Source organism: Bidens hawaiensis, unplaced genomic scaffold (genome assembly GCF_021521415.1).
Source record: "Bidens hawaiensis isolate Kalapana, Puna unplaced genomic scaffold, B.hawaiensis_p1.1 tig00003698_1, whole genome shotgun sequence".
NCBI classification, from domain to species: domain Eukaryota; kingdom Viridiplantae; phylum Streptophyta; class Magnoliopsida; order Asterales; family Asteraceae; genus Bidens; species Bidens hawaiensis.
The window spans coordinates 1,762,529-1,834,617 of NW_027491212.1; the positions used below are offsets into that span (position 1 = coordinate 1,762,529).

Sequence of the window (72,089 nt, forward strand, 5' to 3'; positions counted from 1 at the left end):
GATTTTTTCCCTGCATTTTTATGTGATTTGTGGTGCAATTTATTATGTTCTAGTTTTTAAAAAGCAAAAGGATAGAAAGCATCACATGTCATATCCATATTTCCCGTGTTTCCAAAATGAAACTAGTTTATATTTTTTATTAAAGTTATCTTACATCTTATCTTACAATACTAATAAAATAAAATATTGAAGTTTATGTGTCAAGCCTATGTTTATTCTAATTACTAATCTCTCATCTCATTCATTCTAGACATCTATGGGTCATGGGTCAATATCATTTTGTCAAATGGGTTATAACATAGTGTAGATTTTATTCATTATTGAGTTAAGTACCTTTTCATACCCGTGGTTTAACCAACTATGCAACTTTAGTACATTTTTTTAAATTTCATGCAAATTAACACCTAAGGTTTCCAAAATAATACTATTTTAGTATTTTTCATAAACCTTTTTGTTTTTTCCATTACGGTTAAATTTCTTTTTGCTCTCATTTACTTAACCCTTTGTTCAAAAATAAATGAGTCAAACTACTTTAAAAAAAAACAAACCGAACCACTTTTTTTAACAAAAAGAAACGAACCGAAGCACTTTTTTTAACAAAAAATAAATGTACTGAACTACTTTTTATAAAAAAAATAAACAAAGCGAACTACTTAAGAAAAAAAACAAACTGAACCTCTTTTTTTAGCAAAAAAAAAATGAACCGAACCAATTTTTTAGCAAAAATAAACGAACCAATCCACAATTTTAAACAAAAAAATAAATGAAAAATGGCACTTAACTATTCATTATTTAAAGGTTTGTAAATATCACCTTTATAATCATCTTAAAAAAAACAGTTGATGCTAAATAAAATCAATTATTGGGTTGGTGGTTGTTTTTCAGCATTGTAGAAAATATATATTTAGGTACGCATTTATATTGTTTAATGACATTATGATCTAGAGTATTGACTATAAGCATTAACTATTATATTTTAAATATTGTTATATGAGAAATTAAATTAAGTTCATATTTTCCATCATGTATAGTACACGCGATGAAATATGAAAAAGATACATTTCATAAGCCATGAACTGAAAAAAAAATTCATAAGTTTTACTTTGTATATTAAATTAATTCATAAATATTTGAAAATCACAATTGAAATAACAACCTTATTTATTTTTATCATTTGATAAATCTCGTGTAATACATGGATTCAAAAGCTAGTATTGTTATATGAGAAATTACATTAAGTTCATATTTTCCATCATGTATAGTACACGCGATGAAATATGAAAAAGATACATTTCATAAGCCGTGAACTGAAAAAAAAATTCATAAGTTTTATTTTGTATATTAAATTAATTCATAAATATTTGAAAATCACAATTGAAATAACAACCTTATTTATTTTTATTATTTCATAAATCCCGTGTAATACACGGGTTCAAAAGCTAGTATGATAATAAATAAAAAAATCCTTTATTTCTTTATATACAAAGTTATAGCACGTGTTCCCACTAAATGATGATATATTTACATTACACTAAAATCTAAACTCTAAAAATAAAAATGTTTTAGATTCATGTTCGAAACTATAAATATTGGTTACTTTCACTCATCCCTCACATCCATCTCTATTAATTTCTCTAACTTAATAAATCAACCAAGTAAAAGAACCATTCATGACTCTAGAGCCACAGCCGGCAAATTCATTGGCTCCGTCCTCGCCGGTGACTGGTCATCTTTCACCTTGGCACTCACCGGTGCCGTACCTATTTGGTGGCCTTGCTGCGACCCTTAGTCTCATTTCCTTTGCTCTCTTGATCCTCGCTTGTTCTTACTTCAAACAATACGGTGACGCTGACAACAGTTTAGACGTAGAAAGAGACCTTGAGACCGGAGTCTCAAAACCCGAGAATCACAACAAGGAATCACCCAATGTAATTTACAAAGAAAAGTATCTTGTAGTCATGGCGGGGCAAGCAACCCCGACATTTCTGGCAACACCTGTTTCAAGCAGAGCGTCGTCGTTTGGTACTTGTAGTTGTGGAAGCAACTCGATGGAGAATGAGCAATTAGATAAACAATTAAGTGAGTAATGATCAAGTTTGTATGAGGACTTAATTAGGTGATCACCATTGGGTATCATGTTCACTCTAATTTTAGCCAACGGAATGTAGATAAAAGTTCTGTAAAATGAAAATGGAAAACATGTCCTTTTTCCTATATATCACTTCGAAGGTAGTGAAATTAGTGTAGGTTAATACACAAGTGATGACGAATTTAGATTTTGTTGTATCCTCTTAAAATGTTTTAGTTACTTTTAACTAAAACTTCGATAAATGGAACTAAATGTCAGGGCCGGAACATTTTGTTGAAAAAATTGATTATGCATATCTCTTTTCATAAAAATATATTGGAATATTGGATTTTAATAATCCATGTTAAATGATATTGGCCGATAATAATCTCTATTCGTTTTATCGCCACTAGTGGTCCCAAATTCAAAAAAGTTGGCCCTCAATGGTCCCCCGTTAAAAATGACTTAACGGCGTTATAGTTTTTCCTGAATTTCAAACCAGTGTTCTAGGGCTTTTGATCGTTAGGAGGATACGAGTCGATTGGTGTAAAACTTAGTTTGAAATAGTGCTTTAAAATGACGAAACAATGCTTCAATTCGGGTGTTTAAACTTACAATTAACCAAATTCAAGTCGTTTGGGTCATTGTTTCGAGCTAACTTTTACACCGATCGACTCGTATCCTCCTAACGATCAAAAGCCCTAAAACACTGGTTTGAAATTCAGGAAAAACTATAACGCCGTTAAGTCATTTTTAACGTGGGACCATTGGGGGACAACTTTTTTGAATTTGGGACCGCTAGTGGCGATAAAACGAATAGAGATTATTATCGGTCAATACCATTTAATAGGGATTATTAAAATTCAATATTCCAAATATATATAACTAAAAAAAAATTCGGGCCTAGCGGGACGTCGGGCATGTGGCCTTCGACTACCATGTCACCCCCTAAGGCCGGCCCTGCTAAATGTGACCCCTTAGAAGTGTTAAATGTGTCGCATTCAAAAGATGGAATGAGAAACCCGTCACAAACCTGAAATGCAATGGCAGACCTAGGGGTAGCCTCCACCCTCAACTCTTCGCCGGTAGTACAAATTTTTATATTTTGGTCGGCGTATTTCGTTACACTGAAAAAATATAACGTTACCCATGTTTGTTTAAAGTCCAACCAAATTAAAAACCGAAACCAATTAAAGCACAACCAAATTTAAGCACAAACTAAATAAATCCATTTGCTTGTTTTACCCTTATGCTTATAAAACACCTGGTTTAGGCCAGACATCATCATTCAACAAAACAAAGTTCCATTATCGGTCCAAAGGCAAGTTAAACGAAAAAAAAAACTATTGTATGAAATATTTTTAAAAAAATCCAGTAATTGTATGAAAAACGGTAAAGAAAAATTTCGGTTACATTGTATAAAATACGTAAAAAATATTTTTGAACGTTACTCATGAGATTATAGTCTAGATCCGCCATTGCCGAAATGCACACTTATTCTCTCGCTCTTGTTAAATAATCTAACAATCATTGCTCATATCATATGTCACATTATGACACGCGAATTTTTGAATGTTACCACACTACAAGAAATCAGACCTATTCTGACAAATATTTCTACCCTTTTCCCGACAACATGTCGTCGGTATAAATCTAAACTTTTTTCCCAACGACAAATTGTCGGGAAAAGTGTTCTCGGAATAGCTTCCTCCCGAAAAAAAACATAAATTCTTTCCCAACTACATGTCGTCGGGATAAATATTTAAAAAAAAGCATTTTAAAGAAAATGTTTTATTCATTAATAAAAAGATAAAAATAATATTTTAAATAAAATAATTAAATTTTATCCCGACGACATGATGTCGGGATAGGAAAATGAATAAAATAATATTTAACCTTTATACCGACAACATGTCGTCGGTAAAGATAATAGAATAAAATAATATTAAATTCTATACCGACATTTTAGAATTTAAAATTATTTTATTCTATTATCTTTACCGACGACATGTTGTCGGTATAGAGGTTAAATATTATTTCATTCAGCTGTATCCTGGTGCATTTTTTCGCTATTTTCCGGATTTGAACATGTTTTTCAGGTAATTCCAAAACACCAAAACCAAAATCCGTAATACACAATTCATAAACTTAAATTATCCTAGTACATTAGTCGAGGAGTTAAAGGAAAGTAGCGCAACACTTTCTTTGGTACTTTCTTTCCCTTTGGGTTTTTGTCAACCCACCTGCTCACGTTACAAACTGGGCAGTTATTTAGATTTTCACCATTTTTCCAAAATAAAAAACAATCATTAACACAAGCATGGATTGATTCATATCCTAACCCAATCTTCCTCAGCTTCCTTTTAGCTTCATAGTGTGAGGCTGGAATATTTTTCACTTTCGGGAATGCCTCTCTTAGAAACTCTAAAACTTGGTTTGTTCCGATGGCTGAGGTACACGACAGCTTCGTTTGATCGGTGGCAGAGGTGGACGGCGTAGTTGGTTTGTTCTCTTTTATGGGTTTTTATGAACTGAGTATAAGAGGATATCTTATATATGAGTTTTTATGATTTATATCCGCTCATCCTATCCCGACTACAAATCGTCGGGATAAGGTATTATTTTCCCTTTTTGTTTTAAATTTTATTAATATTACAGAACAGCGTCGTTTTGTCCACCCTATCCCGACGACATGTTGTCGGGATAGGACTCCCAAAAATAATAGTGTGCATCTTTCATTAAGGCGGGCAACTTGACTTATTTCTAAGTTAAGATGGTTTTAAAGAAAACGAAAAATAAAAATATAAACCCTCTATCCCGACGACATGATGTCGGGATATGTATTTAATTTTTTATTATTTGTTTCTAATTTAAGATGGTTTTAAAGAAAAGAAAAAATAAAATATAAACACTCTATCCCGACGACATGTCATCGGGATAAGTATAGACTCAAAAGTTGGTTTAGTCAAAGTTGTATACGCGTATTAACAACTGACACGTGGCAAGAATTTTGGGATTATCTATCCCGACAACATGTCGTCGGGATAGAAGCAGCTATACCGACAACATCGTGTTGTCGCCTTGTCGGGATATGTTTCGTCGCAGAAACATCAGTTTCTTGTAGTGCCACGCACCATTTCAGTACTTCATTTGTTCAAGTAAGTGTCCTTCAATGTTAAGTTGGGTCCCAACTTTACATAACTCCTAGTCTCCTACATTATAATTGTGACATCTTATCGTCATAAATGAAAGACATCTCCCAACTCAGTAAAACAACTAACGCGTTTTGGGAGCATTGAATATGAATTAGATAAGAGCTACATAATTGAATATGATTGGGTTGGACTAATTATTGAATAAGCTTAGCTTGTTTAAGTAGAAGTGTAGAACTATTGCATGATGGGTAGCTTCCTAAAAAGTTTCTAGTTAGAAAAACAAGAAAAACAATTAAACAAAGTCGTGAGTAATTTAAAGAGAATTGGACAATATACCGGATGGCTTGAAAATGAATGCTTTAAATGATATCCAAATCACTTATTTTCATTCAAAACAACGTTGAAGAAGCCTTTTTCATAGATAAGATTATCTCCAATGCTTCGTGAGCCCTTAAGCGATCTTAGCTGTCATGTCATTTGACACATAAAATCGTTATAAAATCTTAAAAAACAAAATTCAATCTTTAACTCTATAAATATTCTTATCCTCCTTAGTTTTCACCTCATCATATATTCATTACACACAATATTTAAATAAAAATTTTCTTAGATTACTTTTGGCTCACCTGTTTGCATGAACCGAGGCTACCTCATGCCTTTGTGCAAGGGCGGCTCACCTAAGGGCTTTTCGAATGGATAAGTTGTAATGGGAAGGGCCTCCAATGGCTAATCTGCACGTATCCATCAGAGAGAGTTGAATAAGTCCTTTGGAGGGTGGGGAATTTATTTTAGCACTTGTGAGAATTCCACATTGTTACATGCATGAATAAGAAAGATATTGGGGTTTTAGTAAATAATAGTCTCTAATAAAATCAACGTGTTTTAAACACATATTTTCGTAAAAAATATTCATAGTTTTCTAGTAATATATAGATATGAGCGAAACTACGTAGTTAACTGTATTTGATTGGGATCTATTAGACAACAAGGTAATTTTTACCACAAATTTGGTTGCCTAAGGTCATTTATGATTGTAATTGTGGTCGTAAAATCCACCATGAGTGATTCTATTTAGCAAACGTGAGTCTTTGGTGACGGGATTTAACGCTTAGAATTGCAGCCACAAATATTGCGAACGACTTGCATCCCTCCTTTCTTGTGGCAATTTGCGTCCCTTTGTTTTGCTGTTGACATATTTTGTAATAGATTTTTTTATCGCCATTTTTTGCAACCACATCGGCGATTGCTAATTTGCTATGTTTTGCAATGTTCTAATTTGCAACCGTCTCTTTTCTGATTGTGCTTTGTGGGTGTTGTTGGATTTTTTATTTTGTGTTTTTCCGACCGATTTGCCATATTTTGCGACTGACTTGTCATTATTTTGCGACATATATCTTACTTTCTAAATTGAAATACTCCATGTGTTATATTAAAAGTGTCCATATTATTTATTTTGTTTGTCCCATTACAAATGTTCATTTTCAGAATTTATTAGCCAACTTCTAAGTTTACCTTTTAACACACACAACTTACATTAATAAACAATATTGATGAACCTAAGTTCCAAGTGCATTATTGTCATTTGGTAAACAAAAAAAGTAATCATTCAATTCACCTTGAACTTTGTGTTTTTCAAATCATGATTCTTTTAAGGGAATGGAGGGAGTACCATTTATTCATTTATGCGACCACTTAATTAGGGGTGTTCATGGTTTGGTTTCAAACCGTGAAAACGTCCAAACCGGTCATTGGTTAGGTTTCACAGTCGGTTTTTTTCTTTAAGATTCGGTCGGTTCTTTCACAGCGTAACGAACAGTTTGGTTTATGGTTTATACCGAAAACCGGTCGTATAAAACCGGACTGGACCGGAAAATTTCACAACAAAATTTACTTGTTTTCATATAGAATATTTTATATGTATATATATACATATGTATATATATACATATGTATATATATATATATAGGGTAAGGATCCTAAGAGAAGCCTTTGCAAATTGAGAACTTTGAGAACTATTTTGGACCATTAAAAACAGCTTAAGAAAAAATACTTAGAAAATCATAAAATAAAAAATAATAAAAGTTTTAAAAAAGTAAAAAAACCAGATTTCTTATATTTCATTCCGGTTACATTAAAAAAATAAAAAAAAATTAAAAAAAACTTCGTATTATACACATATGTATAATTTTATATAATCTTTAGTTAAGTAATATACACATATGTACAGTATCATTTATCTTAAATTATACACATGTGTACAAAAAAAACATGTAAATGTACATATATGTATATATTATACATATGTGTATATATTTTAGCTAAACCGAGTTTTTTTTATTATGAAACCGGGATGATTAAATAAGAATTTTGGTTTTTTACTTTTTTTGAATTTTGTGTTTTTTTTATTTTTGAGTTTTTTGTGGTCCAAAATGGTTCTCATAGTTCTCAATTTCAAAAAGATTCTCTCATGATCCTGATCATATATATATATATATATATATATATATATATATATATATATTATCTTTATTTTATAATATGGACCAAGTTCAGTAACTTGAAAATATAGTTTGCAGGCTAATTTAAAGGGTTCTTTAGTCTCATCAAACACTAAATTTCTAAGAAGTTGTTTCCAAGTTTCCTAAACTTTTCTATTCTTTTTTATGAACTTATAGTTAATCTATACTAGACGAAAGCCTGCGCGATGCGGCTGGTGTTGAATACAGACTCTGGTAATCATGTAAAAATTATGTGTGTTCATGGTTCAGTTTAAAACTTTAAAATCGTTTAAACCGGCCATCGGTTAGGTTTCAAATTAAAATAAAAAATAAGATATAGTGAAAGATGAGGGACCAAACTTGCAAGTATTATTTAATTTAACAAAAGTCTAGTAAAGTTAAGGGTGAAAAATTGTAAATATTTTCAAAAACATGAAAATTCACTTGGGTTTTATGGTTTTATGTTTGAAAGACCATTTTGTCCTTCTTCAACATGCTTTGTATGTTATAATCTATCTATTCTATTAAAAGACTACTCATTTTTGTCACTCGTTAATCTGTTAGCCACCCTCACCTTTTTTTCAACCCATTATAATATATGGTCATAATCTTTTAAGCCATTTCAATATATGAATTCAGTTTTTATTAAATGTAAATTCTAACCAATTTATTCATTAACATTAATTATAAAATAAGCAAATAAGAAAATATCAAAATTGAGGTTGCATGCCTGTTAAAATTAAATTTTAAAATCACAGATAATTGCAAATTAAAGAAAATAAAGGTGCATCATTGTCGAAGAATTTGGATTTGTATGGAAACTACAAATTGTTGTTAAACTGAGATTCGAGCAGCAGTGCATAATTTTTTTTATATAAGATTGGTTTTGAAATTTGAATTTAAAATTTTCTCACAAGCATTTGAACTCAGGAAAATGTGTACTTTTCTTAATTTTCTTCAAACATTCTGTATAAATATTAGAATCATTGTGAATACCTATTATATGTATCTTGAAATTTATCTATATATAGTAAAACTGAACGTTGGCGTCACAAAAAGGAATGGAACTAGCGTCTTTGAGGTCAGTTTATTTTAGATAATTGTGGATCCTTAACATGGTAGTAGTTATAATCTGGTGGTTAGGCTAATGTTTCAGTTAGGCAGTTTTCTTTTGAGTACGCATGTTCGAGTCCGGATCATTAATTTAGAGCTTTATTAAGGGTTGCTTATTTTTAATTTAGAGCTTTATTAAGGTTGCTTAATTTTTTTATTTGCTATTTAGAGCTTCATTAAGGGCTGCTTATTTTTAATTTAGAGCTTTATTAAGGGTTGCTTATTTTTTTTATTTGCTAGATCCTGTACATTGTAAAACGCATTTGCATGACATGTCTGAGGTGTGCCGGCGATCGGTAAGTTTAAGGTTCGGTGTTTGCCTTTCTACCGTGTTGTTGTTGAAGTTCTTCGTTTTTGTTATTGAGTTTGGCATAGGATATCATACATCACCATGAATATTCTTGAAAAAGCTGTTTTGTGTTCCCCAGTCGTACACTTGTCAATCATGTGTGGCCTATACAACCTGTATAGCCTTATATGAGCCTTATAGGCCTCTATAGTTACCATGGGGGTGGTACATGAAGATTACATCCTTAAGTTTAATTGAATGTTGGTGTTTATTTTCGGGTTAACTCCAAACAAGTTTCGTTTTAACAAACAATGGTTTTTCGTTTTGTTTTAGTTCCAGTACCGTAACAAACATAGCTAATACTGACTGGATTCGCATTGACTTAACACTATAACACCCAGATTTTACTGACCAATCACCGCGCAACGCGTGGGTAAATCACTAATTATAATTAAAATCCATATGTATAACGATTTACTATATGAATTATTTGTCATTAATTTATTTATATGACTTTTTTGTGTAGTATAACGGGTTTTAGCTATAAGAAGATAAACTTTGAGGCAATATTTTCTTTCATAACTCAGACAAAAATGCTTTAAAATATATATTTTATGGCTTGATTATACTTTTTTCTATAAATTTAGATATACTTAATTTAATATGCCTTATAATACAAATTACTTAACTAAAAGCATTGAATAAACCAAAAAACTTGTTTTAATCTCATTTGTCACTCCCCGACTAGGATAGCGGAAGCGTAATACGAGAATGTAAAAGACACATATGATATCAACCACCTTGTTTATAAAGAAACATTAACAATCTAATTTACATTATGTTACATCATTCTAAGTTTGTTTATAAACTAGGCATTACACAAAATTAACTAGTTCGCAACTGCTTGATTCTTTATTAATATATTTGCTTCTATCTACAGTTCTGTTATCTGCTTCCATCACATGTAGCACATAACACATCATTTCAACTTTGGTATACCTGAAAAGCATGTTAAAACGGGTCAACTACGAATAGTTGGTGAGTTTCACAAGTTTAAACGAAACTAGTATACGTAATCATAGTATTCATGTTTTGTATATATACGGTGTACTTATACTAAGCCACAAGTGAATCCTTAACGTGCTTTTATTACGTGGTCTCTCACTGCCCACACACTTCTCGTGGCCTCAACTGCCACATGCCCAAGTAGTACTATGTCTAACACCACATAGCATGTATGTTTGTATAGTTATATGGTCATGTGCAATTGTGTTATGTTCCGGTACCCTCCACCGGCCCTATCAAGTCGGTTTGTCAAACCAATAGTACTTTTCGCATGCCACCGGTTCGAAATTAATCATTATGTTTGTGGGGGACTTTCAAGTGTTAACACTTAGATAATTCACATCATAACACGTTTTCATATAGATAGATATATGTAACCATGCTTTTAACCCCAAAAGTTCGTAAAATAGTTTAAAAGAGGTGTCATGACACTCACCTTATTGTAATATAGTATCAGCAACACACAACTGTAAATGGTATGCCTCGATTATAGCTTAATCCCTATAATCGGTATTGGACTGTTAGTATTAGTATAGTCTTTAAACTGAATCGGGATGTATATCTAGTTTGGGTATGGCTGTTATGTCCAGAACATTTCAGGAGTCTTAGATTGTGATGTTTTCAATGTCTAATGCTAAAAATCGTTTTGGCTTAGGTTCACCGTTTTTCGTGCATGGCCAAGTTGGTCGTTCACGCGTTTCGAAAATAGGTAAGATCACAAAAACTTAAGTAAACGTACTATTTGATCATATGATTCAATTTATAAAAGAAAATTAGGGTTTAGATGCCCATATTTGCTATGGGGTTCGATTTCGTTTTAATACTGATTCGATTGCACAAAAAGCGTACAATTCACCTAAATCGTCCGAGAATCTCGTAAAAAGTTTTTTCTTATTAAATTGTTTCAAAACTATGATATTTGACCACTTTTGATGTTTAGTATACCAGTCAGCTCGTTAATCATAAGGTTGCTAGTTTTATTAAAACTTATATTGTTTAATCTTTAAACTATTAAATTTTTTTATTTAAATATATATAAATTATGAGAATTTTTATAATAATAAATTAAAATTTTTATATTTTTATAAAAATATTTCCATAATTATTAAACTTGTTTATTTATTTATTAATATTTGTTTTATATGTTATTTTTATCCGATAAATCTCCTGTTTATACCAATCGATACCCGAAAAATCCAATTATTTTTATGCGCATAGTTCGGATGTCAAAATATTATCATATAATCCCTGAAAAATTCCCAAAAACTAAATCTTTAGCTAAAATATCTTTATGGGCATAATTCAGCTGTTAAAACTCGATTAAAAAAGAATCCACAAACCATATATAAAATTCTCCAATGGATCCCAAATTTCATGTTTAATCTTAAAATGACATTTCGGAGCTGTCCACAGAATTTCATAATTTTCAAAACTGTTTAACTATTTTTCCCAATAAATCACCAATAAACGGTAATAAAATCGCCAAATATTCTCTATTCATCGAAATATAACCAAATTTGGATAGGGACTTATTCATATGATCCCCGATGTCCCTTAAAAGTTTCATATACTAGAAAAAAGTACGTCACATTCGAATCCCAAACAACCCCTAAACGAGTGTTACCTTTGCGTTTTCCAGGTGTTTAGGCCTTTTTTATCGCCTTTCCGGTTTATTGGTTCTCTAGCTAGTATATCTACATGTCATGTATCATAAAATATAGCATAGAACACCAATCATCAAACCTTGTAACATAGGGTTTTGATTAGGGTTTATAATCGAGTGTTTAAACCATAAAAATCGCGAAATAAACATCCTAATCTGTGTTTTTAACCAAAAAAGTGTATGCTTTTGATTCGTAACCATTTTTAGGACAAAAAAATGTTTTTTTTTTTATCATTTTAATGGATTTTTACATGGTTAAACATAATTTTCACTAATCAAACTATGATTTTATGATTAAAACAAGCTTTAAACAAGTTCAAAACTCAACAAAATTGATCTTACTTGGAGTGTTTTTGGCTGGAAATTGAAAAAGGTCAGCTGATATTGAGTTGGTTTGAAGATACTTGTGAAAAAAGACTATTTTTGAAGCTTATATGGGAAGATTACATAAGGTGGTGGACCCTATGGGTTGCGGCCGCCAAAAAAACAAGGGGGGGGGGGGTTAGGCCCGTCTTTTGGCCTCTTTTGCCTCTTTTTGCGTGCCAAATGTGAAACCCCGAGTCCAAATTTAGTTCGGGTTTGATAAACAACGCAAAAACTAGTGTTTTCAGCTAATTTTTGTAAATTAAAAACATACCAACTCGTTGTAAAAATCTAAAATATTTTCACGGGTTGCTTAAAAGATCTTAAATAAATGTTTAACAAGTCCTTTTCAGCTTGACAGACGATACACTGTTTGTTTTGATCATACGATTGGGTTTAAGCTCACAACGTATCATTAAACGAAAATCTTTTCGTTTAAGCGGTTTTGCACATACGAGAGCTATAATATCACTATGTTAGTTACTAATATATATATATATATGTATATATATATATATATATATATATATATATATATATATCACTTGTATATGACCCCCGATTTATCCGAGTCATAATTGGTATCGTTCTTTTAATCGTTTACTCTATACGAAATAACCGGTTATCAATTTATTCGCTAGTTAATAAATAATGTATATCTCGTTTTGTCATGAATGTCACATTCTCCCCCGGTTAAGAATATTCGTCCCCGAAATTCGATATACCAACGATTTTCCTTTTAGGTAAAGGTGTGGGTATTTCTTTCGGAATTCATCTTTTCGTTCCCAAGTATATTCGGGTCCTCTTTGTGAGTTCCAGTGCACCTTTACCAATGAAATTTTGTCATGCCGTAACTATTTGGTTTTCCCATCTACTATTTCTACAGGTTCCTCTACAAAGTTTAACTTATCGTTTAATTGCACATCTTCCAATGGTACTATTTCCGTTTCGTCAGTAAGGCACTTTTTCAAATTTGATACATGGAAAACATCGTGAATAGTACTTAGCTCCAAAGGTAGTATCAGTTGGTAGGCTACGAGACCAATTTTAGCAATAAACTCGAAAAGTCCAATGTATCTAGGAGCTAATTTAACGGTCTTACCAAATCTTATAACACTTTTCCATGGGGATACTTTAAGAAACACTTAATCGCATACTTGGCATAACTCTTTTGTCAGTCTCGTGCTGCTTTCAGTTTACGTTTAACCTTATGAATTTTATCTGTTGTTTCTTGAATCAAATCGAATCTCGTAACTTGAGTATCACCAACTTCCGTCCAACAAAGTGGCGATCTACATTTCCGCCCATATAATGCTTCATATGGTGCCACTTGTATACTACTACGATAGCTTTTAGTGTAAGAGAATTCAATGAGTGGAAGGTATTGATCCCAATTCCCTTTAAAGTCTAATACACAAACACGAAGCGAATTTTCTAATGTTTGATTGGTTCTTTCAAATTGGCTGACTGTTTGAGGTGTAACATCCTACTTTGATAATAATAAATAAAAGAATTGTGTTGTTTAAAAGTGTGTTAATAGTTAGTTAAGATAAATAAAATAAAAGAGTATGGACTTGGTTAATGAAAGATGAAATAAGGGATGGTGATGGGCCTTAGGTCCATGGGCTTAAGAGAGTATAAATACTCCTTAAACCTCCCTAAAACCCTCATTCTTATCTTCTAGCCTCCCAACACACACAAAAACACACACAAACACTCTCTAATATTTCGGCCGAGATCCAAGACCAAGAACCGAGCCTAGTTCGTGATAGATCTTGGCTATACAAGCGAGATATGAATCTAGAGTTGCATAGTGAAGCTAACCCATAGCCTAAAACGTCAAAAGAGGTACGTTTTATGTGTAAAGATTATGTTTTTAAGAACGGTTTTCCCTAAAACATAGCCCTAAGGAAAATCGGGTATTGATGTGCCATAAAAATGTAAACTTGATGTTAAAAGTGGACTTAATAGACTTACGGGTACATACGGTTCACTTAGAAACCCTAGATCTAGTTAGAACGAGTTTGTAATCAATAAAGGTTGGAACTTTATTGATAAACAATCTAGATCTTGGCCTAGAATGGAAATGAAAACGTTGGGAAGGTTATATGGCACTTAACTATGCGAATGGATGTTTGATATAAGGAGAAAAATGAAAATAAAGGTCATAACCACCTACAGTGGTTGTATTCGAATGGGCTACCATTTGAATACAATGCCACAGTGGGTGTATTCGAATGGGCAACCATACGAATACAAGACCACCGTGGGTGTGTTCGAATGTGGCTATATTCGAGTACAAACACACCTTGTCAATGTCGTAAGGGAAGGAAGAAACAAAAGAAGGAGAATACAAGTTTTGTTCAAATACACGTTATAATTGTTGGTGCATAATGTCAGTAGTTCATAGTCTAGTGTCTGTAATCGAGTCTGTAATGATTAATTATGTTATATATGTCTTAAGCGAAGTTACTAACAAGTTCGCTGTTTAGGCGAACTTGTTAGTCAAGCGAAGTTATGGACAACTTCGCCTGAACATGCCAGGCGAAGTTGTCGTGTATTTATATAGGTTACGGCTTAGCTTAGAAAAAAGAGTTCGTGTGATCATTATCGAAGTTACGAGAGCTGTAACGTGAGGACGAGAGTTCGTGTCTGTAATAGTGATATTGTATCACGTGTTTTGGTTATAATATAACGTGTTTGTTTATCGTATTGTGTTTGATCTATTCGTGTCTTCTACGCTCGTAACGACCTACGCAGGGATTCCGCACCTACGTAGATCGAGATATCTCGTGTTGATCCATCCAGGGAACCTACAATTGGTATCAGAGCCTTAGGCTCTTATGCTATGGTTCGAGATCTGCGTTTTGGTGTTTCTGGCACGTTTCTGTGCGTTTATGGCCGAACAGCGCCGCAGGCGAAGTTATTGTTCATCAGGCGAAGTTGCCGTCACTGTTCGTAGGGTTTCAGCGAAGATATAAGGTCTGGCGAAGTTATGGACAGGCGAAGTTATAGCCAGGCGAAGTTATGGACAGGCGAAGTTGACTTTAGGCGAAGTTGACTTCTCGGCGAAGTTAAAAAAAAAAAAAAAGTATTTGGAGTTTTCGTCTGTATGGCCAGGTGTACACGATTATTGTGAGACCGGAGATGTTGTTCCGTCAACGAGTGAAACTTGTTATCTCTGGGTCTTACGTGTGAACAAATACGTGTCAACTCTGGATATGGAGTTGAGTTTGTGAATGGGATATTGATTGAAACTGGATATTGACACATATTTGGGTGTTTGTGGGCAATGAAATTGTTGTTGTTCGAGGTTGACCAACTGAAGAAAGTCAAATTGAACTGAAGGTTTTTGTCATTACTGGATTGCGGTCAGAGCATATTATTTATGTTATTTTCAAGGCGTTCGAGAATTGGATCCTGAAACGTGATGCTTATTTATTAGAGTGAAAATTCTGGAACAAGTTGGATTTAATCGGGAACTAAAGTGTTTATGTTCTTGATCGTTATCCCTGGTGATTGAAGATGTTTCGGATTAATTAATAGTCATGTGTTAGATTCTGTCAAGGTGGTTTTGTGATGAAATTGATCACTTGATGTTGAGTAGTTGAAGATTAAACCTTATCGTATGCCGACGAGTTGGTGAAGTTGTGGAGGACGCCCAACTTCACGTGTTGGTGAAGTCAGATGGACTCACGTGATTGGTTGAGATGATATATTGGCACGAGGATGCATGCATTTCAAAGACCTTAATCGTTATAGTCGGAGAAGCTTACACTGAAGGGAAGATCTGATATGGAAGACGCTGGGTGATTGGTAGATTTGTGAAGCTACATGACAGATTCAGACACGGCTGGTTGACTGCAAACAGAAGATCATCAGTTAAGAGGGGGACTGTTGGTGCATGTCGTGTAACAGATGATCTTTTGTGTTTGTTAGAATTGAGAGCAACGGTCAAAGGGGAGACTGTTGGTGCATTTTGTGACCGTCGCTATGCAATTCTGACCAGCGGAACGCCACAGGCGAAGTTAGCACAACTTCGCCATATGCGAAGTTAGCACAACTTCGCCTACTGAAGCCCAGGCCCGAGAATGTTTTATATATATACGTGTGTCTTGTTTAGGTTTAGTAATCCAGAAATTAGTATGTGTTTTGAGCAGGTTGTTTATTTAGAGAGAGTAAGAGACAAGGAGAGTCGTGTGAGACGACCCGAGGTAGAGCTCACCTCGGGTCAGTCGTGTTTTCTGTTTGGTTACGGTATGTAACGTGTTTTGATTATTATATAAGAATCTGCAGATTTGATTATCCCGTTCTTGTATTTGTTCGTGTATTTGTTCGTGTACGTGTTTGTGTTCTTCATCTTGTACACCATTAACGAGTCTAGGAGGATTCCGCACTCCTAGACCTCGTGCGGATCTCGTATCGATCGGCGACGCCCCGGGGGGACTTACATGTTGTAGGTTCCCTGGATGGATCAACACGAGATATCTCGATTTACGTAGGTGCGGAATCCCTGCGTAGGTCGTTACGAGCGTAGAAGACACGAATAGATCAAACACAATACGATAAACAAACACGTTATATTATAACCAAAACACGTGATACAATATCACTATTACAGACACGAACTCTCGTCCTCACGTTACAGCTCTCGTAACTTCGATAATGATCACACGAACTCTTTTTTCTAAGCTAAGCCGTAACCTATATAAATACACGACAACTTCGCCTGGCATGTTCAGGCGAAGTTGTCCATAACTTCGCTTGACTAACAAGTTCGCATAAACAGCGAACTTGTTAGTAACTTCGCTTAAGACATATAAAACATAATTAATCATTACAGACTCGATTACAGACACTAGACTATGAACTACTGACATTATGCACCAACAGACTCCCCCTTGGCAGTAGCTTCATGTCTTTATCTTTAAGCACTTGTCTTGTAATCTTCATGCATGCACTCCCTCTCTTACGCAGACCGTGACTACTAGCTGATATTTCCTCGCTTCGTCTTTCCAAGCAGGAATATAAAATATCTTCTTTTCATTTAACACCTTGACAGAATCTAACACATGACCATTAATTAATCCGAAGCATCTTCAATCACCAGGGATAACGATCAAGAACATAAACACTTTAGTTCCCGATTAAATCCAACTTGTTCCATAATTTTCACTCTAATAAATAAGCATCACGTTTCAGGTCACAAAATGCACCAACAGTCTCCCCTTTGACCGTTGCTCTCAATTCTAACAAACACAAAAGATCATCTGTTACACGACATGCACCAACAATAATCGAATACAAGTTCCATCCATTCTAATGCTAGCCTATTCGAGTGCAATCTATTCGAATGCAAATTATATATGCAAACACAAGAGTATTCGAATACAAAGGTATTCGAATACAAAGGTATTCGAATAGCAGAGGGGACACTCGATTAGAATAGACCAGACTTAATCGTTTCTGCTGAAACCTAAATAATGTGATTAGAGAAAATATTGATACATATAATTGATGTAAAGTTAGCCGAGCCTTGTTAAAGAGAGGAAAACCCATTAACGGTGAACGTAACAGGACTCAAGTGAGATCTAGCCCCATTCCTTGTTATGTTTTCGGGGTTGTGTCCATACTCAATGTGAATGTTAATACACTTACCCTAAGTGGTAAGTGTATGTTATAATGGATGATGTGATAGTTATAATTATGATATGAATGAATGCTTGACGTGTAACAAATCAGATTCTCCAAACTAATATTTATTAATTTAACCCGACCCGTTTTTATATTCGGAAAATTCTATTCGTAAAATATCACGTTGATCGAGAAGATTAATTATTAATATATTATTTCTTAATTATTTATGTAATATGTATTATTATTAACTTTAAAATTATAACAATTTCTACCCTAAGTTAAACTTATACCCAAAAATGTTTCCACCTTCTAACTATACGGACTGAATTGCAATTAGTATCATCTTTATCACCCTAACCCGTTTTACTTAGATCCGACCCGTTAATCCAAACCCATGTCGTAAAATCGATTACCCAATTGATAGCTTGCACTCTAATTCACGGCCTAAACTTGGAAATTGAATCCTTTGACATGATAGACATTCCAAAACCGGCCTGCCGACACTTTTATTATGTTAAGTCGTTTGCAAATTGATTGGTATTACTAAATTCTTCGGCCGACACAACCCATTTATCAATAAACATGTAGACTGTAACCTCAATGAATATAAACTGGTCCTCGACGTCCTTAGACCACCGCCGTCATTAACCCTAAGTCTAATTTGTTTTTGGGACCCTGCATGTACCTGTTCATCATCATCATTGACCGTCGGAAACTGCTCAGCGTTCACCATCGTCCGATTCTCTTTTCTGGTAATTGATTTATGTATTGTGATCGTCTCTGGTGAATTATCATTAACCCTAACCTAAACCTAATTATTGTTAACGAATTGATCGAGATTTGCTTTCTAGGGTTCATGTGTTTCCTAGGTTTGTGCCTGTGCTGTTTATAGATGTTTGTTCGCTTGTTTACATCGAATTACAAGCCAGCCCAGTTGGCTAAGGTGAGCCTGTTAAAACTTTGGTGGCTGGGGGTCATGGGTTCGAACCCCCCAGCTTGTGTTTTTTTGGTTTGTTTATGTTTAATTACCATATTAACACATAATAATATAAATTAATATTAATAATTTTAAAATATAATAATTGTTCAATATTTTCGTTAAACCCGACACATTACCTAGCCATTTTCCCGAACATTTTGTTGGAATTTCATATGCCCGAGACACATATTTATATTAATGTGGCTAACTGTGTTTGATCCAAGTTGGGTCATACCCAATAACAAGCTAGACAACACCAAATGTATTCTTTTAGTGATTTGATCACTTAAACGAATACCGAACACTGCGCAATTAGAAAATTGGTTTTCTAAATAATTACACTTGATGATTTAAATAAATTATCTGGATAATTTATTTATATAAATTAATTATTTAATTGGTTAAATAATTAAGATAGCATGTATGTTTTATAAAATTAGTTTTATAAAGTATGAGATGGAGATGTTTTAATTGTTAAAACAAAACAAAAAAAAAAAAAAAAAAAAAAAATAAATACAAAAACCGGCCACCCATGTGGGGTGGTGGTTTTACCCAATCAAAACCAAGATGCTCTTTGCATTTTATGATGGGTTCCCTTTTTGATCCTCCACACACATAACATGCAACTTTACTTTTTCCTTCAAAGTACTCTCAAGTGTTAAAAACAAGCAAAAACACTCTTCCTCTCTCTCTCTAAAACTCACGGCCATTTTGGGCAGAAAAATTGGGTGTTTTGTGAGCTTGTTCAAGTGTTATAATCCTAGCAACAAGTTGGTGTTGTTGCTCAAAAGCTTGGGGTATACAAAGCTTGAGGGTTTCTCCTTTGCAACCTTGCCATTTGAAGACATCATCTTCTTCATCCACCTACATCTTCTTATAAGGTATAAGAAGGTACAACTTACATTTTGTGAGCATTTTGTTCTTGTAATATTGATCCTTGTTCTCCGGGTTTTAGTTTTAACATAATGGTATGTTCATAACAAGTTTTAAAATCTAAGCTTCCGTTGCGTTTTCTTGTTAAATATGGTTAATTTGAACTTTGATAATCTTGTATAAAACCCAACAATGGCATCAAGAGCCGGTTACAAGGACTTATGCTTCTTTTGTGTTCATACTTTTCGGATTTTTCATGGGTGAAAAGGGAGGTCCGAAAATTTGGTGGATTTTACCCCTCATGGTTTTGTAAGATCTTGACATGCATGGAAAAATCTTAGGAAACCATTTAACATTTGGATGATGAAATATCAAAATTGTTAAAAAATTTTGGGGGGGTGGCCGTAGCCTCTTGGGGGGGGGGCCGTTTTTTTTTGGTGATGTTTGGGCATTGGTTGCTTAGGTTGCATGCTTAGAACATTTGGTATGTTTGGATGTGTCATAACCGAAACCTAGACCTTGGATGTGTTGATTGTTGTTTTGTGTATGTTGATTATGTTTATTATTCAATATGGTTGTAATAATTCATAATCTTAGACTTATGTAATTTATTTATTCATAAGATGGTATGTAATAAGTAGATTAGTTGCATTTTTTTTTTAAAAAAAATATGTATTAGGATACATTTTGTAAAAAATTAGAAGATGCAAGATTTGGTGAAATTGGTTGGGCCGAAATTTTGGGCTTGTTGGGCCTCACCGGCCCATCATGGGATTCAAGCCCATTAGGCCCATAAATTTCACTCTTGGGCCCAAGAAGACTTTTGGAAGTTTGGAGCCCATTAACAAGCCCAACAAGAACACAACAACTTGGAAAGGATACTTGAAGCATTTGGATGCAAGATCAAGTGGGAGTCAACATTCCATCCTTGTGTCATGTTTTGTCCCTTAGGTGTGACTAATGACCTATACTTGTTTCGGCTAACAAGTATGGTCAAATTTAGCGGTTTTCGGTTATGACTATATTTTGCATGTGTATGCTTGGTTGTTTGTTTTACTTAATGTAATGTGTGGTTGATAGATATTAGGATATCCAAACCGTCACATAGGAACGACAACAAGCATAAAACGGGTTCTAATATATATTTGGTAATATCGCGTCAATTAGTTTAATTAAATGGGTTTATTAAAACTAAGCGATCACTCACATATAATAAAATTGGTTTTATTATATCTAGAACCTTGAAAATTGGTTTTCAAAATCGCCATATTACTAAATGCATGTTAGGATATGGCATAATGTTTTTCAACTAGAATATTTGAAAATTTAAAATCCCTTTTTCATATTACCAAGGAAACAAGTCTAACACCATCCTTTTGTATGACACTTAACGTATTAGGGAACTTTTAATGGGATAAAGGTCACCTAACCATTTTGAGCAAACTAATATACTTAGGGTAATATTAACATATTTGTGGGATAAAGGTCACCTAACCACTTGTATGTTAATCTTACATGTTTATACAAGAAGGACGACTTGAATTGGAAACCATGTGATAAAGGTCACCTAAGCATGGGATCCAATGGTGTTGATGGGATAAACATGCCAACACGAAATAAGGATTTCGAATGGTCCCATACATCTAGAAGTTGCAAAGGGTTGCAATTGTCAAGGTTGACTACCTTGTTAAATCAAATAACGGGATAAAGGTCACCTAACCGAAATTTGATTTATCGTTGGATTCTAGAATTTAATTATTATTTTAAAATCTGGAATAAAAGGGTATTAATAATTAAATTGTTTATAATACTAAATTAGAATTTTGTTAAATTTTGTAGATGGCCGCTAACAATGCCAACACCTCTACCCATAACACCCGTAACCTATCCTTAAGAACCATCCTTGAAAAGGATCGTCTAAACCATAATAACTTTATGGATTGGTATCGCAACTTGAGAATAGTTCTCAAGCAAGAAGAGATATCATATGTCTTAGACGATCCCATTCCCGACGAGCCTGACGTGGAAAATGAGGAGGCTTACAACGATTGGGTCAAGTACACCAAAGATTCGGTACAAGCCTCTTGCCTCATGTTAGGGACTATGATTCCCGAAATCCAAAAGGATTTCGAGCATCATGGGGCATACGACATGATAACTCAATTGAAGGAAATGTTCCTTCAACAAGCTAGAGCGGAACGTTTCGAAACGGTTCGAGCGTTTCATGCATGTCGTATGGAGGAAACCCAAACCGTCTCATCTTATGTCCTAAAGATGAAAAGCTACATCGAAAAGCTTCGTAGGTTGAATTGTCCCGTGTCTAATGAGTTGGCTACGGATTTGATCCTCAACTCTTTGACCAAAAGGTTTGAAACCTTTGTCATGAATTATAACATGAATGGGTGGGACAAAAGCATTGGTGAGCTTCACGCAATGCTAAGAACGGCCGAAGCGGGAATGGGTAAAAAGGCTTTACCCGTTCTAACAATCGATGAAGGAAAAAGGGGACATAACTCCAACCCCAAAGCAAGTGTTGCTAAGGGCAAGGGCCACGTCCGAGGAAAGGGAAAGAGGAAAGCCATCACGCCCACCAAACCGAAGGAAAAGAAGCAAAAGGTTGCGGCGCAAGATCCATGCTTTGAGTGTGGAGAGATAGGTCATTGGAAAAGGAATTGTCCGACCTATCTCAAAGCGTTAAAAGATAAGAGGGATGCGGGGCATACCTCAGGTATTATCTTTACTATACATATTGAACTAAATGTTATTTCTTCAAATACATGGGTACTTGATACCGGATGTGGAACTCACATTTGCAATTTGTTGCAGAGGTTCAAAAGAAGTAAACAACTCAACAAAGGGGACATTAGTCTCTTTATGGGCAATGGAGCAAGAGTTGAAGTCCAAGCCCAAGGAGACTACATGTTAAAGCTTCCAAGTGGTTTGGAAGTAATTTTGAAGAATGTTTTGTATGCTCCTAAGTTAAGAAGAAACATTATTTCCGTGTCCCTTTTAAAACAATGTGGCTTTGATCTTAAATTTATAGATTATGATATTCATGTTTTGATGAATGGCATATTTTATTTTAAAGCTATACCCATGAATGGTATATATGAAATAGATCAAATTGGTGCGTCACATAGTAGTTCAATGTACAATGTCAACACCAAGAAACTCAAGAAGGACTTGGGTGATTCCTATCTTTGGCATTGTCGCCTTGGACATATAAGCAAGAATCGCATGCAAACTCTTCGCAAGAATGGTATTCTAGAAACAAATGAGTATGATTCATTTGATGTATGTGAATCTTGTTTACAAGGAAAAATGACAAAGCAACCCTTTAATAAAACTTTTGAAAGGTCAAAAGAATTATTGGGTATCATACATTCGGATGTATGTGGTCCTTTTAGACCAATGACTAGGAATGGTGAAAGATACTTCATTACCTTTATTGACGATTATAGTCGATATGGTTATGTGTACTTAATGAAACACAAAGATGAAGCTTTTGAAATGTTCAAAGACTTCAAAACTGAAGTAGAAAGACAACTCAAGACCACAATCAAAGTACTTCGTAGTGATAGAGGAGGTGAATACCTAAGTGGTGTTTTTCAAGATCATCTTAAGAGTTGTGGAATTATTTCACAACTTACTCCACCTGGAACACCACAACATAATGGTGTGTCTGAAAGGAGAAATCGTACCCTATTAGATATGGTTCGATCGATGATGGCTAGAAGCACTTTACCTCTATCATTTTGGGGCTATGCTTTACTTTCCGCCGTTCGCATATTGAATATGGCTCCAACCAAGAAAGTGGAGAAGACACCTTTTGAAATATGGCATGGAAGGGTTCCATCGCTATCATTCTTAAAAGTTTGGGGTTGTGAAGCTTATGTAAAGCAATACACCCCAAACAAATTAGAAGTCCGATCCACTAAGTGTATCTTTATAGGTTATCCTAAAGATGATTTAGGATATTACTTTTACGACCCTAGTGAGCAAAAGGTTATTATTGCTCGAAAGGGTAAGTTCTTGGAAACTAAGTTCCTTAAGGAAGGAACTAATAATAGAACAATGAAATTTGATGAGGATCAAGAACCACAAGATGATACAGAATTGGTTGATACTAGCACTCAACAAGAGGTTGTTGAAAGTGATCAAGTGGTTGATCAAAACACACAAAACGTTCGCAGATCTGGTAGAGTTAGCAATCCACCTGAAAGATATGGATTTTTTGTAGAAGGTTGCTACGTGGTAGATTCGGATGAACCAACCACATACCGTGATGCAATGTCCAAGAATGATTGTGACAAATGGCTTGAAGCCATGAACGTTGAGATGCAATCCATGTATGACAACCAAGTTTGGGAATTGGTTGAACCACCACTCAACTCCAAAGCTGTTGGAAGTAAGTGGGTTTTCAAAAGAAAAACTGATATGCATGGAAACTTGGATACTTATAAAGCAAGACTTGTAGCTAAGGGTTTCACTCAAACTCAAGGGGTTGATTATGATGAAACTTTTTCGCCTGTGGCAATGCTAAAGTCTATTAGGATATTATTTGCCATAGCTGCACATTATGATTATGAAATTTGGCAAATGGATGTCAAGACCGCTTTCCTAAATGGATATCTTGAGGAAGATGTCTATATGGTTCAGCCTGAAGGTTTTGTCGATCCGAAACATCCTAATAAAGTATGCAAGTTAAAGAAATCAATCTATGGATTGAAACAAGCATCTAGAACTTGGAATCATCGTTTTGATGAAGAAATCAAAAATTTTGGATTCATCAAGAACGCTGATGAGGCTTGTGTGTATAAGAAAGCTAGTGGGAGTATAATTACCTTCTTAGTATTGTATGTCGATGACATTCTACTATTTGGAAATGACATTCCAACCATGGAAAGCGTTAAGGCTTGGCTTGGAAGTAGATTTTCCATCAAGGATCTTGGTGAAGCTGCCTATATTTTGGGAATAAAGATCTATAGGGATAGGTCAAGGCGCTTGATAGGTTTGAACCAAAGTACATACATTGATAAAATCTTGAAAAGGTTCAAGATGGAAAGCTCCAAGAAAGGTTTGGTACCTATTCAAAGAGGGACTATATTAAGTTCAGCTCAATGTCCAAGCTCAAAGGGTGAGCAAGAGATAATGAAACAAATCCCATATGCTTCTGCTATAGGATCCATCATGTATGCGATGATATGTACTAGACCGGATGTGTCATGCGCTTTGAGCATGACAAGCAGATACCAACAGAATCCAGGAAACAGTCATTGGATGGCTGTTAAGAACATATTGAAATACCTTAGGAGAACTAAGGATATGTTACTGATATATGGATCTGGTGAGGAGGAACTCGCTATAAAAGGTTACACGGATGCGAGCTTCCAAACTGATCGAGATGATTCTCGATCACAATCTGGGTATGTGTTCACTCTTAATGGAGGAGCTGTCTCTTGGAAGAGCTCAAAACAGGAAGTGGTAGCATTGTCCACTACAGAATCAGAATACATCGCCGCTTCATTGGCAGCTCAGGAAGCTGCATGGTTGAAGAAATTCATTACTGATCTAGGGGTGGTCCCTACCATTCAAGAACCCCTAGAAATATTTTGTGACAACGAGGGTGCGATTGCTCAAATCAAGGAACCTCGTTCGCACCAAAAGACAAGGCACATAGAGCGGAGATTCAACTACATAAGGGATGAAGTTGAAAAAAGAAAGATATGTATTCGCAAAGTTGGAACTGATCAAAATCTTGCGGATCCATTCACGAAGCTCCTAGAAAGACCGAAACATGAGCGTCATGCGAGTGGCTTAGGACTTCGATATTCTAGTAATTGGATTTGATCTATTTTGTATTTACGTTTAAAAGACTTTTGTAATTTAACTCTTTTATATGATTATGGAATCTTGAGTTAAATTCTAATTTTGCATGTTTAATCCATGAATAAATTATCTTATTCTAAAAGTCCGTAGTCGATCATATTTGTGGGAACAAATATGAAGCAAGACTATTATGAACTAGGATTGGTGGATATTCATAAGGAATGAATATGGAGCATAGGTTTGCTGCCAAGGTTCATAGATATTTGTGGGATACAAATATTGGACTGACCCGCTCTCAATATTACTACATGGAGTCGATGGACCTGATCATTAGTAATTTTGAGTAAAGGAGAATTTCATATTATCCTTAGACCTGAGATGTATACTGGGTCTTGATTTTCACCAAATATTACACTTTGACTCTCCCCTTCGCTATTCGTAAAAGATGGTACATAAGGATGAGCTCGGGTGGAATATAAAGTGATAATGAGAGGCGTATACAGTCAAGATGGAATTTGTTCCTCTTATGTGTTGAGAGTTTAGATGTCTAAGGCCTGATAAAGTTGAATTGTAAAGAGAATGATCGCCTATGTCTCTTAGATCCAACATGACATCTAGTAACAAAGGGATATAATGATAGATTCACCTAAATCATATCAAGTAAGGGACTTGAAGGGATGATGTTATTGAATGGCACTTCGTCAAACACATTAGGGGTGGTGAACTGTTGTTAGGCGGTATTCACCACTTGCATTAATTTTCTATGTATCTCGTGCAAGTGGGAGATTGTTGGAATTTCATATGCCCGAGACACATATTTATATTAATGTGGCTAACTGTGTTTGATCCAAGTCGGGTCATACCCAATAACAAGCTAGACAACACCAAATGTATTCTTTTAGTGATTTGATCACTTAAACGAATACCGAACACTGCGCAATTAGAAAATTGGTTTTCTAAATAATTACACTTGATGATTTAAATAAATTATCTGGATAATTTATTTATATAAATTAATTATTTAATTGGTTAAATAATTAAGATAGCATGTATGTTTTATAAAATTAGTTTTATAAAGTATGAGATGGAGATGTTTTAATTGTTAAAACAAAACAAAAAAAAAAAAAAAAATAAATAAATAAATACAAAAACCGGCCACCCATGTGGGGTGGTGGTTTTACCCAATCAAAACCAAGATGCTCTTTGCATTTTATGATGGGTTCCCTTTTTGATCCTCCACACACATAACATGCAACTTTACTTTTTCCTTCAAAGTACTCTCAAGTGTTAAAAACAAGCAAAAACACTCTTCCTCTCTCTCTCTAAAACTCACGGCCATTTTGGGCAGAAAAATTGGGTGTTTTGTGAGCTTGTTCAAGTGTTATAATCCTAGCAACAAGTTGGTGTTGTTGCTCAAAAGCTTGGGGTATACAAAGCTTGAGGGTTTCTCCTTTGCAACCTTGCCATTTGAAGACATCATCTTCTTCATCCACCTACATCTTCTTATAAGGTATAAGAAGGTACAACTTACATTTTGTGAGCATTTTGTTCTTGTAATATTGATCCTTGTTCTCCGGGTTTTAGTTTTAACATAATGGTATGTTCATAACAAGTTTTAAAATCTAAGCTTCCGTTGCGTTTTCTTGTTAAATATGGTTAATTTGAACTTTGATAATCTTGTATAAAACCCAACACATTTGTTGAAACTATATACACGTATTGAATTATTTAAAAGACTTATAAAGGTTTAATAAAGATTTTCATAAGGGTTTAATCTAAAATATGTATATTTAATATGATATTTTTAATTGATATATATATAAAATATAGTTCAAGTTTTATAAAAGTTTATAATTTTATATAATTATTATTATTTATTATATACAATATTTATTTTAAAAGAAGTCTATATTAATTATAAGAATATACATAAAATGTATTTTTGATTTAAAATACTCATTTAAAACAATCTCTTTATATAATTTATCCAACAATTTTATAAATATTTAATGAAGTACTTTTATGTATTTTATGTAATTAAGTCATGTTTATTACGATAAAAACTTGATAATGAAATTTATAAAAAAGTAATGAAATAAATAGTCTTTGTAAGAATACCCGATCTTCATCAAATCTCGAACATCTATTTAGTTTTAGACTCTTTATTCAATTCGTATTTATTTTCACAACTATTGTTACCTAGGACATCTCGTCGATGTTTCTCGAAGTGCTTGATCAATCACCCACATTTTTATTACTATCTTATTCGTTTTTGCTCGTCTGTTAAGGTGAGTACCACATTCCCCTATTTTACTTGTTTTCTCACGTTTTGGGGACATATGCGTAAATATATTTTCTCATATATACTTATACACAATACTGCAACTTTGCCTTATGTGTTAACAACTTATATCTTACTTGTTTATGTGCTTATTTACTTTGTATGCTTCCACATTTGGAGAGGTCCAACATAATCTCAGTCTAGTATGATCATACGCCAGTCGTTAGCCTTTGTGCTTCTCGCATCTCAGTTATACTTGCTCATTTGGTTATTTTGTTATTCTCATATGACTTTTGCAGCTACGTATTTTGTTATATATACTATATGTACAACTAAACTGGTGTGATGCTCACTCAACATGTGTTGTTGACAAAATTCTATTTTAAACGCATATGCAGGTTATCGTAGAAATTTAATGCAGGTTGATGAAGACTTAGTGAAGAATTTAAGTTAGAAAGGATACGATCAAGAATTTAATTTGTAATTGTTGTTTATTTAATAAGTTGTATTTTGTACTTGAATTATTTGAAATTATTAAATAGATATTGAAACTTATATTGTGCATGATAGTAACCTTGAGAGCTGTGACAATCAGTTCGCGCCCCGACATTTTTGCCGTAGGTTGGTGTGTGACAGATTGGTATCAAAGCCAGGTTTAAGATAGGTCGTTAGAAATTGCCTTAGACACATGTTTAGGATCCCTATACGTGCCTATCTGTTCAAATTAAATTGTTTACAGCTTTCTTAGATAATTATATATGTATTATCTTTTGTATTGTTATGCACACACACACAAAAACTCTGAGGCTATGCCTCAACATTCAAAGAAAACTTTTCAAAAATTAGATTGCTTTTATTTTCGGGAAATTCATTAAGAATTCCCACATGTTGTTTTCGCTCGTACACCTTAAGGCTAGGTTATGTGGCATGTCCCTACGATGATTGAAAAGGGAAGAGAAACTGTGAGTTGGGCACTGACAAAACGGTTCCAAGAACCTAATATAAGACGGTATTCATTACCTGAGTGATAACCTGACCACAGTACTCAACCCATTGGACCCGAGCGAGACCCATAAATGCCATATGACCGACACCTTAGGTTAATTTTAACCGAATTCACGGTGATTCGTGGCTAAACTCGGTTTTCCTGATTATTGTGTTCCGTTATTTAAATGGTTAGTTGGGTGAAAAATCCATGGAACCCATGGGCACTCCTACTATTCATTTCTTAACTCGATTTCGTATTTTTGTCGGAGTAATCAACGTGGTGATTCACAAGATTCTCCGACTACCCATATTTATTTCGATAGTTCGTTATTTAGTTTGGTCGGTTAAAATGCCAACTTCATTGCATTGTTAATTCGTTAATTAGTTGGGATAATCGAATTGCCATGTAACGCTCATGGGCTGACCAACTCAGTTGTTTTTCGTTAGTTCGTTGGGACATTCAAATTGTATTGGAAGTTCATGGGAGGCCAACACCCACAATTTATATTGTGTTAGTTTATTGTTAACCTAATAATATAAATTTTAAACTTACTTAACTCCTCGTGTAGTCATCACACGTTAATCTTATTGACTACATCATTTAACAACTATTTACGCAATGTACCCCCCCATCTTATAAACTTTCACTTTTAATCCTCATGACGCAATTGTCTTTACTTCTCAAGGCAATATTATTATAAGTTACCTACATACTTAGACATTTTATTATCCTATTGTTTCCTCAACTCATCCTTCATCTTATAAATCTCTATTTTTGGTTCTCGTAGAATGTCTTCCCTAGGAAATTATTGTAATCAAAGCCGTTCACCTACTTCTCGTGATTGCCGTTCGACTATTAGAATCACCAAGGAGTGCTGCTGTATGCTATTAATCGACCAACCGCCAATCTCGACAAAACTAAAATACGTCGAACAAGAAATCTTATACTAACTCATATCCATTAAAATATTATTTAAGTTGTGTTTTCTTATTTAAATCTGTCTCGGTCAAAAATTGGCAAAGCAAATTTTGATCAAATTAGTGCGTGAGGTGGAGTGCTTGATGATAATAAGATTGAACACAACAATATGATTACGAGGGAAAAAACCCTTGATTATAATAATCTTACTTCGGTCAGAAATTAGCAACGTAATCTTTGGTCGAATTGCTTCGGTCAAAGATTAAGAACGTAATCTTTGGTCGGATTCGTATGTGATTATGACGAAGAAAGATGATTATGACAAAAAACCCCGGACGGTGAAAACTATCACCGTCAACTTTATTAATAACGAAGAAAGGTGATTACAAGTGGTGGAGCTGATAAGTGATCGTCAACTAAGTGTTACAGTGTATGCTAGTATCTAGGTAAGTGAAGGTGTGTGCTCTAATGATATTATCAGCTCGTTTATATAAGAAAAAGTTACAACAGATATTCGAGAAATCCGGAAACCCTAGACTAATTCTTCCATGATCCATTAGTTTCCCACGTTCGAGTTGACGAAGTTTTATGAGTAGCCGTTACAAACCCACGTTCTTATTAGCTTATTAAACACGTGGTCTTATCTGCAAAACGAACAAAATAATAAAAGACAGTTGGATATCCCAAAGTATAATCCTCAGAATACTTGTATCGACAGGATAGGCTGAAATCCATAACTAACTCTTCGAGTATCCCGGAACTGAAAGAATCTTCCAATATAGCCGTTGGGGCTCTCTTCTTTTGAGTCTATCCTCATTCATCAATGTTCATCCCACGTCTTTGACTGATTCTTTTGGGAGTTACTCGCCAAACGTGCTAATATTAACTACAAGTGCGAGATTTCAACATAATAGTCAATATTTAACCATTAACCATTACTTGGCCCTTAATCCTAGCTGTTATAACTCATTCCACACGTTTTATGTAACCACCAACCGTGTATTTCGCATGGAGTAAATCAAAAATTAATATCTGCAATTATAAATCAACACCAAGAGAGAAATATCTATTTATTAGCATTAATACTCAGGATACTAAACTTATCTGAGAATTCTTAACATATTCGGGATCTCGAGAATATTTAGGATCCTGAGCTGACCACAGATCCGACTATAAAATTTGGGCCCTAACAATATCCATATCCTCAAACTATAAATTTCCAAGTACATTTAAATCCTTATCCTCAACTTTAAACTATAAATTTTATTATCTCTTGTTTTCCTAAATATCATAATGATTTTCATAACTTATTTTCCACTCTATAAATCTTCATTATTAAAATTCAATTATTGTAAATTTTATTATTAAACTAAATTATGTATTCTCTAAATTTAATTTCCATTTCTAAAAAAAAAATAATAATAATAAAAATAAAATTTCATTAATTCAACTTTTATTATTAAATTGACTTTTTGATTGAACCTTCATCGTAAATATTTCAACTCCCTACTTTGATTTTTTAGAAAATTTTGAATCTTCACTAGTACTAATACATATAAAAATACGCATCCCCATTATCTCATATCAACTCATTCCCACAACTTACCAACCATTTCATTAAAATTTCATCCTTGGTTCAACTCTCCAAATGATAAAGTGGAACGTTTTAAATGATAAATTTGTAGTTGTTAGAATAGTCATGGTGGTTCATACATTTCTAGCCTCGCATTTATGTAGGTTCCCAGCCGGATCTACACAGGAGTATCTCGTAGTATGTAGGTGCGGAATCCCTACGTAACACGATACGAGCGTAAGATGTGTAATACGTTAAACCGAAACACAAACACACGTTACAATACTAAAACGACACGTTGTATTGCAACACTTCAACACGTGATATCAAATCACAAATACACGTTCTGGAAAAACTTTTACAAAACAAGCCGAAGTTGAGGTTAAATACACCTCGACAACTTCGCCTAACATGTTAGGCGAATTTGTCCTAACTTCGCTTGTCCACAAGTTCGCTTACATCAGGCGAACTTGTGTGACAACTTATCTAAACACAACACAAATAATCTAACTCGATTACAGACACATACAAAACACTAGATACTCAACTACTGACATCATTCACCAACAGACTCCCCCTTGGCAGTAGCTTCATATCTCTATCTTCATTCACGTGTCTAGTAATCCCAAAATCTCGTGTCACCAGTCTTCAAGCATGAACGCCTTCTCTAACACAAACAGAAACCACTCTCTGATATTTCTTGGCTTCATATTTCCATGCAGGAATATAGAATATCTTTTTCTCGCTTAGCACCTGCAGGTCATCTTGAGACAAATTCACCAAGTGCATCGGATCATACACTCTCAGGACTTCTTGTTCATCTTTATCTTCCATAACCGCTTCAGCTGTTTGGCTATCAACATACCACCACTTTAGATTCTTTAAGACATCCTTGGGCAATGGTTTCATCTGCACTTCTTTCAAACACCGAATCGGCTTATACTTCATTACGATCCAAGGTTTGCCATCAGCTCGCATTCCTCTTTCCTTATCTTCAACAAGCTTTCTTTTCTGCGGCCTTAACAACTCAAACTTTTTCTCTTTTATACTTTCTTTCCACACAATCTTCCCAATAATCCTGGCCATATTATCATCACTTCTATTAATCAACCTCAACTTAGCCAAATCCTTCACCTCACACTCAGGCAAGGTGTTCAAAGATCTCAACAACCTTTTAAAGTACTGAATCCCATCAAAATGTTTAATCACAAATAGCCTCAACTGCTCATCATATAACCAGCATATAATACCCTTTTTCGATTCAGCATACCCTTTGATATTGTAACTCTTTTTAAACATGGTAGGAACCGCTGGCTTTTTTGTCTTTACAAACCACTGAGCGTAGCCTTCTTTCCATCTCGGCTGCTCTTCCCATTCAGACTCATCACTTTCCATATCTTGACCCACATTTGCCTTATCAACGTCTGGGATATCGTGTTCAACACTGTCATCAACAATCTCTCCCTCTTCAATCTCACTGTCAATCACGAACTGTTCTCCTATCTTCTCAATCTCCTCAACAGGTAACACATCGTCATCACCCACAACATCATCATCCACCATTTCCTCATCATCCACTACCACAACATCTTCACCCCCTTGGCCACCTGCTGTACCAGTTGACTTCCCCTGAGATGTGGAAGTCCCAAGAGTTTGTTCAGTTCTTGGCAACTCACCACCTGCACCTTTCGATGCATTGGGATCATCGTCTCTATCATGATTTTTCTTCGTTCTCAACTCATCGCCCTTGCAGCTCGTCTCCCCCTGAGATGCTAAGAACTGCTTTAGAGCATCGAAAAGTTTACCGTGCTCAACCAGGAGGGACGATTGGATCTGATTTTCCGCTACAAGGCGCTGGATAGCCTGAGTCTGGATTAGATTGATTCTTGACTGTTCTGCCACCACTCTTTCAAGAGCTGATATCCTTTCAGAATCAGATAATGTAGCATCAAAATCAAACCGCATATGAGAAATATCTTGAGCATACAGTGGAGGAATTCCCAGACTAGCCGGTATATCAGAAGCAGGCTGAAAAGTAACCGCGGGTGGTATTGTGACAGATAACCCCGCAGTAGCTACCAATGTCGACTCAACAAATCTTGCAACAACCTCCGATGGAGTAAGAGTAGGAGGTGGCAAGGAAACTATCTCTGGAGCCGACAACTGAAATGTGGTAGGTGGAATGCCAAAAGAAGATGATGTAGTTAACACGGGAGCACTTGAGATGATCGGTCATGTCACAGTCATCGAAGCAGGAACCATGGTCATACCAGATAACGCGGGTGGAGAGAAACGAACCACCCTTGAGCATTCACCAGCTCCCGAACCTTCACCAGTTCTAACTCTTTTCGATCGACGTATCAACCTATCTAACTCCTCCTCAAAGTCAGATTCACTGTCATCCAAATCTTTCTTTCTTTTTCCATGAATTCTTTCTTGGGTGACCAGAATCTGTCGTGCTTTAGCAACATCATCAGCTGAGGAGTCAGAATCGGTTCTCTCAGAATCAGCTACAGACGTAGCTACCATCGACACATTTACACCAGAAAACTCTGCTACTGAGACCCGAATCTCTGCAGCAGGATCAACTCGCTCCATATCAAAGAACCCTTGGCCACCAAAAGAAGCTTCAAGATCTACCTGTTCCTCTGTAGCCACAACAGGATCAGCAGGCAATGCTTGCTGTACCACAGGTGGTGGTTGAGGAACATCAGCCTGTTGCGGTGCCGGGTCCCGAAATTCATCTCCACGAGGAGCAACATAAGCAGGGTTTATTAAGTAACCAAATAATGGAGTATGTCGTGGACGAAGCTCTGGTTTACTACGAGCACTCGATGACCTGCATTGCGCGAATATCCTCTTGCTTACACTCTCTACATATCGTATGGGACGGCGTTGAGGTAGCGTAGGAGCTACATGATTCAAGATCATCTGTAAGAATCTGGGATACATCAAAAACCTTTCACGAGCGACCGCGCGTCTCTGACGATTTATCTCATAAAACACCATCTGACTGAAGCTGTAGGGCTTGTTGTAAGTCAGTGCTGTCATAGCTGATTGCATCGTTGCAGCCATACCGTCAGTACCAGCTTTACGGCCCGACATGCATACAATCATCACGTGCATCAGAAAACGCCATTGATCCAATAAAAATCCCTTTCGCCTCTGAGTGTCACCCAATGGACCTGAATAGCCCATTCGTAAAAATGCGCCATCTCTGAATGGAGCAGAAAAGTCGGTTGGATCATCTCTAGTTTCAGTCCGGAACTGCAAGGCGACCCTGATCTGTTCTGATATGAACTGGACCTCCTGATTGTTTATTGTGGCGCGCATGACCGGAGGCTCAACTCTACAGTCATATTCTACTGTCCTCCAGAAATCTTCAATGTTCGGTAGAGATATGGGTAAAGTTGTAGTAATAGCGTGGAAAATACGCGAGCGAGCAAGGAAGGAGATGATCTCGCGATAATCATCTACACCACTAGCATCCGGATCCAACGTGATGTACATATTGTGACCCGCAAAAGAATTGACGGTTGTTATCACCACCTTCGTCACCACCAGCACCACCAGCTCCCGTTACAGCAGCCATATATGCACAACAAACGGTCTAAGTTAGAACATCGACAAAGCAGATCATAACTTCGCCTATTACCATGAGCGAAGTTAAGATAACTTCTACAATGCAGGCGAAGTTGGCATATGGCGAAGTTGAGTACAACTTCGCCTTATCCTTAACTTCGCCTGATATCACATTAGAATTTTAAATAATATAAAGCAGCAGACGAAGTTAATTATAAGGCGAAGTTGAGGATAACTTCGCCTAACCCTAACTTCGCCCCTGAACAACTTCGCCCCTGATTAATTAATCATTTAACAGGCAGGCGAAGTTATGCCTTGGGCGAAGTTGAGAACAACTTCGCCTAAAGCTAACTTCGCCTGAATATGAAACGGCATATCAACACAGGTCAGATCAAGGTTTGTTTCGTGTTTTTGTGATTGAAATCATGTAAAGATGTTGATAGGGAGATCTAGACCATCAAATGAGTTACGAACACTTAGAAACAGATTGATTGTTGGGTGTTTAATGGGTTGCATGACCGAAGTCACAAATCGGACCAAAACGACATTTGATTGACACCATTGACAAGAATTACATGTCAAACCGAGCCTACACACCTTTAACACGGATTGAAATCAACTAATAACAAGGTTGATTCGTGTATTAAGTTCGCCGAGGTTTAGGATATAAAGTATAAGTTCGCCGGGTTTGTAAAACTATGTAAAGTGTTTGACCAAGTTGACCTTTATATATGTTTGAAACAACACACGTGAAGTTAAGGTTAACTTCGCTTACCCTTAACTTCGCCCCTTAACAACTTCGCTTACTATTGAACTTCGCTTAGTATTAAACTTACAAAACTGGCCCTTATAAATTTGAACAAAATGCAACTGTCTTTTAAAATCCTCCGTTAAAGATTTAAACTTTATAATCAAAGAACCAAGTAACCAAGCTTTGAACCATAAAACGAAAGATGCAATGAAAATTTTAGAAATTTAGTAAAACGGGATCAAGTTTCAGTCTTGACGGGGACCAGCATGTTTTAGAAAAGATCCGAACAGAAATCATACTAATTAAGTGGCTGTCACATAGATCCATGTTCAGCGGTATTATGACATAAAGAAACAGGTTGTAAGCAGGTATACAACTTAGTATGGTTTTCATCGCTTCTGTGATACGGATTAGGTTCAATTAAGCTCAAAATTTAGATGGACATCACATCAGAGACTGTGATGCCTCCTATCTATTCTCAAAGCGTATTTGGCTTTCCCCAAGTCACCCCGAATTGACCTCGACCCGTAGTGTCTGATTAAACAGTAGGTACATATCGATCATTAGAGTCTTCATCCCGTTCTCTTTCTTGCCTCTTGATTGATAAGTGTAACATCATAAGCTTCAGAAGGCTTAACAACACACACATTTTTTTTTTTATTTTTTTTATTTATTTTTATTTTTTTAATAAGATTAACACAGCTTCAAACAGTAGACGACTGCAAGTCCCGAATCTGGATCACTGCAGGTGCTTGACACACTATCTTCTCGGGAATCAGAACACTCACGGGCTCGTGTATGACTGGGTAATGACTTTTCTGCCTATCATTCGGAAAGATGTATATGGAGACATGCACAACTCTGAATGATTCTCCACTTTAAATCGAGAAGATTTAGTTAGTATCACTTTTACTTTTATGCACCATACAAAGCTACCATAGCATACAATGGTTGTTCTAGAGTCTTTTGGGCTTAATAACTTCACCAGATAGGCACACAGAAATAGTATTTCTATCACTTTCCAAGGCTGGATCAATTTTCTTTTAAACATTGTATTGAAACTTCTTACGAAGTTATAGACTTGAAAAATTATATCATCTCCCGTAGAAAATTTTAAATTCTATCGCCCCGATCAAGTCAAAGTTTTCAGGTAAACGGCTATCCTGAAGATCCAATGGATCAGCTGGACCGACCACATACGAGTATGTGTCCTTCTAACTAAGTATGAATGACTATTTTTCAGCGAAAGAATAAAAACTCATCATAAACCGCCCCGGTCACTTTCAGTCATCTGGTTAATGGCTATCCTCATAATCTACTAGTAGAAGTAAGGACCAAACACATCCGAAGATGTGTCCTTCAAACTGAAGCAACCGACATAATTTTAAGCGATAGTGATGTTTTTTTTTTTTTTTTTTTTTTTTTTTTTTTTTTTTAATAAAAACGAAAAACACGGTTACTCGGGATTGATCATCCCATTAAGTTCAACAAGATTTTGAAAACGAGTTCGGTCAAACGCCTTAGTAAAAAGATCGGCGAAATTATCCAACGAATCAACCTTTTCTGGCACAATTAATTTCTTCTCAGCACAATCCCGTATAAAATGATGACGAATGTCAATGTGTTTAGTTTTGCTGTGTTTGACGGGATTGTTAGTTACTGAGATAGCAGCAGTGTTATCAATGCAAATAGGAGTTTGAGTGAAATTCAGACAGTGATCGCGCAATTGTTGTTGTATCCAAAGAACCTGGGAGCAGCAGTTCGATGCTGCCATGTACTCTGCTTCACAGGTGGAAATGGCTACTGAGGTCTGCTTCTTGCACTGCCATGACACCAATATTCCTCCCAGAAACTGACATCCACCGGTTGTCGACTTCCTGTTCTGATTGCAACCTCCATAGTCAGAATCCGTGTAAGCTACCAAATCCAGTTCTCCCCCTTTCATGTACCACAATCCCAACTTAGGCTTGCCTTTGAGATACCGCAATATTCTCTTCACTCCCTTCATGTGAGATTCCTTTGGGCTTGCCTGAAAATGAGCACAAAGACAAACTGCAAACAAAATATCAGGTCTAGATGCAGTTAAATACATTAAAGAACCTATGATTGCTCGATATTGGGTGGGGTCCACGTCTTCATCACTGTCTGACTCAGCTCCCAGTTTGTGGTTGACGCAAACTGGAGTATCAAATGGGGTGCTATCTTCCATCTTAAAGCGTTTGAGCACATCATGGAGATATTTTGTTTGATGAATAAACATCCCATCTTTCTTCTGATCTACCTGCAAACCCAAAAAGAAATTTAATTCGCCCATTGCGCTCATTTCAAACCTCCTTTTCATGATTTCTTCAAATTCCTGACACATGGCGACTTTTGATGCAGCAAAAATGATGTCGTCCACATAGACTTGCACTAGTAGAAAATCTCCCCCTTTTCTCTTGACAAACAGCGTGCTGTCGATCTTTCCTCTTTCGAACCCATTCTCAAGCAAGTAATCAGACAAGGTTGCGTACCAGGCACGAGGGGCCTGATGTAGCCCATATAACGCTTTACTCAGTTTGTACACATGATCAGGAAAATCTGGGTCAGGGAACCCAGAGGTTGTTCAACGTACACCACCTCATCGACTTTACCATTAAGAAAGGCACTTTTCACATCTAACTGGAACACCTTCATCTCATTGTGTGCAGCAAATGCCAAAAATAGTCTAATTGCCTCCAATCTTGCCACAGGAGAAAACACTTCATTGTAGTCGATTCCTTCTTGCTGATTAAACCCTTTTACGACCAGCCTCGCCTTATTCCTTATAATTATCCCTTTCTCATCTCTCTTACATTTAAAAACCCACTTTGTGCCAATAGCATGTACATTCTTCGGTTTTGAAACTAATTTCCATACTTCCATCGTTTTGAACTGTGCTAACTCTTCTTGCATGGCTTCGACTCACGAGCTATCCTTTAGAGCCATTTGATAGTTCTTTGGTTCAATCTGGCTGATGAAGCAGGTGTACAAGCATTCATTTAGGATACCTGTTTCTTTAATGCTTGCGTAAACACAGGTGTGCTCATTCAAACTTCTTCTTGTTTGAACACCGTCAGACAAATCACCTATCACATTTTCCAACGGGTGATTTTTGTGAATTCCAGTAGTCGGAACCGGACCGACCTCCAGATTGTTTTCTAAGTTCGAAGAGAGTTCATCTGTAGGTGATTGATGTTGAGAGTGAAATGGATTGTAGAATTCTTCTTCAGTAGGGGCAGCCGAAGTATCAACGGCACTTGACGAAGAAGGTTGACTTTCATCGTATCGCGGACGTTGCACAACATTTTCCTCCTCGTCATACAGAATCTGTGAAGCAATTTTCTCATCAACTTCTGAAAAATCCAAGTAAGGCAAATTAAAAGATTTGAAAAGTTTATCATAGTCGAAAGCTTCAGCGGGTCCCGTGCTAGGCTTTGGTGATTTGTAACTTGTAATGTCCGTGTTACATACCACCTCAACCTTGCTGTTCGATAAATTAAAGACTCTTCTGTTGGGTGTACCAACAACATATCTGACTAAAATACCTTCGTCGGCTTTCTCACCAAATTTTGAGTTTGTCTTTAATATCGTACATGGGGACCCGAAAGGTTCGAGACCATTCAAGTTTGGCTTTCTACCATGCATATGTTCATAACAAGTTTTATTCAATCTTTTAACAGTTAAAACACGATTAAGGATATAACAGGCTGTGGCAACAGCTTCAGCCCAGAACACCACGGGAAGTTTAGCATCAGCCAGCATGGTTCTGGCTCCTTCGATTAGCATTCTATTCTTCCTCTCAGCTACCCCATTTTGTTGCAGAGTATACGGGGCGCTGTACTGGTGGTCTATCCCTTTCTGTAAGCAGAACATCTCCATCTAGTAATTCTTGAACTCTGTACCATTATCACTCCTGATGTACTTAACCTTTCTCCCAACAATGTTTTCAACCTTGGTAATCAAGTTAATCACCAACTGAACCGTCTCATCTTTTGCCTTCAGAAAGTATACCCAAGAGTATCGAGAGTAATCATTGGTTACTACCAAGCAGTATGACGTTCCACCTAGACTTTTTACATTCACAGGACCAAAGAGATCCATGTGAAGTAGATCTAGGGTACTGACAATTGATTAACCTTCTTGGAGTGATGAGGTTTATTGTGTTGCTTTCCCTTCTTGCACGATAAGCATTGATCTTCAAAGTTAAAGTTCTTCAAGGGAACTCCATGCACTAGCCCATTTTTGACAATGTAATTCATTTTACGAAGATGTATATGTCCCATTCTTCGGTGCCATAACTCGGACTCGGACTCAGTTGCCTTCGACAGAAGACATGACTCTTCTGATGTCATCTCAGATGACCTCATATCCATTACATACGTGTTCTTTTCTCTTGGAGCTCTCATCACCACCCATGCCTCTGGTATCTTGAAACCAGGATAAAGGACGATTGCCTCGTTTTTAGTAAAATGCACCGTGTAGTCTTTGTCACAAATCTGAGATACACTCAACAAGTTATGCTTCAATTCTTCAACAAAGTTCACCTTCTCCAACTTCATTTTTCCATTTGTTACTGTTCCAATACCAGTGATTCTACCTCCACTCTCTCCAGCGAAACTAACCCTACCTCCTTGAACAGGTTTCCATTCATGTAACAAATTCTTGTTACCAGTCATGAGCCGGGAACAGCCACTATCCACAACCCACAGATTGTTTACTGCCCTGTTCAACTGTTCCTGCACAGTTAGAGAAAAAGATTAAAATCTATGGACCCAAGACCTACTGGTCTTGGGTCGATTAAATCTATTAAACGGCATCCCGTACTTTGGTTGTCCAAAGGCAGTTTGAGGATGATTCCTGTAAGGTCTGAAAGGGAACCTTCTTGAGGATTGACTATGAGGCCATCCAAACCTTAGTGAATTAACTGAATTATAATTGTAAGTTTGATTGTTAGCTGGGTAAAACTGAGATCGATTTCTTTGAAATCTTGGATTTGTCCAATATCTGAAATTTGGTGAGTTCGTATTCTTACCAGTATAATAATTACCATTCGCTTTATTCTCAGTTTTCGGAGGCCTCATACCTCTAAATGTTCTCTGGTTTAGAGGGCAATCAGCAATAAGGTGTCCTACTTGATTGCATCTGAAACAACTCCTGTGTTCAACTTTCGTCTCAACAGTTGTTTCAGATTTTGAGGTTGCATTACTACCCGTTTGTCTAACATATGGTGGGACAAACGGATTTAGGGAAGAATTCTTTTCATTTGGTTTATATCCCTCCCCTCGTTTCAGTAACACTACCTCTTCCTTTATCTCACCCGATTCGGATGACTTGTCCGGATTTGATGAGGCAGAACTAGGAACAGAAATCTTAACATTTGGAATTGGCTTATTCGTTTCGCTTTTTCTAACTTTAGGTTCTTTAGTCGAAATTTTGACTGGAACTGTCTGATCAATCTCAACATCAGCAGATTTCTGATTACTAGGATTATAAGTATAGTTATGGTTATACGGTGGTGGAACTTCAGAAAATCCAATTCCCCCTTTGTTAACTGGGGAACGTTGAACACTTACAATGTGATCAAGCATTGCTGAGGAATTTCTAAATTGTTCAATTTTTCTGTTTAGTTCCACCACTTTTACCTGGTAATCAGCAATCTGTTTATCTCTTTCAGCAATTAGTTTGGTTTTCTCTTTTAACACTTCATAACTAAGATCAATTACTTGTATTTTTTCAGCTAGACTGGCTTTAAGACTTCTGATATCTTTTTCACTAGCTTTTATTTTTACCGAGTAACTGTTTTCTCTAGTTTTAGTATAGTGATGATCTTCTTTTAACGTTTTAAATTGAGCGTCCAAACTAACAAACTGATCAGTTTTTGTTTTCAATTGTTCAGACAGATTTTCACATTGTATGCAATGAAGTTTAGAACTTACCTCAGAGTGCTGATCGTTGACTTCTGCCATATAGGCTTGATTTTCTCCCGTCTCCCTCTCACTTCCTTCAGTCTCTATGTTTACCAAATTGGCCTGTTCGAACACTTCCTCAACTTGCAGGTTCCAGTTGTATCCACCATTTTGTCTAGATACCATAGCCCTGTTCTCACTACCTCCCCCATTCTGTTGTGCAGCTCTGTTCTGACTACGTTCGACTCTCTTATTGGTACATTCCTTGGCAAAGTGACCATTTTGTTGACAGTTGTAACATCTAACTTTTGATTTGTCAAACCCTGGTCTTTCTCCAACGAACTTTCTACCTGTTTTCTTCATGAATCTCTTAACCCTTCTTACAATCATAGCCATCTGCCACTGCAGATCCATCTCTTCTAAATCATCAGCATCGATCTGATCATAGTCTTCATCCAAAGTTGTAGGGTCGACTATTTTACCTTTGATGTAGTTTTCATACGATGCAATGAAGGATGCGTAGAGAGCAAACTGCTGTTCAGCTGATTTAACACTCATGGGCATCTGTGAGTAGTTGTAGGTCAGAACATTTGAGGGTACATTACCAGTTGTTGATTGAGGTTTTGAAGAACTATTACCTCCAGCTACGAAACACACGTCGCTATCCATATTGAGAATCACATGACCATCTTGAGTTGAGTTGGAGTTTGATTCTCCCTTTGAGTAGTAGGCAGACGATTCTGATTTTGAACTTGAACTTGGAGAGACTTTCGCACCATACATTCCCGGATCCTGAACCTGATCAGTTGGTGTCTCCTTTCGAACCATGTTGAGCTCAAAATTTCGTAACTTATTGACTGCTGTCTCAAGTTCAATATTGGCAAATTCTTTATCCTCTCTCATTAAAACCGTATACATTTCCCATTTTGGTGGAAGAGCATCAAGAAGTTTCTCTACTATCTCATCTTCTTTGTATACAATGGAGTAATTGCTGAGCTCGGTCATCAAGTGGTAATATCTGGTGATGATATCGTCAAGGGATTCATTTTTCAGATACTTGAATACAGAGAATTGGGTTTTTAGTAGCTTTGTTTTGGAAGCACGTATCCCCACATTACCTTCATTTCGATTTTCAAGTGCTTCCCATAGCTCTCTAGCAGTTTTGTACTTCTTGAATGTATGAAGAATCTCTTGTGGAAGAGCCATCGTTATTGCAGCATGAGCTTTACTTTCTGCTTCATACATCTTCTTTTCCTCCTCTTCCATCTTATTGTACTTCTTAATCTGTTCACAACCCTCAAACAAGGCCGTTGGTGGAATGTATCCATCCTGTATGCACACCCACATCTTTGCATCTTGGTATTTCACATACTGTTCAAACCGATCTTTCCAAGCAACAAAATCGGTACCCTTAAGCATTTTTGGAGCCTTAGTTACTGAACCGGCTTCAACCTCCATTTTCACCAGTTCCGTAATGTTTATTGAAGTCATCGTTGAAAGAAACACGACTCGAAAACACAACAAAAGTATTAATTTTTTTTTATTCTGAACAGTGATCAGATGGCGAAGTTATGCTTAACTTCGCTTAAGCTTAAATTAGCTTGTTTCCTCAACTTCGCTTAAATCTATAACTTCGCTTAAATCTATAACTTCGCTTAACTTCAACTTCGCTTAACAAACCACTTCGCTTAATTGATAACTTCGCTTAATTGATAACTTCGCTTAACCTTATAACTTCGCTTAAGCCCTACGAACAGTGACGGCAACTTCGCCTGATGAACATAAGGTTTTTGCAGGTTTTAATTTGACGTATTGCGAGGTATGCGAAGGTGTAATGGGTTATATTTGATGGTGTGAGATGGGTAAAACACAGAAACTATGTATTTCAACGTAAGCTCGTTCCGCGAATAGTCAAACGGAACGATCTTAACACTCGTGTGATAATCCTGAACCACACAATCACGAGCAAAAGCTCTGATACCAATTGTAGGTTCCCAGCCGGATCTACACAGGAGTATCTCGTAGTACGTAGGTGCGGAATCCCTACGTAACACGATACGAGCGTAAGATGTGTAATACGTTAAACCGAAACACAAACACACGTTACAATACTAAAACGACACGTTGTATTGCAACACTTCAACACGTGATATCAAATCACAAATACACGTTCTGGAAAAACTTTTACAAAACAAGCCGAAGTTGAGGTTAAATAAACCTCGACAACTTCGCCTAACATGTTAGGCGAAGTTGTCCTAACTTCGCTTGTCCACAAGTTCGCTTACATCAGGCGAACTTGTGTGACAACTTATCTAAACACAACACAAACAATCTAACTTGATTACAGACACATACAAAACACTAGATACTGAACTACTGACATCATGCACCAACAATTTATCTCAATATATTGTAGGCTTCACTTTAATTTAAAATTTATTATTTACTCAAATTTCCATTATTGGTAATTCAAATTACTTACTCCCTAATATTTATAACGATTTTGTGAAAAAAGGAAAAATCCACGAATTCCCAATTTAATCTAATTTATCAATTACCTACCTTATATTTTATATAATTTTAAAGGCTTAATTTGAATAGGACTATCTCGCTGATTCGGGAATATCCGCTTCCCAGTTTAATGTATTAACAATTTAATTCAAATACGTATATTTTCGCATTTTAATTAATATTTAAAATATTAATTACTAACTATTATAATATTATAGAACATCTTAAACGAATTAATCTAATCTCAAAATCACCAACTTGAAAAGCTATAAATTTATATTCCTATTTAAATCTCATAAATTCTCAACTAACTGAACTCGACACACCAAAATCTTCGTTTAAACTTATACTCTCGATCTTAAGAAATGTTATAAATTAAACCTTTGCGTAATTCATCCCCTTAATAAAATTCATTTATCGAAGATTAATCAATTAGGATCTTGTATCTCCATATCATTTCCTTTATTCTCGATTATCTTAAATAACACCTGTCGTGTCCCGCCTACTGCACAAGTTGTCCCGCAACAACCTACCCACCCCTCATGCTCAACCTAATGTTCCTAATACCCATGCTTGCTACCATTGTGGAAACCCAAATCACATCCGAAAGGCGTGTCTCAACTTATCCAAGCTCACCAAACCCAATCTATGACTACACCATACTACTTGACCCATGCTTACCATTCTCAAACCCATCAACCTCATGTTCGTCAAGCTCCTCCCATCAATCAATGTCAACCTTACCTAACCCAACACTACCACACCTTGCAACCACAAGCTCAAGTTTACCAGACATATTTCCACCAAACAACCTTCTTGCAAACTGTTTAAGCTCACGTTATTCAAGTTACCCAAAATCAATTTACCTCAACTGCTCCTACTCCTGCAACTCCTCATAGTGCCTCAAGTTACGCCAATTAAGCTACTCAACGATCATGAAGACCTTTGTTGTTCCTTTATCTATGTTACCTTATTTTGTCTTTTTCTTAATCACAGTTTGTAAGGCCTCTTTATGGCCTTAAATTATTTCCCCATTTAAACTTTTTATCTTCTATCTTATGAAAAAAGTCTCTTTTGTTTAATAGATTGTTTAATTTTGTTTACTTCTATCTTACCATTAACTAGTAATAAGTTTTCATTTCTTCAACTTTAAATACTTATATTTTTACGATGTTTAGAAAATTTCTTACGGTATTAAAATCCATTATAACTTTTCTAATTATACATTGGTGACTTTCTAGTGTTCTAAAAAAAACATTGAAACTTTTGTGTTCTTAAAGTCATGTATTAATCAAACGTTTTGTAAATCCACACGATAGGACGAATCATGTGGACCATCCGACGATGAAAATAGTTATGGTCCGGAACATATTATCGTAGTCCTCGCATGGAAATCATGAAGCGTAAAGTTGTGTGTCATAATATAGAATTGAGAGTAGTTGAAATAACGGTACAAATGTAAAGATGATAAGGACATGGTGGATACGCCGCTGGTATATCCTATATATAGGTGCCCTTATCGGATTTGCATTTGGAGCGTTGTTTTAACTATTCAAAGTTCTGTGACATGATAAATTTTTTAGTTTTATTTTAAAATTTTCTTACCCTTAAACTTTAATGGTTTTGATTCTTTAATTTCGGGACGAAATTCCCAAAAGTAGGGGAGACTGTAACAACTCGGATTCTCCAAACTAATATTTATTAATTTAACCCGACCCTTTTTTATATTCGGAAAATTCTATTCGTAAAATATCGCGTTGATCGAGAAGATTAATTATTAATATATTATTTCTTAATTATTTATGTAATTTATTTTATTATTAACTTTCAAATTATAACAATTTCTACCCTAAGTTAAACTTATACCCAAAAATGTTTCCACTTTCTAACTATAAGGACTGAATTGCAATTAGTATCATCTTTATCACCCTAACCCGTTTTACTTAGATCCGACCCGTTATCCAAACCCATGTCGTAAAATCGATTACCCAACTGATAGCTTGCACCCTAATTCACGGCCTAAACTTGGAAATTGAATCCTTTGACATGATAGACATTCCAAAACCGGCCTGCCGACACTTTTATGATGTTAAGTCGTTGGGAAGGTTGGGAAGGTTATATGGCACTTAACTATGCGAATGGATGTTTGATATAAGGAGAAAAATGAAAATAAAGGTCATAACCACCTACAGTGGTTGTATTCAAATGGGCTACCATTCGAATACAATGCCACAGTGGGTGTATTCGAATGGGCAACCATACGAATACAAGACCACCGTGGGTGTGTTCGAATGTGGCTATATTCGAGTACAAACACACCTTGTCAACGTCGTAAGGGAAGGAAGAAACAAAAGAAGGAGAATACAAGTTTTGTTCAAATACACGTTATAATCGAATACAAGTTCCATCCATTCTAATGCCAGCCTATTCGAGTGCAATCTATTCGAATGCAAATTATATATGCAAACACAAGAGTATTCGAATACAAAGGTATTCGAATAGCAGATGGGACACTCGATTAGAATAGACCAGACTTAATCGTTTCTGCTGAAACCTAAATAATGTGATTAGGGCTAATATTGATACATATAATTGATGTAAAGTTAGCCGAGCCTTGTTAAAGAGAGGAAAACCCATTAACGGTGAACGTAACAGGACTCAAGTGAGATCTAGCCCCATTCCTTGTTATGTTTTCGGGGTTGTGTGCATACTCAATGTGAATGTTAATACACTTACCCTAAGTGGTAAGTGTATGTTATAATGGTAGATGTGATAGTTATAATTATGATATGAATGAATGCTTGACGTGTAACAACTCAGATTCTCCAAACTAATATTTATTAATTTAACCCGACCCGTTTTTATATTCGGAAAATTCTATTCGTAAAATATCACGTTAATAGAGAAGATTAATTATTAATATATTATTTCGTAATTATTTATGTAATATGTATTATTATTAACTTTAAAATTATAACAATTTCTACCCTAAGTTAAACTTATACCCAAAAATGTTTCCACCTAACTATAAGGACTGAATTGCAATTAGTATCATCTTTATCACCCTAACCCGTTTTACTTAGATCCGACCCGTTAATCCAAACCCATGTCGTAAAATCGATTACCCAATTGATAGCTTGCACTCTAATTCACGGCCTAAACTTGGAAATTGAATCCTTTGACATGATAGACATTCCAAAACCGGCCTGCTGACACTTTTATTATGTTAAGTCGTTTGCAATTGATTGGTATTACTAAATTCTTCGGCCGACACAACCAATTTATCAATAAACATGTAGACTGTAACCTCAATGAATATAAACTGGTCCTCGACGTCCTTAGACCACCGCCGTCATTAACCCTAAGTCTAATTTGTTTTTGGGACCCTGCATGTACATGTTCATCATCGTCCTTGACCGTCGGAAACTGCTCAGCATTCACCATCGTCCGATTCTCTTTTCTGGTAATTGATTTATGTATTGTGATCGTCTCTGGTGAATTATCACTAACCCTAACCTAAACCTAATTATTGTTAACGAATTGATCGAGATTTGCTTTCTGGGGTTCATATGCTTCCTAGGTTTGTGCCTGTGCTGTTTATAGATGTTTGTTCGCTTGTTTACATCGAATTACAAGCCAGCCCAGTTGGCTATGGTGAGCCTGTTAAAACTTTGGTGGCTGGGGGTCATGGGTTCGAACCCCCCAGCTTGTGTTTTTTTTGGTTTGTTTATGTTTAATTACCATATTAACACATAATAGTATAAATTAATATTAATAATTTTAAAATATAATAATTGTTCAATATTTTCGTTAAACCCGACACATTACCTAGCCATTTTCCCGAACATTTGTTAAAACTATATACATGTATTGGATTATTTAACAGACTTATATATTTAACATGATCTTTTAATTGATATATATATAAAATATATTTCAAGTTTTATAAAAGTTTATAATTTTATATAATTATTATTATTTATTATATACGATATTTATTTTAAAAGAAGTCTATATTAATAATAAGAATATACATAAAATGTATTTTGGATTTAAAATACTCACTTAAAACAATATCTTTATATAATTTATCCAACAATTTTATAAATATTTATTCAAGTACTTTTATGTATTTTATATAATTAAGTCATGTTTATTACGATAAAAACTTGATAATGAAATTTATAATAAAGTAATGAAATAAATAGCCTTTGTAAGAATACCCGATCTTCATCAAATCTTGAACCTCTATTTAGTTTTAGACTCTTTATTCAATTTGTATTTATTTTCACAACTATTGTTACCTAGGGCATCTCGTCGGTGTTTCTCGAAGAGCTTGATCAATCACCCACATTCTTATTACTATTTTATTCGTTTTTGCTCGTCTGTTAAGGTGAGTACCACATTCACCTATTTTACTTGTTTTCTCACGTTTTGGGGACATATGCGTAAATATAATTTCTCATATATACTTATACACAAAACTGCAACTTTGTCTTATGTGTTAACAACTTATACCATACTCATTTATGTGCTTATTTGCTTTGTATGCTTCCGCATTCAGAGAGGTCCAACATAATCTCAGTCTTGTATGATCATACGCTAGTCTTTAGCCTTTGTGCTTCTCGACATCTCAGTTATACTTGCTCATTTGGTTATTTTGTTATTCCCATATGACTTGTTGCAGCTACGTATTTTGTAATATATACTATATGTACAACTAAACTGGTGTGTTGCTCACTCAACATGTGTTGTTGATAAAATTTTATTTTAAACGCATATGCAGGTTATCGTAGAAATTTAATGCAGGATAGTGAAGACTTTATGAAGAATTTAAGTTAGAAAGGATACGATCAAGAATTTAATTTTAATTGTTGTTTATTTAATAAGTTGTATTTTGTACTTGAATTATTTGAAATTATTAAATAGATATTGAAACTTATATTGTGCATGATAGTAACCTTGAGAGCTGTGACAATCAGTTCGCGCCCCGACATTTCCACCGTAGGTTGGGGTGTGACATGACGGTACATGAATGATATTCGGATATTTCACGTATCGTCAGGTGGAATAATGTGTTGTACGTATGGAATGAGTATGTAAAGGAAAGTATGTATGCTAATACAACTGTTGAAAGTATATGGTTGTATGGAAGTAAAGGGAACCGGGCCCTAACAATACTCAAGGCAAGAGGGAACAGGGCTGTAGGTTCCCAGCCGGATCTACACGGAATATCTCGTTCTACGTAGGTGCGGAATCCCTACGTAAGACGATACGAGCGTAGAAGACGAAACACGTTAAACACAGGCAAACACACGTTACAATACTCAAAAGACACGTTGTATTGCAACTAGTAACACGTGATATCAATCACCGATTACACAAAACTGAACAACTCCGCCCAAAACCTAGCCGCAGCTAAACATTTATAACATACGACAACTTCGCCTAACATGTTTAGGCGAAGTTGTCACTAACTTCGCTTGTTTCACAAGTTCGCCCATATCAGGCGAACTTGAGACACAACTTCGCTTAATTTCAAATACAAAACATACTAACTCGATTACAGACACTAGATACTGAACTACTGACATCATGTACCAACAGACTCCCCCTTGGCAGTAGCTTCATATCTCTATCTTCAAACACGTGTCTCATAATCCCAAAAATCTTGTATCTTCCATCTTCAAGCATGAACGCCTTCTCGTACACAAACTGAAACTACTCTTTGATATTTCTTTGCTTCTTCTTTCCAAGCAGGAATGTAAAATATCTTTTTCTCGTTCAGCACCTGCAGATCAGCTTGAGACAAATTCACTAAATGCATAGGATCATATACTCTCATCAGCTCTTGTTCATCTTCATCCTCCATTACTGCTTCAGCTGTTTCACAATCAACGTACCACCATTTTAGATCTTTGAGCACATCCTTGGGCATTTGTTTAATCAGCACTTCTTTTAGACGCCGGATCGGCTTATACTTCATTATCATCCAAGGCTTGCCATCTGCTCTCATTCCTCTGTTTTTGTCTTCAACGAGCTTTCCTTTCTGTGGTTTCAACAGCTCGAACTTTTTCTCCTTTATGCTTTCCTTCCAGACTATCTTCCCAATGATCCTAGCCATGTTATCATCACTCCTGTTTATCAACCCCAACATGGCTAAGTCCTTCACTTCACATTCAGGCAACGTATTCAACGATCTCAACAGCCTCTTGAAATACTGAACCCCATCATACCGTTTAATCACAAAAAGCCTCAACTGCTCATCATATAATCCCCTTTTTCGATTCAGCATAACCCCTGATGTTGTAACTTTTCTTGAACATAGTAGGGACCGCCGGTTTCTTAGTCTTTACGAACCACTGAGCGTAGCCTTCTTTCCATCTTGGCTGCTCCTTCCATTCTGTCTCATCACATCCCGTATCTTGACCCAAATCTGACTTTTCAACCTCTGGAATTTCATGCTCAACATTCTCCTCCACAATCTCTCCCTCTTCGACTTCACTATCAATCACGATCTCAGCCCCTATCTTCTCTATCTCCTCCAACGGTAACACATCCTCATCACCTATAACATCATCTAACACCTCCTCAGCATCCACAACCACCACATCATCACCCCCTAAACCGCCAGCTACACTCGTTGACTCCCCCTGAGATGTGGAAGTCCCAAGAGCTTGTTCAGTTCTTGGCAACTCTCCACCTGCACCTTTCGATGCATTGGGATCATCGTCTCGATCGTTACGCTTTTTTGTCCTTAGCTCGTCACCCTTACAGCTCATCTCCCCTTGAGATGCCAAGAACTGTTTCAAGGCATCAATTATTTTACCATGCTCGATCAGGAGGGACGACTGAATTTGATTCTCCGCAACGAGGCGCTGAATAGCATGAGTCTGGATAAGATTTACTCTTGATTGTTCTGCCACGACCATTTCAAGCGCTGCTATTCTTTCCGAATCGGATAAGGTTGCATCGAAATCAAACCTCATATATGATATGTCTTGAGCGTAGGGAGGAGGGATTCCCAATGTAACCGGTACCTCAGAAACAGGTGGAAACGTAACCGCAGGTGGTATCGTAACCGACAACTCTGCAGTAGCAACAACTGTCGACTCAACAAACCTTGCTACGACCTCCGTTGGAGTAAGAGTTGGAGGTGGCAAGGACACAATCTCCGGAGCCAAGAGCTGGAATGTAGTGGGTGGGATGCCGAAGGAAGATGAGGTAGTCACCACGGGAACATCCGTGGCGATTGGCCCTGTAACTGGCAATGGTGTAGAGACTATAGTCATACCAGACAGTGCGGGTGGAGTGAAACGAACCACCCTTGAGCTCTCACCAGCTCCCGAACCTGCACCTGCCTTTTCTCTTCTCGATCTATGGACCAACTGATGTAAATCTTCCTCAAAGTCCGAATCACTGTCATCGTTGTCTCTCTTCCTCTTCCCATGAATCCTTTCTTGTGTAACTAAAATCCGTCTAGCTTCAGCCACATCATCATCTGAGGAATCAGAATCAGCCTCCGTCGTAGCTGCCATAGCAACATCCACACTAGTAACCCGTGCAACCGAGACTTGCACCTCTTCCTCAGGATCAACACGTTCCATATCGAAGAAACCTTGACCGCCAAAAGCAGCTTCAAGGTCTACAGTTTCCTCCGGTGCCACAACTGGAGCAGCAGGTAAAGCTTGTTGTACCTCAGGTGGTGGTTGAGGTGCTCCAGCCTATTGTGGTGCCGGATCCCGAAACTCGTCCCCACGAGCTGGGACATACTCTGGGTTGATCAAGTACCCAAATAATGGAGTATGTCGAGGACGGAGCTCAGGTTTACTTCTTGCACTTGATGATCTACACTGAGCGAAGATCCTCTTGCTTACACTCTCCACATATCTAATCGGGCGGCGCTGAGGTAACGTGGGAGCAACATGATTCAAGATCATTTGAAGGAATCTTGGATACATCAGAAATCTCTCACGCGCCACCGCTCGTCTTTGACGGTCTATCTCGTAGAACACCATCTGACTAAAGCTATAACGCTTATTGTAAGTCAGTGATGTCATTGCCGACTGCATGGTCGCACCCATTCCATCTATACCAGCCTTTCTCCCTGACATACACACGATCATTACGTGCATAAGAAATCGCCATTGGTCTAACAAGAATCCCTTTCGTCTTTGAGTATCTCCCAATGGACCAGAATATCCCATTCTCAGAAAAGCACCATCTCTGAATGGATCCACGAAATTTGTAGGATCGTCTCTCGTTTCATCCCCAAACTGCAAAGCCACCCTGATCTGTTCAGACAAGAACTGCACTATCTGATTGTTAACCGTTGCACGCATAACCGGGGGCTCGACTCGACAATCATACTCCACTGTCTGCCAGAAATCTTCTATGTTTGGCAAAGATATAGGCAGTGTTGTGGTAATAGCGTGGAAGATATGCGAGCGGATAAGAAACGTGATGATCTCGCGGAAATCATTAACACCGCTCGCATCCGGGTCCAAAGTTATGTACATGTTATGCCCCGGGAAAAACTGCCGATTGTTATCTCCTCCTTCGTCACCACCTGCACCACCTGCTCCAGCTACAGCTGCCATTTCTGCAACAAAAACAGTCTAAGTTAGAGAATCGTCGAGTCAAATCACAACTTCGCCTGTTACCCTGAGCGAAGTTATGATTTATTCTGTATAGGCGAAGTTAGGGGTGGGCCGAAGTTGGTAATAACTTCGCCTTAACTTGAACTTCGCCTGATAAATGTTAAATAAAAAGGGCCAGGCGAAGTTAATGATAACTTCGCCTAACCACAACTTCGCCTCATATACTGTTAAATAATTAAATATCAGGCGAAGTTAAACCTTAGGCGAAGTTAAGGATAACTTCGCCTAAACTGTAACTTTGCCTGAATATGAATCGGCAACAGTTTAGACGTTCAAACAAAGTGATTTTGGTCAATTTGGAGATTGCGGACTCAACCAAACATGTTTTGACGGAGATCAACACGATCAAGTTGAATATGACTACGTTAAAACAAGTTTGAAAAGCGGGTGTTAGATGTTTGAAAGAACGGGGTCGTGAATCGGGTCGAAACGATCTCTGATTAACGTCATGACATAGATTATAAGATATGACGACACTACACACCTATAAATCGGATTGGTATTTGTCAAAGATAACAAAGATTGAATCGAAAAATAACTTCGCCGAGGTTACTGGAAGATAAGTTCGCTGGGTTTGAAAATAATGATGAGTCTGACCAATAATGTCTTTATATAGGGTCAAAGATGAACAGGCGAAGTTGGGGCTAACTTCGCTTACCCCTTAAGTTCGCCTGTTATATTAACTTCGCTTGATAACCATGTTACAAAACAGACCCTCTAATTTGAACATTATGCTTTTAACTTTTAAACCTTCCTTTAAAAAGTAGAATGTTACGATCAAAGACCAAGTAACCAGATATAAAGACATAAAACGACATAAGTAGAATAAAACTTAGAAATAAAGTACACGGGATCAAATTTTAGTCTCGACAGGGACTACCACGTTTTAGAAAAGATCCGAACAGGAATCATACTAATTAAGTGACTGTCACATAGATCCATGTTCAGCTGTATTATGACATAAAGAAACAGGTTAAGCAGGTAAATAACTTAGAATGGTTTTCATTGCTTCTGTGATACGGGTTAGGTTCAATTAAGCTCAAAATATAAATGGGCAACACCTCAGAGATTATGATGTCTCCTATCTATTCTCAAAGCGTATTTGGCTTTCCCCAAGTCACCCCGAGTTGACCTCGACCCGTAGTGTCTGATTAAATAGTAAGTACACGTCGATCAATAGAGTCTTCTTCCCGTTCTCTATCTTGCATCTTGATTGAGAAGTATTAACATTATAAGCTCTAGAATGTCTCAATAACACATAAGTTTTTTTTTTTATTTTTTTTAATAAATATTTACACAGTTTCAAAGTAGTAAACAACTGCAAGTCTCGAATCTGGATCACTGCAGTTTCTTGATACGCTATCTTCACGGGAATCAGAACACTCACGGGCTTGTGTATGACTGGGTAATCGCTTTTCTGCCTATCATTCGGAAAGATATATGCGGAGACATACACAACTCTTAATGAGTTTCCACTTAAGATTGAGTCTATCGCCCCGATCAAGTCGAAGTCTTCAGGTAAACGGCTATCCTGAAGATCCAATGGATCAGCTGGACCGACCACATACGAGTATGTGTCCTTCTAACTAAGTATGAACGACTAATTTTCAGCGAAAGAATAAAAACACATCATAAACCGCCCCGGTCACTTTCAGTCATCTGGTTAATGGCTATCCTCATACTCTACAGGTAGAAATGAGGACCAAACATATCCGAAGATATGTCCTTCAAACTGAAGCAACCGACATAATTCTAAGCGATAGTGAGTTTTTTTTTTTTTTTTGAAATTTTTTTTAAACAAAAACGAAAAACACGGTTACTCGGGATTGATCATCCCATTTAGCTCAACAAGGTTTTGAAAACGAGTTTTGTCGAACGCTTTAGTAAACAAATCAGAGAAATTATCTAACGAATCAACCTTTTCGAGCACTATCAATTTTTTCTCAGCACAATCCCGTATAAAATGATGACGGATGTCAATGTGTTAAGTTTTGCTATGCTTTACGGGATTGTTAGTTACTGAGATAGCAGCAGTGTTATCAATGCAAATAGGAGTATGTGTGAAATTCAGACCGTAATCGCGCAATTGCTGTTGTATCCAAAGAACCTGGGAGCAGCAGTTCGATGCTGCCATGTATTCTGCTTCACAGGTAGAAATGGCAACTGAGGTCTGCTTCTTGCACTGCCATGACACTAATCTGCCTCCAAGAAACTGACATCCACCTGTTGTTGACTTCCGATTTTGATTGCATCCTCCATAATCAGAATCTGTGTAGGCGACTAACTCCAAGTCTCCTCCTTTCGTGTACCACAACCTAGCTTAGGCTTGCCTTTGAGATATCGCAATATCCTCTTCACACCCTTCATGTGAGATTCCTTTGGGTTTGCCTTAAAGCGAGCACAATGACAAACTGCAAACATAATATCAGGTCTAGATGCAGTTAAGTACATTAAAGAACCTATGATTGCCCGATATTGGGTGGGGTCCACGTCTGCATCACTGTCTGAATCAACACCCAGTTTATGGTTGACGCAAACTGGAGTATCAAATGGAGTGCTGTCCTCCATCTTGAAGCGTTTGAGAACGTCTTTGACATATTTAGTCTGATGAATGAACATCCCATCTTTCTTCTGATCAACCTGCAGTCCTAAAAAGAAAGTTAGTTCACCCATAGCACTCATTTCAAACCTCTTTTTCATGACGGCTTCAAATTCCTGACACATGGCGACTTTTGATGCAGCAAAGATGATGTCGTCCACGTAGACTTGCACCAGAAGAAAGTCGCTTCCTTTTCTCTTAACGAACAGTGTGCTATCGATCTTTCCCCTTTCAAATTCATTGTCAAGCAAGTAATCGGATAGAGTTGCGTACCAGGCACGAGGGGCCTGATGTAGCCCATATAGCGCTTTACTTAGCTTGTACACGTGATCAGGAAAGTCTAGGTCAGGAAAACCCGGAGGTTGCTCAACGTACACAACCTCATCGACTTTACCATTAAGAAACGCACTTTTCACGTCTAACTGGAACACCTTCATCTCCTTGTGTGTAGCAAATGCCAAAAACAATCGAATCGCTTCCAATCTCGCTACAGGAGCAAACACTTCATTGTAGTCGATCCCTTCTTGCTGATTAAAACCTTTTACAACCAGCCTCACCTTGTTCCTGATAATTATCCCTTTTTCATCTCTCTTGCATTTGAAAACCCATTTTGTGCCAATCGCATGCACATTTTTCGGTTTTGCAACCAAATTCCATACCTCCATCTTCTTGAGCTGGGCTAACTCTTCTTGCATGGCTTCGACCCACGAGCTGTCCTTGAGAGCCATTTGATAGTTCTTTGGTTCAATCTGGCTGATGAAGCAGGTGTACAAGCATTCGTTAATGATGCATGTATCTTTAATCCTTGTGTAAACACAAGTGTGCTCATTCAAGCTTCGTCTTGTTTGTACACCGTCGGACAGATCACCTATCACGTTATCCAAAGGGTGATTTTTGTGAACACTCGTAGTCGGAACCGAACTGACTTGCAAATTGTCTTCCAGGTTCGAAGGTAGCTCATCAATGGGTGATTGTTGTTGAGAATGAAACGGATTGAAGAATTCCTCTTCTGTAGAGGCAGCAGGAGTATCGACAGCATTTGACGAGGAAGGTTGACATTCATCGTACTGCGGTCGTTGCACAAAATTTTCTTCCTCATCATAAAGCATCTTCGTAGCAATTCTCTCATCAACTTCTGCACAATCCAAGTAAGGCAAATTAAAAGATTTAAAAAGCCTATCATAGTCGAAAGCCCCAGCGGGTCCCGTGCTTGGTTTTGGTGATTTGTAACTTGTGATGTCAGTGTTACACACCACCTCAACCTTGCTGGTCGATAGATTAAAGACTCGTCTATTGGGGGTCCCAACAACATATCCGACTAAAATACCTTCGTCGGCTATCTCACCAAATTTTGAGTTCGTCTTTAATATCGAACACGGGGACCCGAATGATTCGAGACCACTCAAGTTAGGCTTTCTACCATGCATAAGTTCATAACATGTTTTATTCAATCTTTTAACAGTTAAAACTCTATTAAGGATATAACAGGCTGTAGCAACAGCTTCAGCCCAGAACACCATAGGAAGTTTAGATTCAGCCAGCATGGTTCTGGCTCCTTCAATTAGCGTTCTGTTCTTCCTCTCAGCCACCCCATTTTGTTGCTGAGTATACGGAGCGTTGTACTGGTGGTCTATCCCTTTCTGTAAGCAGAATATCTCCATCTGATAGTTTTTGAACTCTGTCCCATTGTCAGTCCTGATGTATTTAACCTTCTTCCCCATAATATTCTCAACCTTGGTAATCAAATTCATTACCAACTGAACCGTTTCATCCTTTGTCTTCAGGAAATATACCCAAGAATATCGAGAGAAATCATCAGTTATCACCAAGCAGTATAATGTTCCACCGAGGCTTTTTACATTCACGGGACCGAAGAGATCCATGTGAAGTTGGTCTAGGGTACTGACTATTGAATTAACCTTCTTGGTGTGATGAGATTTCTTGTGTTGCTTTCCCTTTTTGCACGATAAGCATTGGTCTTCAAAGTTGAAATTTTTCAAGGGAACACCCAGCACCAGCCCATTCTTGACAATGTAGTTCATTTTTTGAAGATGAATATTCCCCATTCTTCGATGCCATAACTCGGACTCCGATTCAGTTGCTTTTGACAGAAGACATGATTCTTCTGTTGCCATCTCAGTCGACCTCATGTCCATAACATATGTATTCTTTTCCCTTGGAGCCTTCATTACTATCCATTCCTCTGGTATCTTGAAACCAGGATACAGTACGATCGCTTCATTTTTGGTAAAGTGCACAGTGTAATCTTTATCACAGATCTGAGATACACTCAGCAGATTATGCTTCAGCTCTTCAACGAAATTCACTTTTTCTAACTTCATTTTACCATTAGTCACCGTCCCAATTCCAGTAATTCTTCCACCACTCTCTCCAGCAAAACTTACTCTACCTCCCTGAACAGGTTTCCATTCGTGTAACAAATTCTTGTTACCCGTCATGTGCCGGGAACAGCCGCTATCCACAACCCATAGATTGTTTGCAGCCCTGTTCAACTGTTCCTGCACGATTAAAGCAAAGGATTAAAATCTGGGGACCCAAGACCTATTGGTCTTGGGTCGATTAAATCTGTTAAAAGGCATCCCGTACTTTGGCTGTCCAAAGTTAGTATTAGAATGATTTCTGTAAGTCCTAAAAGGATACCTTCTAGTAGATTGACTCTGAGGGCATCCAAACCTTCTTGAATTAAATGAATTATTACTAATGATTTGGTTGTTAACAGGGAAAAACTGAGATCGACTTCTTTGAAAACCTGGATTAGTCCAATATCTGAACTTTGATGAGTTTTTATTTTTATCATTATAGTAATTACTGTTAGTTCTACTCTCAGTTTTCGAAGGCCTCATACCTCTGAACCTCTGATTCAGAGGGCAATCAGCAATTAGGTGTCCTATTTGATTGCATCTGAAACAGCTCATGTGTTCAACTTTCGTCTCAACAGTTGTTTTAGATGTTGAGGTTGCATTACTGCCCGTTTGTCTAACATATGGTGGGACATACGGGTTTAGTGGAGAATTCTTTTCAATTGGTTTATGTTCCTCTCCACGTTTTAGTAACATAGCCTCTTCTTTTGTCTCACTAGACTCAGATGTCTTGTCCGAATTTGATGAGACAGGACTAGGAACAGAAATCTTAACATTAGAAACATGCTTACTTGTTTCACTTTTACTAACTTCTGGATCTTTAATCGTAACCTTAACAGGAACTGTCTGACCAATTTCAACATCAACAGATTTCTGATTACTAGGATCATAAGTATAGTTATGATTATAAGGAGGTGGAACTTCAGAATATCCAATTCCTCCCCTTTTAACTGGGGAACGTTGATCACTTACGAGGTGATCAAGTATTGCGGAGGAATTTCTAAATTGCTCAAGCTTTCTGTTTAGTTCCACCACTTTCACCTGGTAATCAGCAATCTGTTTATCCCTTTCATCAATTAGTTTGGTTTTTTCTTCTAACACTTCATAGCTAAGATCAATTACCTGTATTTTTTCAGCTAGACTGGCTTTAAGACTTCTGATATCTTTCTCACTAGCTTTTATTTTTACCGTGTAATTTTTTTCTCTAGTTTTAGTGTAATAATGATCTTCTTTTAATGTTCTAAATTGAGCATCCAAACTAACAAACTGATCAGTTATTGTTTTCAGCTGTTCAGACAGATTTTCACATTTTGTACAAGGGAGTTTAGAACTTACCTCAGACAGCTGATCTGTCACCTCTGCCATTTAAGCTTGATCTTCTCTTGTCTCTCTGTTTTTTCCTTCAGTTTCAATGTTAACCAAGTTGGCCTGTTCGAACACTTCCTCAACTTGCAGATTCCAATTGTATTTCCCGTTCTGTCTGGATATCATTGCCCTATTCTCGTTACTTCCCCCATTCGGTTGTGTTGGCCTGTTCTGACTACGTTCTACACGTTCATTTGTGCATTCTTTAGCAAAGTGTCCATTCTGTTGACAGTTATAACACCGAACCTTTGACTTATCAAAACCTGGTCTTTCACCAACGAATTTTCTACCAGTCTTCTTCATAAACCTTTTAACTCTTCTTACTATCATTGTCATCTGCCACTGCAGATCCATCTCCTCCAGATCATCAGCATCGATCTGATCATAGTCTTCGTCTAAAGTTGCAGGATCAACGATTTTACCTTTAATGTAATTTTCGTAAGAAGCAATGAAAGAGGCATAGAGAGCAAACTGCTGTTCAGCAGATTTAACACTCATGGGCATCTGAGAGTAGTTGTTGCTCGGAACGCTTGAAGAAAAACTACCCTTTGTTGTTTGAGGTTTAGAAGTGTTTGATCCACCAGCTACGAAACACACATCACCATCCATGTTGAGAGTTACATGACCATCATGAGTTGAGTTAGAGCTCGAGTCTCCCTTTGAGTAGTAAGCAGACGATTCTGACTTCGAACTTGAACTTGAATTAACTTTCACACCATACATTCCCGGATCCTGAACCTGATCAGTTGGTGTCTCTTTTCGAACCATGTTAAGTTCAAAAGTTCGTAGTTTGTTGACTGCTCTTTCCAAGTCAATGTTGGCAAACTCTTTATCTTCTCTCATCAAGACCGTGTACATCTCCCATTTCGGTGGGAGAGCATAAAGGAGTTTTTCTACGATCTCATCTTCTTTGTAAACAATGGAATAATTGCTGAGTTCGGTCATCAGATGATAATATCTTGTGATGATATCACAAGTATCATTCTTCAAGTACTTGAACACCGAGAATTGGGTTTTAAGTAGCTTAATCTTGGATGCACGTATCCCCACATTACCTTCAAATCGGTTTTCAAGCGCTTCCCATAGCTCTCTAGCGGTTTTATATTTCCTGAAGGTGTGAAGAATCTCTTGTGGAAGAGCCATTGTTATCGCAGCATGAGCTTTGCTTTCAGCCTCATACATATTCTTTTCTTCCTCTTCCATCTTATTGTATTTCTTAATTTGTTCACGACCCTCATACAAAGCCGTTGGTGGAATATATCCATCTTGAATGCACACCCACATCTTAGCATCTTGATATTTAACATACTGCTCAAACCGATCATTCCAAGCCACGAAATCGGTACCCTTAAGCATTTTCGGTGCCTTAGTAGCTGAACCTGCTTCCACCTCCATTTTCATCAGTTCCGTAATATTTATAGAAGTCATCTTTGGAAGAAATACAAACGAGCACTTAAAGAAACCAAAAATAAAAATTTTATTCGGAACAGTACTGTAGGCGAAGTTAAACTTAACTTCGCTTAAGTCTTAACTTCGCTTGAATTCTTAACTTCGCTCCTTTTTAAATTCGCCTGATTAGGCGAAGTTGTAGATAACTTCGCTTAAGTTAAGTGAACTTGTGAGGTAGGCGAAGTTGTTAATAACTTCGCTTAACCCTATATCTTCGCCTAAACCCTACAAACAGTAGCGGCAACTTCGCCTGATAAACAATTGTTTTTGCAGGTTTGATTTTGACGTTTTTTGCGAGGTATGCGAAGGTGTAATGGGTTGTATTTGATGGTGGGAGGTGAGTAAGACACAAAAACTCGGTATATTAACGTAAACTGGTCCCGCGAATAGTCGAACGGAACGATTTCTACACCCGTGTGATAATCCCGAACCACACAATCACGAGCAAATGCTCTGATACCAATTGTAGGTTCCCAGCCGGATCTACACGGAATATCTCGTTCTACGTAGGTGCGGAATCCCTACGTAAGACGATACGAGCGTAGAAGACGAAACACGTTAAACACAAGCAAACACACGTTACAATACTCAAAAGACACGTTGTATTGCAACTAGTAACACGTGATATCAATCACCGATTACACAAAACTGAACAACTCCGCCCAAAACCTAGCCGCAGCTAAACATTTATAACATACGACAACTTCGCCTAACATGTTTAGGCGAAGTTGTCACTAACTTCACTTGTTTCACAAGTTCGCCCATATCAGGCGAACTTGAGACACAACTTCGCTTAATTTCAAATACAAAACATACTAACTCGATTACAGACACTAGAGACTGAACTACTGACATCATGTACCAACAAGGGCCCTAATAATACTTTAGGCAAGAGGGAACCGAACCCTAATAATATTCAAGGCAAGAGGGAACCGAGCCCTAATAATACTCTAGGCAAGAGGGAATTGAACTCTAATAATATTCGAGTCAAGAGGGAACCGGACATAATAATAATCGAGGAAAGTAGGGCGTAATGCTCTTTAAAACGTAAGGTATGAATATGGAAGAAAGAAAGTATGAAGGTAAGTAAGTATATAATGAATGAATGTATGTATGTGTTAAAGAAAACAAAGCAGGTTAAGTATGTAAATATGAATGTATTGTATGTTGCCTGATTAACTAGAACTCATTCAGCGTAGCTGACTTTTAGTATGCACGCATGTGAGTAGGATGAGGTAGCTATTTTGAGGAGGACACATGGCAAGGGAATAATGTCACACCCCAACCTACGATGAAAATTCCGGGGGCGCGAACTGATTGTCACAGCTCTCAAGGTTACTATCATGCATTATTAAAAGTGTCGATATCTATTAAATAATTTCCAAATAACAATTATACATACAAAATCCAAATACACAAGTACATATATCAATCAATAACAGTATGCCTCATTAAGTTTTCTTCTAGCATAAATCCTTAAGTGATCTTTTACTTCACATCAAACGATAACCTGCATATGCGTTGAAAATAAAGAAGTTTTCTCAACACAAGGTTGAGTGAGCAACACACCAGTTTAAATGTTAATATAGAAAATAAGTATATGCAATAAGTCATATAAGAATAACAAATTAACTAAATGAGCAAGTATAACTGAGATGTCGAGATGCACAAAGCTATAACGACTGGCGTATAATCAATCTATACTGAGATTATGTTGGACCCCTCCAAATGCGAAAGCATATAAGCCCATAAACAAGTATAAATTGTTAACACATAATACAAAGTTACAGTTTTGTGTATAATTATATATGAGAAATATATTTACGCATATGTCCCCAAAACATGGAAAACAAGTAAAATAGGGGAATGTGATACTCACCTCGATAGACGAACAAAGATGATTAAGATAACGAGAAGGCGGGAAAAGTCACACGCGAACGTTAATGCCTAAGAGAAACGAGAGAAATACGAATATACTAAGTAAACTACAAGTTTTATTACGACAACTAGATAAACAATATTAAATTAATATTATAATATATATATATATACATATATATATATATATATATATATATATATAAATTTATTATATAAAGTAATTAGTTACATTAATAAAACATATCTTGAAAAATATTACTTTTAACTTTTAAAAATATAAGTAATATATAGTTTACTTGATCTTATATTTATAAAGTTTCTAAATTATTATATACTTATATATATATATATACACACACGAAAATGAAAACGAGAGTTAAACGGGTATTACAAAGCATGTTTTTATTATAATAAACTTTATTTGTTATTATTATTATTATTATTATTAATATAAAGGTTAAATGTTTAAAACAAAGTACAACAAGAAAAACCCAAAAAAGACGGGGTGCAGGGGGATCGAACCCGCGACCCCTGCCCCCGAACCATTACGTATTAACCAGCTGACCAAAAGGTAATATGCATCATAGGACCAGTCCGTTAATTAATAAACATACAGGTTCTGAACTGTAACATCCTACTTTCGGTTATAGTAATAAAATAAATTTCTTCTATTTTATAGTGTGTCGTTATCGGTTTAGACAAATAGTATATGAGTTGGGCTAGTGTTGGGTTAAATGGATATGGGTTATGGACTTGGGTTATGAAAGAAAGAAGGGAAGACCATGGGCTTAAGCCCATGATCCATAAATATATAAACCATAATCACCATTTAATTCCTCATTTACACATATCTCATACACCACTCAAAAAACACACTTAAGATTCTCTCTAGTTTTCTCCTTCTATAGGCGAAATCACCAAGGAAACTGAGCATCGACCTGAGTTAATGATAGTTTGATATTGTATAAACCCAAACCCGTAAGATATGGTCACGAAATGACGAGCCGACAACGTTAAACCGTTAAGCCATGAAATTCGGATAGAATCGTGTATAAACCAAACCTAAGATGAGTTTAGAGATCACCCTAGCTCAGATCTGGATCGAACGGGGCGAAAAACGGTGAAAAACGAGTCAAAACGAGTCAAAACTCGTTTTTCCGACGAAACCGCGTTTTTTCGGGCGACGACGCTGGAAAGAATGTACGAGGTAAGGATGTCAGGGAATGTTCCCTGACATTCTGACCTAACCTTAGTTCGCTAACGGGAATTTAGCGAATTAAAGGTGATTCGCTAACCGATTCGTCTAAGGGAGCCTAACGAACTAGCTCTAGTTCGTGTCCGATTCGTTAAGGGAAAAGGATAACGAATTACCCTTTATTCGTATAGCCAGCTCGTTAAAAGAAGATAACGAATTAGATGGACCGATTCGTTACCTGGACTGGTTCGCTATAGACTGATTCGTTTAATAACCAGTTCGTTAAAGGAATCAATTCGCTACATGGACCAGTTCGCTAAGATAAGCCAGTTCGTTAAGAGCAATGTAACTAATTAGAAGTTTTACAAATGGACAGAATGGTCCCCGAACTTAGAAAAAGAATGATGTAATTACAAAGGAGCCCTTGAACTTTTAAGTTAGCAAATTAATTAATGATTTAAAATTCCAATGGAAAATGTGTTACGACAATTAATGGAAATAAAATTCTCATTTACACATATTCCATACACCACCAAAACACACACTTAAGCTCTCTCTAATTTCTCTCCTTTCTCTAGTCGAACCAAGATAGAAAACCGAACCTGATCCAAGGTAATGATAGTATGTTGTTGTATGAACTAAAACACATTAGATTTAGTCACGAAACGACGAGCCAACACCGTTAAACCGTTAAAGTCACGAGATCCGGGTGGAATCGGGTATAAACCGAATCTAAGATGAGCCTAGGGGTCACCCTAGCTCAGATCTGGATCGAACGGGACAAAAAACGGTGAAAATGGTGGTGAAATAGGCGAGATCTCGCTTTTCCGGCGAGATCCCGGTTTTCCGGAAATGGTGTCGCCGGAAAAGGCAGGTACGAGGTTAAGGCGTTAGAGAATGTTTCTGAAATTCTCTGACCTAACCCTAATTCGTTAACGAACTAGAGGCAATTCGTCAGCTGATTTGTTAACAGAAGCTTAACGAACTAGCCTTAGTTCGTATCCAAATTCATCAAAGAAAAGATAATGAATTAGCCCCATTTCGTTATGACCATTCGTTAAAAGGAGATAACGAACTAGAAGGTTCAATTCGTTACAGAGGGGTCATTCGCTATGAAGTTCAATTCGTCAAAGGACCAGGTCGTTATAAGGTCCAATTCGTTACGCAGACCAATTCGTTATGAACCCAATTCGTTAAGAACTAGAAGTTTAATAAAATGACAGAATGGTCCCTAGACTTAGAAAAAGAATGATTTAATTAAAAAGAAGCCCTTGAACTTTCAAGTTAGAAAATTAAATAATGATTTAAAACTCTAATGGAAAATGTGTTAAGACAGCTCGACCCCAGCCAGGGGCTCTGCCCCTTGGACCCTGCTAGGGGTTGCCGCCCCTAGAACCCCGCTGCCAGGGGCGCTGCCCCCGGACCCCCGTTCGTTGTGGGTAATATAAAGATAGAAATACAATACGAGTAGTGTAGTTAATTAATACGTGTAAATGTTATACTGTTACTCGTGCACAACTCAAGAAAGGAATAACTATAAACGGTGAACATAACCGCATTCAGGTGAGTTTCTAGCCCCATTTCTTTGTTATGTTTTCGAGGCTGTGTGCATACTCGATGTGATAGTTAATACACTTACCTTAAATGGTAAGTGTATGCCATGTATGATTTATATGTTATGTATGTATATCTTAAATGTGAATGAGAAGAAAGGGATCAGACCCTAATAATATCTGAGATAGAGAAGAAAGGGATCAGACCCTAATAATATCTGAGATAGAGAAGTAAAAAGGGATCAGACCCTAATAATATCTGAGATAGACAAAGGAAAGAGGGATCAGACCCTAATAATATCTGAGATTGAAAAGGAAGGGATCGGACCCTAATAATATCTGAGATAGAAAAGGACAGTAATTTATATAGTATGAAAGTAATAAAGTATGAACGTATGTATGAACTTATGTAATGAAAGTAAATTAGTAAAGTAACGATTATGTGTCTTCGGATGCATAATCGAAGGTAAGTGTATGTATGGTATAATGTGTGATTAACTAGAACTCACTCAGCGTAGATGACTTTTAGTATGCACGCAGGTTAACAGATTGAGACAGCTGGTTTGAGATGGACACATGGCAGGTTTGAAGAGGCTGGTATCTGAAGATTGTCATGATGTTTTGAATGTTATAATTTATGTTACATTTTAAAAGACAAATTATGGATAATTGTAATGAATGGTTGATGTTTTATATTATTCCGCGAAAGTTTTAGTTAACTATGATATTTATAACTGTGTTTATGAGTAAATCCAACGTCTAAAGTGAGGCACCGGTAACGGGGCCTTACATGAACCCAATTGATCAAGAATCCTAGGAAATCAAATTGATAAACCCGGTTACAATTAATCAAAACAAGTTTAGGGCTATTGATCTACATATCATCGCGATTATAACCATGTGTTTTATTAACTCATACAATGATCGAAGATGGGTTAACGAGCTAAATCAGTGGCGGTTGTTAGATACGTATGAACGGGTCAATAAACGATCAATTCAATCTAATTATATATAAGGGTTGCGTCGGGTAGCATATAAGGATGTTATACTCCAAATTAATTGAAATAAAAAAACTGATTTCGTGATCAAGAGGTTAATACGAGTGTCGGTTTGTTTAAGATGGAAAACAGATCAAGGTTTGGTATAATTAGCTTATATAACTTGTCAGTTAGGCCAAAGTTGATAATAATACGCGACACACAAGATCAAATTCATCAAATAAACGAAGATTATTGCCCAAGATAGCGTTTCTTGAATTCGGGTCCAAGAAAAGTATGAATATGGGTGGGGTTTGGTAAACAGATATCCAAATAACGAAATGGGTTATAATATATTTATAGTTTGGACCTTGAAGTTTTAAGTTGGATACAAGAAAGGTAAAACTTTATAATTTGGGTTAAAAGTGTAAAAACAATAAAGATTAGTTATAAATAATTAAATAATACGATAATAATAATTTATTAATAATTAAACAAATGTAGACTTGATAAAGGCAATATATATAATTAAATAACCCGAATGTTGAACCGAGTCGGGTAAAAGTGTAAGTTTGAAAACCCGAGTTGTTACAAATAAGAAGCTGGCATCCGAAGGCTTATGAAGTATTTATGAATGATGATTTAATTATGAAAGACAAAAGATGTTTGTTTAAGTCATGTTTATGAAATGATGTGTAATGTTTATTGAAAGTTTTATTATTCCGCGAAAGTTTTAATTAACTCTGATATTTAGAACTGTGTTTATGAGTAAATCCAAAACTAAAGTAGGGCACCGGGACTGGGACCTTACAAGTTGGTATCAGAGCATAAGTTCGAGAGAATTTAGCATCCTACATGCTTAGACTCCAGTAGAGAATGGGACTAAGAAAGAAAAGAAAGATGATGCCAGTTCAAGAAATCCATGTGTCACTCAAGCAAGCAAAGTAAAGGTAAAGTATATAATTAATTTCACATGTAATGTAAGAATGTGTAAGGAAGTTAGCTTATGGAGGTTAGCTTAAATGCTAGAGATAGGAGTATATGATTACATGAACTGTTTGATTGTCTAACAATTAAAAGTAGAACTAGCACAAGTGGACTCACAAAGGGAAGTGTATAGGATATAGGGAGTAACGTGATCAGCTAATCACAGCTGGAAACTGCTATTACCTGTTAGCCTTACTATCATTGTATTAAATAGTTCCTTGAGTGATGACGTTTGTGTTTCCTTTTAGAATATGAATGGCTGGAGCTAGGAAAGTTGCTGGACAAGGAGGTCGCACGGGACGTCGTGGTAGGTCACGTATTGTCCGAGGACCTTCTGTAGAACCAATTGCTAACTTAGGAGAAGAAAGAAGTGAAACTCTGCGTGGGCCAAGCAACAATGGAGGGTATCAACTAGATCCTGCTGTTCAAGCCGCCATTGCTTAAGCTGTAGATGCTGCAGTGAAGAACCTGCAACCTGAAAAGTCTGTTGGAAGCCATGTGAGGACCACTGAGAGGGCAGGGGATGACGGTAAGAAAGCTGATGATGGGGAAGGTGATTCGAGTGAAATTTGATCTATAAAGGTTGATCAGAGGAAGAGAGGCCGAGGTGGGCGTAACTATAAGTCGTTCAAAGGTTGCGACCCGCTAAAGCTGACTGGTTTGGGGGATGCAATCGCTACTCTCCAATGGATAACCGCCATGGACAAGGTTATCCGAATTAGCGAGTGCGGTCCTGACCAAGCAGTGGGTCATGCCACCCAATCGTCCGGAAATGAAACTATGTACTGGTGGGAGTCGGTGGAGCAGAGAAAGACTCGAGAGGAAGTTAAGGCTATGAGATGGGATGCCTGAAAGAGTTGGTGATGAAGCGATTCTGTGCTGATGCTGAAGTCAAAAGGGTTGAAATGAAGTTTCTAAGTTTAAAGGCGGGTAAAATGACACACCGCGAGTACACTACTGAATTCAACCGCATGTCTAGGTTGGTGCCTGACATGGTGAATACCGAAGCCAAAAGGATAAAGTGTTACATAAGGGGACTACCACAGAACGTTCTCACTTTAGCCAACACAAGTGAACCTGCTACTTTCGACTCTGCTGTTAAACTCGCTGAGATGGTTTACGATGACTTGGCGGTGGATGAGGTGGTGATGGAAGAGAAGAAAGAGAAGAAATGGGTTGTTCCTGTTAAACGACCCGATACTCAGTTGTGGAACTCCAACGATAAGAAACATAGGGTATGGGAAAAGAAGTCATGTAAGACTTATCGTAAGATGCACGGTGGTGAGTGCAAGTGGGGTATTGGTTTTGATGTGTGCCATAAGTGTGAGAAATCTCATGGTGGAGAATGCAGGCTAGGGACAAACGCTTGTTACAAATGTGGGAAGGTGGGGCATTAGGCTCATGAATGCAATGCTGAGCCTACATGTTATAAGTGCGGTAAGAAGGGTCATATGGCAAGGGAATGTGCCAAAGTAGGAGGAAGTGGAAAGAAAGATGCTGACCAGTCTAGGCCAAGGACCAGAGCCTACATGTTGACTTAGGAGCAAGCCAAGTAGATTCCAGATGTTGTGACAGGTACGTTTCTAGTAAACGGTATTTTCGCTTTTGTATTGTTTGATTCAGGTGCAAATAGAAGTTTTGTAGCTACGACATTTAGTAAGTTAGCCAAAATGAAATGTTGTCGTGTGCCTGAAACTTTTACCGTAGAAACCGCTAGTGGAACCTCTGTTAGGATAATGAGAATGGTTAACGATTGCAACATAGAGTTAGAGGGACGTGAGTTCCCTGTTACCATGTATGTTATGACCTTAGGAGGGTTCGATGTGGTTTTGGGAATGGATTGGCTATCTGAGTTTGAGGCTCAGATAGTGTGTAAGAGTAGGTTGATTAAAGTCCTTGGATGGTGGTACAGTGATGGTTTATGGTGATAAAGAAAGTTCAGGGCTTAATGTCATTTCGATGATAAAAGTCAAAGGTTTGTTACGACGAGGGTGCGGTGCCTACCTGGCATATGTTGTCAAAGCTACGGCCGAGACGAAAGAAGTGAACGATGTTCCTATTGTGTGCGACTACCTGGAAGTGTTCCCTAAGGATCTTCCGGGATTGCCACCGGAGCGAGAGATAGATTTTCATATATATTTCATACCAGGATCACAACCCATCGCGAAAGCACCTAACCGCCTAGCGCTATCCGAAATGAAAGAATTGGTGTCCCAACTGCAAGAACTCCTTGACAAATGTTTTATAAGACCAAGTGTTTTCCCGTGGTGTGCACCAGTGCTGTTCGTTAAGAAGAAGGATGGAAGTATGAGGATGTGTATAGACTACCGTGAGTTGAACAAGCTTACAGTGAAGAACAAATATCCATTGCCACAAATTGATGATTTGTTTGATCATCTACAAGGTTCGATTTGGTTTTCACGAATAGACCTTAGAACAAGTTATCATCAACTGAAAGTGAAAGAGACAGACATTGTAGGTTCCCATCCGGATCTACACGAGATATCGCGTTCTACGTAGGTGCGGAATCCCTACGTAAGACGTTACGAGTATAGAAAACAATACGAGCTAACACACGATACGATAATCAAACACACGTTGTATTCCAACCATAAACACGTGATACTATGATCACCAAATACTAAATCTCTCACTCGAATACACGAATGAACTGAATTCTAATCTATTTATGAATAAGCCATAAACAAATAGCTTATATAGACACGACAACTTCGCCTGGCATGTTCTGGCGAAGTTGTCCCTAACTTCGCTTGTCTAACAAGTTCGTCCATATAAGCGAACTTGTTAGCAACTTCGCTTACATACAAAACTCAAATCTAACTAACACGATTACAGACACTCGACACTGAACTACTGACATCATGCACCAAAAGACTCCCCCTTGGCAGTAGCTTCACCTCTTTAGCTTCAAACACGTGTCTTGTAATCTTCAATCTTCTATCTTCAAGCATTCACTCCTTCTTGAACACAAACCGAGACAACTCTTTGATATTTCCTCGCTTCGTCTTTCCAAGCAGGAATATAAAATATCTTCTTTTCATTCAACACCTGCAAATCAGCTTGAGATAAGTTTACCAAGTGCATCGGATCATAAACTCTTAGCACCTCTTGTTCATCCTCGTCTTCCATCACTGCCTCAGCTGTTTCACAATCAACGAACCACCACTTTAGATATTTGAGCACATCCTTGGGCATCTGTTTCATCGGCACTTCTTTCAAACACCGGATCGGTTTATACTTCATAATCATCCAAGGCTTTCCATCAGCTCTTAAACCTCTATCCTTGTCTTCAACAAGTTTTCCCTTTTGTGGTTTCAACAGCTCAAATTTCTTCTCTTTTATACTCTCTTTCCACACAATCTTCCCAATAACTCTAGCCATATTATCGTCACTTCTGTTTATCAATCCCAATCTGGCTAAGTCTTTCACTTCACATTCTGGCAGTGTATTCAACGATCTCAACATCCTTCTAAAGTACTGAACACCGTCATACCTTTTAATCACGAAGAGCCTCAACTGCTCATCATATATCCAGCATATAATCCCTTTCTTCGCTTCAGCATAGCCTTTAATGTTGTAACTCTTCTTAAACATTGTAGGGACCGCTGGTTTCTTCGTTTTGACGAACCACCGAGCATAGCCTTCTTTCCATCTAGGCTGCTCTTCCCATTCAGATTCATCACTTGCCATCTCTTTACTCATATCTGCTTTCTCAACATCTGGAATGTCATGCTCAATATTTTCCTCAACTATCTCTCCCTCTTCTATCTCATTATCAATCACAATCTCTTCTCCAATCTTCTCTATCACATCACTCGGTAGTACATCATCATCACCAACCAAACCATCATCCATCTCCTCTACGTCCACTACCACCACATCATCACCACCAGCTGCAGTTGTCGACTCCCCCTAAGTTGTGGAAGTTCCAAGAGCTTGATCAGTTCTTGGCAACTCACCACCTGCATCTTTCGATGCATTGGGATAATCGTCTCTATCATTTCGTCTCTTGGTCCTCAACTCATCGCCTTTACAGCTCGTCTCCCCCTGAGATGCCAAGAACTCCTTGAAAGCATCTATGATTTTTCCATGTTCTACCAGCAGGGACGACTGCATCTGATTCTCTGCAACTAGGCGCTGAATAGCCTGGGTCTGGATAAGATTAATCCTTGACTGCTCTGCCACGACCCGTTCAAGTGCAGCTATTCGTTCAGAGTCTGATAGGGTTGCATCGAAATCGAACCTCATATGTGATATATCTTGAGTGTACTGAGGAGGGATTTCCGATGTCACCGGGACCTCAGAAGTAGAAATAGACGTAACCGCAGGTGGTATCGTCACCGATAGCCCTGCAGTGGCCACAACAGTCGACTCGATAAATTGTGCCACGACCTCCGATGGAGTAACAGTCGGAGGTGGCAATGAAACGATCTCAGGAGCCGAAAGTTGGAAAGTAGTGGGTGGGAGGCCAAATGTAGATGAGGTAGCCACCACAGACATCCCTAAAACAGCGTTTCGAACGCGGTATGGACACTACGAGTTCCTCGTGATGTCATTCGGTCTAACGAATGCTCCAACAACATTTATTGATATGATGAATAGGGTATGTCGTCCGATGTTAGATAAGTCACTCATCGTTTTCATTGACGATATATTGATTTATTCTAAGAGCGAGTCTGATGTAACATCGTGAAAGTTCGAGTTCAAAGTATCAACTTTCCAAAGTCTAGGGACTAAAATTGCCAAAATCCAAACTGGAGGGTTAAAAATGAAAATTCTGTTTTCCTGACCCATCGCGCTACGCGATGAGTCAGAAGAGACTCCCATCGCGGTACGCGATGGGGTGTCTGACAAGTTGTGACACGTGTGCCACGTGGCACACGGTGGCACCATGTGCTGCCACGTGTCACCACGTGGCAACACTGCCGCCACGTGTCGCAACGACTGCCACGTGTTG

General features: G+C 37.1%; 1 pseudogene; it reads left to right on the forward strand.

The window, feature by feature from the left end:
* Positions 1 to 1,670: 1,670 nt before the first annotated feature.
* LOC143624194 (protein GLUTAMINE DUMPER 2 pseudogene) lies at positions 1,671 to 2,087 on the forward strand (annotated as a pseudogene).
* Positions 2,088 to 72,089: the final 70,002 nt, after the last annotated feature.